This window comes from Mytilus galloprovincialis, chromosome 14 (genome assembly GCF_965363235.1).
Source record: "Mytilus galloprovincialis chromosome 14, xbMytGall1.hap1.1, whole genome shotgun sequence".
NCBI lineage: Eukaryota > Metazoa > Mollusca > Bivalvia > Mytilida > Mytilidae > Mytilus > Mytilus galloprovincialis.
In genome coordinates, this window is record NC_134851.1 from 67,611,245 (window position 1) to 67,683,333 (window position 72,089).

The window sequence follows — 72,089 nt, forward strand, 5'->3', positions numbered from 1 at the left end:
ATTTTTTCAAAAAGTAAAAAAAACTTTTTATTCATTAGAAAAGTATTTCTGAAAATCGTAACATACGGCATTATTTCTATTATGAAAGTATAAACGCCGGCAAACCCAAGAATACAGTTAATATAAAGTGCATATTATATAGACTTGCATGAACTTACATAATAACTCACAATTTAACAAAATTACTTGTATATATTATGTATACTACCACATGTTCAATATGGTATTCAAGTAACCATTAAAATAAACTATGCACTAAATAGCTGAATAAATACAATCAAATTTAAATAAAATATTTTACATACAGCTGGAGTAAGCTGTTTTACGACCGTTCATTATCATACCGTGAAAACTTTATAAACCGAACCTCTTCGGGACTTAAGATTTTATTCGGTGTTGGCAAATGTGCGGGTCTGTCAGGTTCACAACGCATACAATTTGATAAAACAATGCTTTTATAACATGTTTGGTTTATTTAGGTTTTTGGTTTATGCAGGATTTGTTTTAGCCAGGTTTCAATGTATATATATTTTTCATAATTTTGATAAAGCAGTAAGTCACACAATACAATGTAAAAATTTATCATACTATATTAGTAATTGTTGTTTGATGTACAAAAATAACTTGGATCAATAACTTGTATATGAAATGTATGTTAGCAGTAAATGTAGTACATTTACACCAGATGTCCTTTAGTATGAGAAGAATGGTGCCTACATATATAAACATAAGTTGTGGTATGATTGCCAATGAGTCAACTCTCCATCCAAGTCACAATTTATAAAAGTAAACCATTAAAGGTCAAAGTACGGTCGTCAAAAGGGAGACTCGTAGAAACGAGAAATATTTCTGAACCACATCAACAACGACAACCACTGAACATCAGGTTCATGACTAAAGACAGGTGCAAACAAATGCAGTGGTGGTTTATGCATGTATACAAAGAATAATTTTTGTATGACTTTGTCCCAATAAATGTAATTTCCGTCGGTGTTCAGTAACCACCTTCTATAATAAGATCCGGTCTAAAAGTTTCTCAAGCTTTTCGAATTGAGAAAACTTGAGAACTTTATCCTAGGCTACACTTTAATAAGCATGGCCATATCTACTAGAAGGGACGGATTGGGATCTCTAAATCAATTTCATATCCTGGATCGCCTGATTTGAGAAAACTGTAAGAATTTATCGACCAATCAAAATCACGCAATCGTCGTTTGATATCCAGACCTTCGGATACTACACGAGTTCCGAAAGATCTGAATGTTGATCAAATTATACAATTTTTCTATAGTGATATATATATATATATATATACAACTCGTCTAAACATCAACCCAACAATGTTTGTTCTTCCCTCGCCGGGATTCTAACCCATGCTACTGAGAAATCGTGACACCAAATCGCCTGCACTGTAGCCGTCCCGCTAGACCACACGACCACCTGGGCTTCACATAAATGAAGCTTTCGGTGGCCGTGTGTTACCTTTCCTCGTCAGTTTTAATCTAGCGGCGTACTACAGTACATGATATATAGGGCATGGAGATGTTATTGTTACAGATCAGCTCAATTATCTACAGTAAAGGATCCTACAAATTAATGCAAGATACAGTCACAGAAAATAATTATATTAATAAGTACGTCGGAGTCAGTGACAACTCTACAACAGATTTATCCATCGGATCACCAGCAATGATGGTGATACATGGCTGTGTACATTATGTATATACAACTCGTAAATGTAGACTTTTTAAATTGATAAAGATCTAACTAGTAAAAGAAAAGAGGACAGATTCAACAAACAAATATGCAAATTTGTAATAAAATATACTAAAGAATAACGAAGCAGGGCAGTGCACTATTTCCAGTCCTAAAACCTATAAATAAATTACGCAACTAGCCTGACCTGACCTGACCTAATGACACACTGATATTATTGTCACAATTAACTTGTGTATCTGTCTTGAGCACATCAATTGATGCACCAATTGAAATAACAAGAGGGTCTGTTTGGGAAGGTGTTCTGTTTTTTTTTCTCATTTTCTAGCCAGTTTTCGTTCCCTGTTCTTAAATTTTGTTTATTCATTATAACGATTATGTTCAATTTTTATATTACACGTTTATCAACCTTGAAATCTTTATATTTCATTTTTCATATTTATCAATCCAGGAAGACTTGGGAATAGAAATATGGTCATTACAGATCTTCTTCCGACCGTTAGGAAAACCCTTGCCAAAGTGACGGTCCGTTTGGAAGTGCATGATTTATCAAGTACGCAGCCATGTCCGGTCAGAATGAGGATATTAGATCTGATGCTTCGTGTAGAGCGAGTGTCACGCTCTCTGCACGTGAAGATCCCTTACAACTCTTTCAGTGGCCCTCAGAGGTGGCATGTTACCAGGCTAAACTTCTGTCCCTATTCAATTTACCCTCATTTCCCGTGGCAGTTTAGATTTTCCCGACTTGCAACCCAGTTAACCGGACCTACCTGTTATTTTGTTCTTATCCTGAACATTAATGAAACATTTGAGACTGGACCAAAAACCAATCAATCATTATTTGTGTACCCCATTTTCTGTAATTTGTAAACTCCATATAGACCCTTGTTTATACATTCACTCATCACATTTAATTTTACCTTTTTTATTTTTCATCTGAAATCAGCCAACATAATTTGAGACCTTCAGCTTTTGATCTTGCACTTGGCATAATTATATTTGTCATATAACATCAAAGCAAACAGTAAAAAATATGATGTGAATATATTATGGGTTTATTTAAACGGTAACATTTGATGTACAAATATTATCTAGTCAAATGGGTACCAAAAAAATATCAATTAAGTACAAAGTAAGGTTGAAATCATAACGAGGTTGAACAGTTTGGCTTTGAACTAGATTTGCAAAATAGCTGGGTATTTGATTTCATCTATTTATACAATCATATATAAGTTGTAAAGAAATAAGGATAAATGCGAAAAGAATTTCCAATAAAATATGATAAAAATGATAACCTTTTATAATAGTTGAAATATAGAGAATACAAAAGTCTGCCCTCAATTATGATAAAGTTGCATTGAAGCTAAGGAGGATATAAATGGGTCCTCGTTCCAGATAAACTAAACCCTGTTGTGTTAACTTATCGCTACCCATGGTGCGGAGATGGAATGGAGGACCAGTTTACCCAAATCTCCATGGTATTTGTGGAGAATTGTGTCAATAATATCTCTCAAATACACAAGAAAGACTAACAAATAAGTACAATAACAGGTGGAACGCAACATTGAAGAATTTTACATGTAAGATATTTTTTTTTGTAGTCTATTTGCCATCTCAGACGCACATGAAGGACTAAGAAATAAGTACACATATGAAATCAAACCATTACATATATATATTACTGAACAGAAAAATAGCAAAGGCCTGGATAGGGATCCGTCATCTTTTTATTCCTTATTTTTCTCTCTATATTCTTTGTTTATTTTGCCCAATATTATATATATTATGTATGCTTTGCACCGCATAGCCAATGTTCTGTATATTTAATTGTTGGACCTATTTTTCTCTAATTTAGCATACCCTAAATTGATTCTAGGGTATCCTAAAATGAGTTAAGTATATACAAAAATCATTTTATGATACCTTAAAATCAATTTAGCATAATTTATACAGAAATATTGGCGTACAATCAAGGTCATAAATAACGATTTTAGTATACACTTAATTGATTTTAGTATATCCTTAATTCAATTTGCTAATAGTTTTGTTCACCAATGAAAAGATCGCTTTCTGGACGAGTTGGAAAGACAGTCACTGCGGACCTTGCTGAGATGTGGCAAATGTCCTCTCACTTGATTTCAAACCTTTAAATAGACTTATTCGGAAGGAAATAGTTACGATACTGTTGACAGGTCATTAAGGATTACATACTTTGGTATTAATATTGATTCACTCATATTGTCTTTGCATCGGAAATAAATACATTTATTCTATAAACAGTTGTTAGCATGATACGGGTTACGTTCTTCTCATTTATTTTATGTTGTTATGTAACTAAACCCCTAACGGGAAGGAGTTTACTTGATTTTCATATGATGACGACATAATCTTTCAATCAGTTTAATTGAGGTCTGCAGCTGGCATGCCAGTCCCATGTTAATTTATGTATCAAATGTTGTCATTTTGCTTGGTTTTTGTTGTTGCCTATTCTGATATCTGACTCTGACTTCTTTTAAACTGAGTTTTACTGTGCGTATTGCTATGTGTTTCTTTATTTTACATTTGCTAGAGGTATAGGGGAGGGTTGAGATCTCACAAAACATGTTTAACCCCGCCGCATTTTCAGTTGCGCCTGTCTCAAGACAGTAGCATCTGGCCTCTGTTAGTCTTGTATGTTTTTTTTTTAATTTTAGTTCATTTATATGTTTTGGAGTTTAGTGTGACATCCATTTTCACTGAACTATAGAACACAATTTTATTTAGGGATTTTTCTCGCTGCGTTGGAGACCCATTGGTTGCCTTCGGCTGTTGTCTGCTCTTTGGTCGGGTTGTTGTCTCTTTGACATATTCCCATTTCCATTCTCAATCTTATCTTTTATCTCGTGGGGCGGATGCAGGAGTTTCAAAGGCATATAGGTTTATTAGTAAGTTAGAAATCAATCAGACTTCGTTTAGATGAGACATGTCTTCAGAATGAATAAAGATGAACAATATGGGGAGGGGAGAGTTAAAGATTGAAAAGTTAAACGTTTTTTGTTTGTTTTGTTTACTAAATGCACAATAAATTTATCTACATCTCTTCTTGGTTTATCTTCCTCTTGGCTAATTCATTTAACGATTTAAAAGTACATCAAACAGAACTAAAACTGTAGACGATGTGTGTTATACGTCAATAAGACAGCAATCAAACGACAAAAACTACCTAATAGATGTAGGAAGATGTGGTATGAGTGCCCATGAGACAACTCTCCATCCAAGTCATAATTATAAAAGTAAATCATTATAAGTTAAGGTACGGTCTTCAACACGGAGCTTTGGCTCACACCGAACAGCAAGCTATAAAGGGCCCCCAAAAAGTTACTAGTGTAAAACCATTCAAACGGGAAAACCAACGGTTTAATCTATATAAAAAACGAGAAACGAGAAACACTTATGAACCACATTAGCATATGTAGAGTGCAACATATAGTGTTCAAGTTAACAATAGACTGGTGTCTAAACTAAATCGTTCTGTTGGTTCAAAAGCTCACCAAGAGCTTATGTTGTAGTGTTACTATACTGCAAAATTAACATAAAACTTATTTGATGTGATTTGATCGTCTCGAATGCTTGTAAAAGAGAGGCGAAAGATACCAGAGGGACGTTTTGGAAGTGCGTTTTGGTCTGGTCATTATATTAAAATGTCATACTTTACATTGAAGATAATGATATATAAATAACTTTAACGTTTGAAGGTTGCCAAAATAACTAGAGATTGTCGTGGTTTTTTTACGTATCAACCAATTTGAACAGGATGAAACAATAAGGCACATACTCTCTAAGCGTGAACTATCCAAAGAATGCAAAGATATGTATTTATTGGGTAAATTAGATTAAAAAGGCGTAGATAAATCGCGAGAGCGAAAGCGAACAAAATTTTACATATACTTTTGACGACAAATAAGTTTGTCGAGATGTATTTCTGTTATCTGTAGTATTGGAGAGTCCTGTTTAAAATATTTGATTAAACACATCAACAGTAATAAAAATACCAAGAAAATATAAACAAATTAATATACCGAATAATACATTTTCATTTGAGGGTATATTTAAATTGAGCACCACGAACCCCATGGAAAATATATGGTGCCCTGGAAGAATGAGGAGTTCACACTTCAGTGCTTTTTTTTTTTTTGTTAATTATCATAATATTTAAGATAACACTGAAAATTAAATGAAATCGATACCAAAATAAAAAGAAATTCTTATATTTGAAATCCAACAAATAAAAGTATTTATTGTTCTGTTATTGTAGGAGAAAAAAATCGACATATGACTGACTATCTTGCTGTGTGTGTGTTAACTAGACGATATTCGAAAAATAAGCCTACTTTTTTGGTCACACTAAGCGTTTTGTAGATTTTGTCAAGCTAAAAAAAATACTGACGATCAAACAGTAATACTGTATTTCATGTTGCAGAATTCTTTCGAAACTCATCATCAATAAGATAAGTCGTTTAACATTGTAAGCAAGAGAGCGATGAAACTACTTAGCAATGGAGAGATTAGCCAATTTTATGTTTTGTTTAAACCTATTCTATGGTGACCTACGGTACGTACGGTGACCTATAGTTGTTAATGTCTGTGTCATTTTGGTCTTTTGTGGATAGTTGTCTCATTGGCAATCATACCACATCTTCTTTTTTATATGGTATCAGAAAGTACCATTATTTCATCGTTCCTCATGATAAATCAGGAATTGATTATGCCAAAAAAAAAATGTACAAGTTAAAAAAGAAATAGATATATACTCTTCATATTCCTCTATAATAGTTTGATCTGTTGGCTCGTCCTGTTGTTATTCCTGCACGTGTTAGGTAGGAACATCTATTTTCAAAAATTCGGCGCTAGAAAGGAATATCAGGCTCCATGCTGTCAAGCACTAGGAGAAGAGTAAACTAGTAAATTGCAGAAAACTTAAATCGACATCAAAGTGTATGATTCCTACGTTGTGTTGAATTTTACGTTAGAACACATTTTCATGTGTAACCAAAATTGAAATTTCTCAATTAGTTTTTTACCGATCGTTTTCAAATTTTTAAGTTGGCATTAGTATTTTCTGTTTAATAAAGAAAAAAATCTAATAATTCATAAGTTTTGCCATAAGGGTCGTTTTTGCTTGCCAGGTGTCATATAGATTAGACCGTTGGCTTTCCCGTTTGAATGGTTTTACACTATTAACTTGTTTTGGGGCCCTTTATAGCTTTCTGTTCGGTGTGAGCCAAGGCTCCGTGTTGAAGACCGTACCTTGACCTATAATGATTTACTTTTATAATTATGACTTGGATGGAGAGTTGTCTCATGGGCACTCATACCACATCTTCCTACATCTATTAGGTAGTTTTTGTCGTTTGATTGCTGTCTTATTGACGTATAACACACATCGTCTACAGTTTTAGTTCTGTTTGATGTACTTTTAAATCGTTAAATGAATTAGCCAAGAGGAAGATTAACCAAGAAGAGATGTAGATAAATTTATTGTGCATTTAGTAAACAAAACAAACAAAAAACGTTTAACTTTTCAATCTTTAACTCTCCCCTCCCCATATTGTTCATCTTTATTCATTCTGAAGACATGTCCCATCTAAACGAAGTCTGATTGATTTCAAACTTACTAATAAACCCATATGCCTTTGAAAATCCTGCATCCGCCCCACGAGATATTAGATAAGATTGAGAATGGAAATGGGGAATATGTCAAAGAGACAACAACCCGACCAAAGAGCCGACAACAGCCGAAGGCAACCAATGGGTCTTAAACGCAGCGAGAGAATCCCACTCCCGGCGGTAGTCCTCAGCTAGCCCCTAAATAAAATTGTGTTCTAGTTCAGTAAAAATGGATGTCACACTAAACTCCAAAAACATATAAATGAACTAAAATTAAAAAAAAAAACATACAAGACTAACAAAGGCCAGATGCTCCTGACTTGAGACAGGCGCAACTGAAAATGCGGCGGGGTTAAACATGTTTTGTGAGATCTCAACCCTCCCCTATACCTCTAGCAAATCAACGGTAGAATAAAGAAACACATAGCAATACGCACAGTGAAACTCAGTTCAAAAGAAGTCCGAGTCAGATATCAGAATAGGCAACAACAGAAACCAAGCAAAATGACAACATGTGATACATAAATTAACAAAGGACTGACATGCAAGCTGCAGACCTCAATTAAACTGATTGAAAGATTATGTCTTCATCATATGAAAATCAAGTAAATTCCCTCCCGTTAGGGGTTTAGTATCATACCATAATAAAATATATGAGAAGAACATATATATATAACCCGTATCATGCCAACAACTGTTTATAGAATAAATGTGTTTATTTCCGATGCAAAGACAATAGGAGTGAATCAATATTAATACCAAAGTATGCAATCCTTAATGACCTGTCAACAGTATCGTAACTATGTTCTTTCCAAATAAGTCTATTTAAAGGTTTGAAATCAAGTGAGAGGACATTTGCCACATCTTAATAGCAAGGTCGCAATGACTGTCTTTCCAACTCGTCCAGAAAGCGATCTTTTCATTGGTGAACAAAACTATTAGCAAATTGAATTATGGATAATCTAAAATCATTTTAGTATATACTGAATTGACTTAAGGATACCCTAAAATGTAATTTAGTATATACTGAAATCATTTTAGGATATACTAAAATCGATATTTATGACCCTGATTCCGTGCCATATTTTTCTTTTTATACTGCTCTATTTTGATTTTTTTCTACTTGGATTCTCTAATCTGTAAATCTCACCAAGATCTTCATGTATACAGTGTTAATAAAGTATCAATATACAAATATACGTATCAGTTTCTTTTATAGATCTACATTTTTTAGTCTTTGTTGAAAACAAAAGATATATATATTGCTCGAATGTCATACGACCCGAGAAACACAATAAGTGTTAAGATGTTTCAGATGACAATAATCTATTATAGGTCAACATCCTTTAACTGAAAAATATATAAGTACTCTAGGCTTTTGTCAACAAATTATACAAGAACAACATGTGCGCCAGGTAGTTTCAGGTTCCGGAAACGGTTTTCCGATGTGTGTTTGACATTTAACATGAGCTCTTTCTCTTCCTTTGATGCAAACTTGGTCAACTTTGTCGTCATCGCCATTTAAAAAAGAGAGGGTATGTTCTCAACCTAGGATAAAAAGGGAGGGTCCAATTACATGTCCCCATTCAAATGCATTGATCGTCCGAAAAATGGCGTGTTCCAACCGCCGGAACCGATCCCCTGATAAAAGGTTGATTCATAAATAGTACTCGTTTTAGCGAGAGCTAATTTCAATATGAATCCTTCAAGTCAAATGAACATGTATGAATAAATTAGAAGTTGAAGGCAGCTTCAGTGTAACTGTACTTACTAGTAAATAACATCACAATAGCATAGAACCATTTAACTAAATATTTTATTAGGTCCATTCCTTTGTCCTTTTCCGACGGCAAAGTGGAGCATCTATTTAGATGAGCGGGATTTATAAGTTCACTGCCACGTCCGTTCAAAGTTCGCCGGAGTAGTTTTGTACGACTCACTGTTATGGTATTTTTTTCCTTTATATCGGATAAAGTTCGGTATAAAGAAATCGGGACTGTCAATGACCAAAATAAAATAGTGGATAAGGGGGTGTTAAAATATAAAGAATTGAGAATAACAGGAATAACTTATGGAGAATAAAGAACAACAGGCATAAGTTATGAAGAAAAGAGAAAAATAGCCTAAAAATAAAGAATAAAATGAAGGACCCCGTCCACATCCTCAGAGAGGTTAGCAATGATATGCACGATTACTATTGTACAAAAACGTAGGAAATCATAAAAGTATAACGAAATATTATATTTATTTAAATGAAAATAACACCATTTCAGTCAAATCTACCGTAAGGGAAACTCACATGAATTCATAGATAACATTCAATCAAATAAAATAAAAATCCTTTATCATGGTAATTGATCATAAATATGTTACGAAAACAGATGAAAAGGATAATTTTCTTCAGATAGTTCTCGTGAACTTAAAAACTAATGTATTTTTATTGATTTTAATTTCTAAGTACACATGCCAGTTTTATTAAGATACAGATTTTTTATTTCGATTATTATTTCATTGGATCAGTAACAAAATGTCATGAAAAAGGATTTTTTTATAAGGTGAAGTATAGTTTGTTCAATTGACTGTTAGGGAGTTACCATTTGATTTTTTTTAGGGAGGGGGGGTTTGTCCCCCTAAAAGTCAGGATGACACTTAACGTTAAAATTGTCAGGATTAACTGAAAAAAAGGCAAGACGGAAGAGAGATAAAAAATAAAATGTCTGTACCGATACTTCAACTTAGAAAAAAACTGCAGGACACATTTTTCCATCCATTTTTTGAAAATTAAAGAATGGCCTTTTTAATGAGGTCAAATGCATGTTTTTTCTATACTAATGTCATTAGACCAATTGTATTCTTTTATATTATGTTGCTTGATATAAGAAGATGTGGTATGAGTACCAATGAGACAACTATCCATCCGAGTTACAATTTGTAAAAGTCAACCATCATAGGTTTGGTCTTTAACACGGATTCCGGACAGCAAGTTATTAACGGCCCCTAAAATGACTAGTATTAAACAATTCAAACGGGAAAACCAACGGTCTAATCTATAAAAAAAAAACAAAAAAACAAGAAACGAGAAACATTTATGAACCACATCAACAAAAGACAACTACTGAACATCAGGTTCCTGACTTTGAACAGGTGCAAACAAATGCAGCGGGTTTAAACGTTTTAATAGGTGCCAACCTTCACCCTTACCTGGAACAATAGTGTAACATCACAACATAGAAAGATACAATGTTGGCATTTGATTAATCATTGTTGTCTTTAATCATGTTTAGTTGACTCTTGATCTACAACTATAGAATTTAATTCACGGAAATATTCACCAACACCCAGTAACAGTTCAAATACTTTTATGTATATAGCTTTTCATGTCGAGTACTATTTTATAACGCCGTAGTGATAAGGTGTACTCTCGAAAATGTAATTCGATATTACGTCACGTTTTCAAGGACATAAATGGAATGCACAACAAATTGTATTTGAACAGTTATCTATGCAAATATAATTTTATACGTTTCTTTGTATTGGGAGTTCATAAAAAAGTGAACGTCCTGAATTTAGAACATCTATTTATAGAATACTTACACAATATGTGACTATGACAATAGTCCGGGTGTAGGCTTTTAACCTTTCAAGTATTTAAAGTGTGCTCTTGAAATATAAACGCAATTTACTTGTTTTGGTTTCAGTTGATAAGGATCAAAATGATCTAAATAGATTACTTTATATATCTGATCACGGTTTCAATTGTTTTATTCTATTGTTCCTCAAAAATAGAGCTATATCAAATTATAGTATGACTGTGTCAAATTATCAAATGACCTCCTTTTACAACTTATTTTACAGTTTGTTTTACAACGCTGTCCTAGTTAATGGGGAGGTATGGGTGAAAACAAAGATGTTTAGCACCGTCACATTCTGTATATCCCTCTCCTCAAATCAGAAGCCTGTAAATCATTGGTTGTTGCTTGCTCTCTAAATTCGTTTTTCGTTTATTCGTTTATTATTTTAGCATAATTGATTTGAATTGTTTGTCACGCCAGTTTCTGATGTATCTATAATGCTATACGATATCAGTTTTGCTCCTTGTTGAAGGCCGCATAGTGACTTGTGACATCCTCGGCCTTTCGTCTCAGGAGAATGGTTGTCCTATTGGGGATCATATCACATCTCCTTATCTTCATAAAGATGAATTTATCTTCATACCGCTTAGGTTCTTGACAATTAGGCGTTTCCGAATCTAAAGAATCATGGGTAATTTCATTGTCCGTACCCCAAAATGAAAATAACGTTACGTCATTGGTTGAATTTCCATTGTTTAGAACGTTTTAAACCAAACACAACGTTATGGTGTACGCTTTTGAGAATATTACCCAGTGTGCATTAGATTCTGAAACGGCGAATTTAAGAGGAGACACAAACAGGAAATGTCAAATTCATTTGCGTTCAAAAAAAATTATAAACTGACATTTTAAAAAGCTATTAAAGCGCAGCTTAATATCCGATGGGAATGACACATTGGATGTCTACAAGTATATACCCTAAAGTTGCTCACATCCGGGTCCTTTGGTGTCTGCTGAATAGCCGTCTCACTGACAATCATACCACATCTCTGTATTTCCATGCAGATATAAATTTATATACACTTTACATTAAAGGCATATGATCACTTTAATTTATTTATTTTTTTCCTATGACGGCCTGTTGGCAATATTATTTATATCATACAGAGAGACATGGTACGGTGTTCATTAAAGTGTTGGTAACATTCAGTTGATTGCATCCGGGTGCTTTGCTGTCTGCATGTTGGATAGTCGTCTGCCTGACAATCATACCATATCTTTTCATTTCTGTGCAGATATCAATTAGATATATTTTACATTAAAGGCACATGAACACTTTAAATTTTACTTTTTGTATGATATGAGCCTGTTGGCCATATTCTTAATAACATATAGAGAGATATGGTGTGATTACCATGAAGACCAAATGTCTATGATGTACATGTAAACCAAAAAAACCACAACAAACAAAAGATTCAGCAAACGTAAGCAAATGAATCTACAATATTTTGTGCACGTAGACAAATAATATTATATACTTGTGTTAGGTATATTTGTATAGAGACGCTGTCAAATACATAATGTATTAAAAGTGTACTATTCCCAGAGAGACATAAATCCTATATTTTATATTTGCATTTTATAATATATATATGAAACAGATATATTTGAAAACAATAAAAGTTTACTCAAATACGGAGATATTATGTGCATGAATCACGTAGACACCTCAGATGTGAAACTGAGAACTATAATTGTGTTTATGTCTTTGATAATTGTCTAGTCCGTTTTCTAGTACAGTAATTTCATATTGTCAAATAATAATAAAAAGAAAAAGAAAAACGTTAATAATGTTTCATGAACTTTAATGAGCAGGCGAATAATTATACATGTATCACTCTCATTAACATGTAAATGGACTAAACATAAACGTTTCGATTCAGTTTCCTCAACATTTAGAGGCCTACCATAGTTATCAAAGGTACCAGGATTATAATTTAACACGCCAGACGCGCGTTTCGTCTAGATAAAACTCACCAGTGACGCTCAGATCAAAATAGTTATGAAGGCAAACAAATACAAAGTTGAAGGGCATTGAGGACCAAAAATTCCAAAAAGTTGTGCCAAATACGGCTAAGGAAATTTATTCCTGCATGGGATAAGAAAATCCTTAGTTTTTTGAAAATTCAAAGTTTTGTCAATTGGAAATTTAAAAAAATGACAATATTATTGATATTCATGTCAACACCGAAGAATATCAATTATATGGTCATGTTGAAGGCCATACCTTGACCTATAATGGTAAAATATTTATTATTTGGATGGAGAGTTGTCTCATTGGTACTCATACCACATCTTCCTGTATCTATGTAGAGCGTGACTGAGTAGTTCTTCTACTGTATCACTTGACTGTCAACGTGGCAGGTGCAATTCGACATTTTGCTTTATTGACTACTGGCAAGAAAAAATGGCTACCACGATATAAACATCCACGTGATTAAAGTGGTATTTAATCCATCAACCGGCAAAGAAACCAAGCAACCAAGCAACCATCAATATTTACAAGAGTCTGAATTGGCTTTATATAATCAGCACACAAAATAGTAAGTATTAAGTGCCAAAATAAAAAAAATAAAAAATAATAATTTTTGTTTAATTGAAAAATTGTACTAAACTGAAAAAAAAAAAAACAGGAACGGAGAACTTCATTTAGTAATATAGATTTCTAGAAAAAAAACTATAACATGCATAAGGGTATAAGAAATATAAAAAAAAAAGAAGAGGTGGTATGATTGCCAATGCGACAACTCTTCACAAGAGACCAAATGACACAGAAATTAACAACCATAGGTCACCGTACGGCCTACAACAATGAACAATCCCATACCGCATAGTCAGCTGTAAAGCCCCCCCCCCCCCCCCCAAAGACACATGTAAAACTTCAAAATTCAAACGAGAAAAGCCGCCTTAAAAACAATAACATTCGATAACTTTAGAAAAATTCACACATTTACTATTTTACAGTAAGGCATCAATTCCTTGTGACAATAAAATACTTCATGATTTATTCAAAACATGCACTGTTTAACATGAAAGCTAATATACTTTTGAATTATTAAGATATTAATAATACATTGGGTTAGTTTCCAGACAGGAAAATGATATGTCTCAAAGATAAATAAAAAAAATGCCGACAAAAGCAATAAATTTCTCATGATATAGAGTTACCCCTTCGAGACACCTCGGAAACTACGGTAACGCGTAGTTCGGAACAATGAAAAAGGTAATGGAGTTCGATAGTTCCTAGTGTAGTTAGCCTCGTGAGGTGACATCTCTATCTTTCCCTAGTGAATTTAGTCCCGTTAGTTTCTTATTTCATAGAACAATAATGACAGTTTTTGTTAATTTGATCGCACCGATTAAATCGGAAACAAACACTATGATTGTTGTGGTAAATAGTTTCTATTTTAATGACCCTTTAATAAATGATGAACGTAACCTGGTTTGCACTGTATAATGTTCTAGTTAAATTCAAAATTTCGAGATTTGAAAAGTTCAAATTTCGAATTAAAGTCGAAATTTAAAAATATGAATTGACATAATTTTTTACAACGAGTTCAATGCCAATTTTCTTGTTAGTACATGTAGCTTCCGTATTGTTTAGTTGAAACTTAAATTTGATATTTTATTATTCTAGCATTTGGAACGGGGACCCAATTATTTGCCCCATTGGAACGCATTGAAAATCATAGTTAATACATAGGGCCCTGTTCAATAAATAATTTTGATAGCCATTTTGGGACTTCTGGTTCATGTAAGGCATTCATTTTAAGTGTCTTAGTACAATCTCAGTGCCTCATGACCGGCATTCCGTTGCAAAATTTTGTTATTATTGACAACAAGGTCAGTCTGTCTACTTCCGAGGAAGAATAAAGGCTAGAATTTAGGCAATTTACTCTATGTACTGACGCCAGATTACATTTAAATCAATCAAAATTTTTACAGAAAATCAAAATTGTTCACAATTATAACAAAAGTTATATATATTTTTTAAGAACTACATTCGTGGGTACCGGACTGGTTGCAGTAACTGGGATCTTGTTCCATTTTGCTAGGAAAACGAAGAAATAGGAATTGCATATATGAAATGCTCTAAGGAAATGTGAAATGAAATTTAATTCATGCATTTGCAAAATCATTATAGATAAAAAAAAAAAAAAAAAAAAAAAAGAGTTTTTGATACTCCGATTTTCATGTACATTAGGATTATCATGCGCATTGAAAAAAGATCACCGTCACAGCCGCCATTCCACTCATTTTCATAAATGTCCATGCATTATTGATAATAATATAAAATAGCGAGAATGATGAAGGTTAAGTTTCAAAAGGAATTATTTAATTTTAATTATTTGATTTACTAAAATAATCATTAAAATTATGTTTCAAATCGAAATATGACCTAAACTACGCATGATTTTAATTTGTACAGGAAATCCTTTAAAGAACCCATTTTATCATTTATTTTTATAAAAAGTATCCTATTTCCTGCACACCCAACACTGTATAACTATATTTTAGCAAATACAGCCTAACTACAAATATACTATCGTTACTAATTTCCTTCACGTGGGAACCTGGAGGACCTATATTAAGCAAATAAAGCTACACTATAAAAAGATGCTATCAGTTCACATTTCCTTCTCGCGCGACCTTATAGGAACTATATTGAAAAAAATAAAGCTGACTACAAAGATACTATCGTTACAAATTTCCTTCACGCAATAACATGGATGACCTATATTTAGCAAATAAAGCCCAACTATAACGATGCTACCTTATGTGAACTATAATAAGCAAAGAAAGTCACACGAGAACCTGGATGACCTATATTTAGTAAATTAGCTGAACTAAAAAGATGCTATCAGTTCACACTTCTTCACGCGCGACCTTATGTCAACTATAATAAGCAAAGAAAGTCACGGGAGAACCTGGATGACCAATATTTAGCAAATTAAGCTGAACTACAAAGATGTTATCAGTTCACACTCAGTCTTGACTTCCTTCTTTATAAATAATTTCATGTCTATGATAGTATGTCAATGCATTATTATAGTATAAAATGATGAGATGTGGTATGATTGCGAACGAGAAAACTAGATCTCCCATAGTAAAGTAAAGGTAAAGTTAGAAATTAGAAGCGACCGCCTTCAACAATGGAAAACTCCATACCATATATATAGTTTAGTCCCATCCCATATTTACGTACCTGGACCAAATCGTGAAGTTCGTCAGTATATAATAAGTAGATGTGGTAGGATTGCAAACAATGAGACAACTTACGACAGAATGAGGTAAATATTAACAACTACAAATATATTTATAACCGTATAGCAATTAGGGAGCTTCCATTTGCTTTTTAGGCAGGATTGGCAACTTGACAAGAAAGGCAAGATGACAATGTATGTTAAAAAAGTCAGGATAGAATAATACAAAAGGCAGGGCAGGTATTAAATTTTAGACAAAAAGAGGCATGACAATATTTTTTTCCCAGCCCACCTCACCCTTCCAAATAAAAATTAAATGTTAGCTTTTTAAAGTTGAGCGACAACCATACCTTTTAATTGATGTTTAAAGTCTTATTTTGATTTTTTACACGTATTTACAACCATATAAGAGGTAACTTTAAATTGTAATGCATCAGCAAGCAATTTTATGTTAATTTAAGTAATCTTAAACTTAAAAATAAAATAATAAAACTGCTCTGCTATCATGACGAAGCAAAACATATACTTTTCGGATGTTATTCGGAAATAATAACGAGGCTGAGGGTGTTGAGTTACCCTGGTTACGTAACGTGATCCGGAAATGATACTATACCGTCGGTGTAGAATTACCCCGGTTACATAATGTTGTTTCCTTTACCTGTTCATATAAACGTAAATTCATTCAGCTGAAATAATTAAGGGATACAGTTTACAATAAAATTTTCATTAAGGAGTATTTTAAAAGATCGCATGTCATCTAAAAATGTATAAATTTAAAAAAAATCATTCATTTGATTGATTACCTTTTTAGCTCACCTTGTGTAAAGGATCCGATAACCTGGTTTAAAGACCCAGTTTCTATTTCGGGCTATTCGGTATGGTATTTTATCATTAATGATGGCCGTACGATGACCTATGATAATTTTCAAATTGAGAAATTGTCTTGTCGTTCTTCATAGAACATCGACGCAAGCAATCAAACTCATACATAGAATTGCGTGTATTCCTATCTAAATTTTGAAGTTGAAATAAAAAAAAAATGTTTTTGGAGAAAGTTCTGCCCATCTTGATTCTGTAACACCTGATATAAATGCAGGTTTGAGCAGAGTTTGTATAGCACAGTCTATTTTTTTTATGTAGTTTTTTTTATGATTTTCGTTGTTGTCTTTTTGTCGAGTTTTCGTTTATTTGCATAGATTTTATCAGTCCATTTTCGACACATGAGTAAATTGATTCTCTTTATTGTATGGCCTCTTTTTTTAACCTATCTTTATAAAGAAGAGATACTGAGGCGAAAAATACCATAGCCGGAATAATCAAACTCGTATGTCGAAAACGAAGGGACTATTCCATGGCATTTGTAATCAATTTACTTAAATGTGACTATTAAAATCGGAGGAATAATTAAAATTGGTGAACCAGACATAATGCTTTTCCGATAATAATTCTTCTTTGTTGGACTGAATAATATATTTATCTACACAAAGTATAAGATATGGTCTGTTATTTATTGATAAGAACGATACCAATTAATAGAAGAAAAGCATCATATTTTTTATGCACGCTTTTATGATCACAATCCCGTTAATTGATAGATCATAAATAATGCAAGTGCATGCTACAGCGAGAAATTGAATGGACACTAAATCAGTAATCCATAAACAATGTGTAGCCTACTGCTGTTAATCGCGGTAATGTCCGCTACTTGAACCCTAGCGAATTCCTACAAATACAATCAACTAGAAGCTTAAGATATTTTGCGAATTCCTTATGCTAATAAAACGCGCAGCTGATAGCCTTGGTTATATAGTTAATGGCCGTCGAAGGTTCCAACTTCTCTGAATCTAATAGAGCAGACGACATTATTGTTGAACAAGGAAAATAAATTAATTTATAGAAAAGACAAATGGAAAGCCCTCATATAAAATACAATAATGAAAATGTATGAGTTCCAAGGGCAAAGAAAATGTTGATTAATAATATTCTTTATGTAAATATCTTCGGGGTAAATTGGTTGACGCATTGTAAGGTCGTCCAATGTCAATTTATCAATCAAGATTTCAGCACATTTTATTCTTTATCTAGTTTTTTTTACAGTGAAACCTGGCTAAACCGAATCCTGCAAAACCGAAAACCTAAATGAACCAAACATGTTCTTGAACACCGTCATATCAAATTGTATGCGCAGTATTTCCTTAGAAATAAAGAATCGTACTTTGGACTTATACGAAGGTACGACTCTTGTGTCGCAATTTAAAGTATAATTTGTCGCCAAAAAATTGCAAATTAAAGTGTTCATGTAAATCTCCATTCTGTACACTTTAAAATTCATCATCTTGCTCGATAATTCCTATAAAGTGGAGGAAAGTTTAACACTTAATGTCAAATACGCAAAAAGAAAAATAACACTTGTCAAAACACAGAACACCAGACTGAGCAACACAAACCCCACAATAAATGACGTAAGCTTTGTCGCTTCGGAATGGTACAAGCATTTCTTATTAAACAAGCGCAGGTGCTCCAGAATGGTAAGCATTTCCCATTAAACAAGCGCAGGTGCTCCGGAATGGTATGTCTTTCCTGCCTAGCTATAAAGGTGAATCTGAGTTATAAAAAGTTCTTACTTGTAGGAGTGCTCCGGAAATGTATACAGACAGGCTTAAAAAAAAGGCGCAAAAGATCCCAAAGAAAATTTCAAACTTGAACATCAAAAACTAACCGACAAAGTTATGGCAAGAGAATGAATAAACCAAAATACACAATGTCTACAAAATACAACATAAAAGAACTAAAGACTGAATAACACGGGTCCCATGCACCCAAAAACCAGGAGTGATCTCTAGTGATCCGGAAGGAGGACAAACAGATCCTGTTCCACATGTGGCACCCGTTGTGTTGTTGATATAAGTAACAATCTGCTGATAAGTTTAATTCGTTAGGTAACATCCGTACATTTAACTGGATATTTGCAAGTTCATAATCTTTAACCGACTGTTTTTGGCTTTTCCAATGAAGTAATTCTGGCTTTGCAATACCCAAATTAACGCTAGTGAACAAGAGGACGAAATAAATGGACGGAGAACACAACGTGCACCATAGATCCTCTTCAGGAAAACTGGAAATCCTCGTCAATAAACATCGATTTCAGCACTCTTAGCTACATATGACTGTCGGTTTATTTTAGGTTCATGACGTAAGACGGAGTATTCAGAAAGAATTCGAATTATCGACCTTCGGAAGAATAACGGGAAATCCTCATCCAAAAAGGTAAACAAGGAGATCAATGGGCAAGCCCTATTAAACTTTGATTGACTTTTACCTTATAAGCGTTTCATATTTCAAGATTCAGATTCAAGGCCTGTTATTCACTTAAATACATATCAAATGAGAAAAACATGTTAATGATCAAGTTATTGAAAAAAAAATATAAACCTTTGTTGCAATCTGTGTTTTGACATCGCGTGCTAGATTAAAACACAACGTTTGTTTTGAAATACTATCTGTCAAAGGACGATATATGAAACGTCTAGGACAATGGTCCAATATAAGAATAAGAACATGTGGTATAATTGTCAATGAAACAACTATCCAGCAGAGGTCAAATGACGTGGATGTCGGCAACAGTACAGGATACCGTACGATTCCCCCGGTCCCATAATGCATTTCGACACCTCTTCTTCCTCTTTAGTTACGGATTACCATCAAGTTTTTAATGATTACTTTCCGGCGCATGCCTATATTAGGTTGTTTTAAGTTCTTTTATATATAATATATACAATTTTTGTAATTTTTGTTTCCTTATCCTATTGTTTTACTGATTAACAGTGAAAACTGACTATCCGGAATAGTGCTACTATTTTAATATTCAGAATTGCTAGCTGAATTAGTAGTCCGTTATATATTTGTTTAGGGGCCAGCTGAAGGACACCTCCGGGTGCGAGAATTTCTCGTTGCATTGAAGACCTGTTGGTCACCTTCTGCTGTTGTCTGATCTGTGGTCGGGTTGTTGTCTCTTTGGCACATTCCCCATTTCCATTCTCAATTTTATCGTTTCTGCTGAAAGTTTAAAAACACGATTCGAAGAAAGTGTGATTTATATCGACCCCTGATATTTGTTCTGGATTAAGATACTAGAAATCTAGTACATAGTTATCAAAGGTACCAGGATTAAAAGTCGCTCTTTTTCTCTCAGTATTAATTTGCAAGTTTATCACAAAAAGGAGCATGACAATTGTGATCGATTTGTTGATTAATCGATACCAAAGATATTGCTCTGTACTACTAGCCTCTATTTCATTTTGTTGTCAGAAGCGGATTTAGGAAGGGGGGGAGGTGCTCCCCTTTTTGGGAAAAAAATTGGTTGCTTATAGGGAATCACTGAGGCGTGACTGGAGCGGGCCCCCTTAGGCAGTCAGTGGGTCCCCACTTATGAAAATTTCTAGATCGCCAGTGGTTGTAGAATTGCTGCATCATTGACGTTACCCCATTTATCCTTCTAGGTTGAAATCCATTTTTCCCCTATAAATGATTCAAATTAATAACTATTTGTGTTAAAATGATTGCTATTGATTTCTTTGTAAATTTTCGATATACAAACATTATTTATTTGTTAATGAACATATAAAAAATTGCTATTTACAAACACTGCAATATGTTCACTGATTTATCAATGAAATTTGATTTTATATACAATCTGTCCAAGGACACAAGCGGCAACAGTGGTTGAGTGTTTACTGATTTTTTTAAACGATTAATTCAATCTTTAATTAAATAATAAACACATCTAGATAACAACCTGCGGGAAGGGAATCATATGGACTACAAATGAAGCTTAAGTATTTGTAAAAAATGGAAGAAAAAGAAGAAGAGTTCAAAGAGAAAAGAGACAATTGACATTGAAAGGTATATATTATGAGCAACTCCTTCGCCTCGCCCTACCCTGCGCAACATCAAGAACCCCATAATTAGCAGCGCAATGACCAAACAAGTAAGATGATATCAACGATGATAGTCCGTCGGAAGGGGACGATAAATGGCTGACCCGTGTTAAGAGAAAGCCATATATCTTGCACGTAAAAGACACCCTTGTAGAATTCGATAAAGAGCAGTCTATTGCCGTCGCAAGGCAGCACTCGCACCCGCAAAGTAGAAAGGGATTAATATAAGTTGCAAAACTTGTTTTCCAATCCACTATAAATAAATCTGTTTTAACTAAACAAGTAAGACTAAAAAAAAGCGAAACGTCACAAATGGAGAAAAGACCTCAGTTGTTACGGTTGAGTTAGCAGTTCCCTTTCATCAATACCGTAAAATAGAAGGATATTTACCAGTGCAACATAAGGGGGAAAATCGACTGATCGCCACTCTTAAATTAAACTACTTGTTGTTAATAAATAAATCGAAACTATTTTACCGATGATTTTTTTTATTTATGATATTTTTTTTTAGTATGCTCATAAACAAATTATGGGATCATTATTTTGTTTATGTATTATATATTTCACAAATGAACCAATAAACCAAAATTGCCACCCATCTGTTAATATAGCCTGCTGGGAAAATTCATTTTGTATTTGAAACCATCTGGCCAGTTCAAGGACATTTATTTTACAAAATGACGATGGCCAGCTGTAAGGCAAAATAGATGAAAAATACGAAACTAATTTGATGCAGAAAACAACAGAAAGAAAATGAAAGTATAATATATCACAAAACAGATTAGAAAATGGGGTGTTATAGACTTTTTTTTAAGAAAAAATGACACTAAATCGCGTCTTGCAACGTCACCAAAGTCACGTGATGTCTTAAGTTAGTTACATGTAGCTACATTAATTGGTCAACGGAACTCGGTTTAATGAAGAAAACAATATTAAAAGTCCAAGAATGATTAAATGATGCTTGCTGAACTTCCAGTATAGATGCAACTCATCATGCTTACGATTTGATTCACCATGATGGAACCATCTTCAACTTGTTAAATTTTACTTAAAAAACTAAGATATATTAACCACTGATCTGAAAAAAGTGAATTAGTTTTTAATGATATATGTACGGTCAAATAAGCATACATCTTGAAAGAACATTAATCAATGCAAATCTATAACTGTTCGACACGAGCTATTCCGAATGCCCTTTCCAACTGTATTTGTTTGGCACGAGCTACTCCGAATGGATTTTCAATAATGTTCAAGCTTTAAATTAAAAACCGATAGGTGCATCATCACGCTGTAGGATTTTTTGGTATAAGGTTTAATCAACTCTGTCAAAATGACAGCGGCAATCCAAACATTTCGTCTAGAAGTTAATCTTCTAGTCATTCAATGTCATTTAGTTCGGATCTTTTCATTGATTATCCATTAAGACGGAGAGCGCGCGCTGTATGTCATACGATACAATGTAATTGACAACTATCACGTGACATATGAAGCAAAGGTTATGTTGAAAAACAGATTAAGATTTAGATGAAATTTGGGAATTAATCGACATCACCAGATCATTTTTTTTTATTATTTGTAAACATTTTAATAATTATCAAACGGTAAAATATTAAACCAAAAATGTATATGCATTAAAGTGACTACATTTAGACGACTTTGAGTCATGAAATATACAAGATTTTTGCAATGTCTTAAGGGGGATTTACATGGCACGATTAATTTTGACATAGAAAACAAACAAAGCAATGTAAACAGCTTAAGTCTCATTAAGTAATGAGAAGTACGACTTACTGTTATGCAGATACAATATTATTCTACTCATCGTGTCAATTCAATTCTTTGCATTTTATAAAACTAAGGTTTCAACTCCCTCAGGCAAAGTTGGATTAAGATGAATTTGGCTATTTATTTTTGGTATTTTGGACATAAAGCTCTATGACGGTTTCGATTCTTATACATCTTCGGATTTCAAATGTTTGGCTTTGAGCGTTCCTGATAAAGGTAAATCCAGAACAGCGCTTCGGACGCAAGACATTATTTAACGTGTTGTTTTCAATTTTTTTATCAAGTTGAAAAATAATTTAAAGCTTAATAATTACATTAGATGTAAGTTTCATTATAATACTTTATTCTGATTGGCTAACTGCACATCACGTGTTATTCCGTAAGCAGTTGCATTGCTCAATACAACTTTTCATTCATGATAACACGTGGTCCAACAATAAAGTGCACAGGTGAATTAAATAAAAAAATATATAAAATTCGTGTTTTCATGATCATAGCTAAAAAATGTAATTATAAGTATTGAATGCTTCTTTTTGTAACTTTATAGGGTTGTAAGAGCGTTGACCGTGCGCACATTTTTAGAATGAAGCGCTTCCGCGCTTCATACAAAATGTACTTCGGTCAACGCTTTTACACCCCAATAAATTTACAAAAAGAAGCATTCAATTCTTAAATACAACACCTTAAACATAACACGAATAATCCAGTTCCTCTCGGTTATCGACTTTCTAATTACAACGAGGTATGTAGTCATCGTAGCAAAAAGGTATACCATGGACAACCGAATTATTAGCATTAAACTTACTATGAAAAAGCTAGATGTAATGAAAATATTAAAAAAAAAAAACACACAATTTAAGATGCTACTTAAAAGAGTACTTTAAAAATCAAAAAGCTTGCGTTAGTTTTCTATGATTGTTTAAGGCTTGCCATCTCGGTTTATTATACTGTATGTGTTTTGCTCATTGTTGAATGCCGTATTCAGTGTTCCTTAGTTGTTAAAGTCATTTGGTCTCTTGTGGCGTGTTCAATCATACCACATCTTCTTATTCTTATATCGAATTTAAATTTTGAAATCTATGTTTTCAACTCATGAAAAGTCTGAATGAATTGTTTGAGATTTTACATAAATAATGACGATATTCATGTATGTAAAGTGTCGAATAGAACTGGTCAGACGGGTATTATTTTTCGTCGAAAGAAAGGCAGTTATTTTCATGTGCATTTCCTGTATAAACCAAACATGTTTTAAGAACCATCATATCAAATTGTATGTTTTGTGAACCTGACAAAACCGAACAAAATCTAAGTCCCGAAGAGGTTTGGTTTAAACAGGTTTAACTGTATACGACAGTCATGCATGGCATAGAAAGGTCGTGTAAACCTCTCTTTAAAGACATTTGCGATGCTCAGTTCAAGAATAACAAGGAAACCCCATCAATTACTCTCTCGCGATAACAATCTAATGTCACCATATACGGGGAAAACGACACTGAACTTCCGTTTAAATATGTGCTTTCTCGTTTTAGTGTCTATGGAAATGTGTGTCTTGGGTCATTAATTAACCATGTCCCCTGTATCATTGGTGTAATCAGTACCTTATTAGCACTTTGGGTTTTAATGATAAATAATATATCAATTACAACTAACACTGCTAAAACAGACTTTCAAATTGATTTTTGAAATATTTTCGGATTTGAGTGAAAATATGAAAAAAGTTACATTGCTTTAATTTTCTTTTATTGTAAAACACATAATTTTCTCTGTATATATATATATACATATATACAATTTTGATTGTAATTTAAGCATGCAGTTATATTCATAAAACTTGTAGGTGAAATCTCCGAGGTACTTTTTACTAGCTGTTATATGGTTGTCAATTGTGAAAGACTGTAAGACATTACAATATCTATTGAAACACATGGAATAAACTCACTTCAAAACACAAACGTGAAAATGAACACAATTTTCCGCTTACATAAAAAAAGGAAATATTGTAATAATGCATATGAGACTTCAACCCAACAGATCCCAAAAGTATTGGTACTTAAAAAGGTGTTCTGAACTGATGTAAAATCCTAGCTTTGTCTGATCAAATATTCTGCCAATTGTTATTCAGCCTTGTCTGATTAAACATTTTGCCAATTTCGAATCTGTCAACATTTGTAAGAACATTAGTTTCGTATATGAAAACAACGAACATTTAAATATTTAGTTTCGTAAATGACTACTAGATTTATAATACAACAAAAGCTACTTTGCAAACGTTTCCATTGTTTGTCTTATACAACGAAAGTTACTTTAACAAACGTTATAATAAATGTTCAATGCAAAGTGTTTCATGTACTAGGCAACGGAACGGTCAAGTACTGTAAACTGATAGAAATGTCAATTTGAAAAATCGATTTCAAGTGTCAATTATCTCTCGCGAGTATTCACAATGCTAGGAAACTTGGCTGAATAAACAGGTGCGTCTCTCTATTACTGATAGAAATAATTGCTTCTTTTAGAATAAAATTTAATGACTTGTATAAAATATTGGCAGTTATGCAAGATACAGGATCAATGATTTGCAATAGATAAGAATTTGGTCATAGGTCAGAAAACTAGAAATCAATCCAAACAATTAAATGAAAAGCTGATCACTTCCTCTAAAATGTAATTTCCTTTCTGATCTTGCAAGAGTTTTAATTACGTCGTTATTTGCTTGCTTCGGGTATACATTGTATTTTTTTTTACGTCAATAACAGTCAAAGTGATATTTTTTCGGCTTAATGTTCTAATTATTTTTCTCGTCTATTTATTTTGTTGTGTTTTATTTATTTCCATTTTGGTGCCGTGTGTCGGGAGCAATATGAGATTTAAAGTACATAAAGTTCACTCTACCAAAGATATATGGCCTTTATTTAGTATTTGTTTCTCTCTCAAGGTCAAAATCAGACAGTTGTTTAAAACCCATTTCAATTAAGGAATGACTGTAATATTTTTTCTGTCTATGAAGAAATAACATAAAAAATTTGGTGCACACTGAATAACGTGCGTAGCGGGTTATTTAACATTGTGCACCACATTTTTTATGTTATTTCGAATAGACAGAAAAAATATTACAGTCATTTCTTATAATTTAATTATAAATTCCATTTTAAACTGTAGAAAACCATGAAAAAACGTTGATGACGTCACGGTCACATGACTAAATTATGTCTATGGGCTCATAACAAAATAACGTCAGCCAATCAGAAGACGTGTTACATCCAAAATTAAATTATTTGAAAAGAGAGGCAAAATTTAAGGTAACAAAAGGGACATTCAAACTCATTAGATTAAAATAAACTGTCAAGGTCAGGGTTAGACAAAAAGAAAGACAAACATCGATACACAATAGAAATAACTATAAAGACTGAGCAACACAAACGCCACAACAAACCGGGGGTTTAAATATTAGATTCTGAAGGAAGGTTTATAAAAAGGTTTTTTAAAGGACTTCAATTATTGTCATCAGCAATGATGAAGACAGTTTGAATAAATAATGGAAATTTTACATAAAATAAATATTGTAAAATTTGAATCGAAGTACATCTTTAAACACGATGAATTTATTTATATCTGAAAGACCCTACCTGTGCTTTGATTAAGAATATATTTGTTTTGCATTTTGAGTATAGGTACTAAAAACTCGTAATATCTTTCAAACAGGCACAGAGCTTTGATATGAAGGACAGGAGATGAAAGTTCCCAACAACAAATATAACTTATTGAATTTGTTTGGTAGAAAACATACATGAATATGTACATCTCAAACAACGTTTTCTATGCAAAGTTAAGTTTTAAATTTCCCTGTCTATTATTACAGATGTCCAATACAACCAAAAATTTAACAAATTCTTAATTGGATTGGCAGTCACAATGTTGTTTCCTTTATCTGTCTGCAATACTTTATATGTTATTTTATGTTGTTTATAAAGCACATAAAATTAGATTCCATCAGAGGGAAAACTAGTTTCAAATATTATTACCTACCCTCTAAACTATATTTTTAAATTTATTTTTTTCCCGTTTTCGCAAGAACACTATCAATTTAAGACTCAAGTAGAACCAAAAGAGTAACCACAATCAAGTAAGCTGAAACATTTGGGAGGATTAAAATATTAATATTTTTTTTATAGAAACAACAGGTTACAGCGCCATGACTAAACAACATCAACATATTACACTTGACAAGAGAAACCGACTACAAACATTAAAACAATTTTCCCAACAATTTGTTTAAATGTAAAGAAAGTTAACATTCGCTCGTTATATTTTCTCCATCTTTTTACGCAGAAACACTAGTCATTTTGGGATCCCTCATAGCTTGCTGTTAGGTGTGAGTCAGCGCTCCGTGTTGAAGACCGTATTTTGACCTATGATGGGTTTTCTTTTACAAATTGTGTCTTGGATAGAGAGTTGTCTCATTGGCACTCATACCATATCTTCTTATATCTATTTAAGATATTTGAAAACAATATGAATTATCATTTGATAAAGGCCTTACTGTTCCTTGCTGACCCCTTAGGCAACCCGTGCACATGTATTTATAATCGTATATCTATAGGTGAACAACCGGTTAGACCCAGGGACATACATGTACATGTAAATTGATGGTTTGTTTACCAAGTACAGCTTTAGTTACCTGGAATGGTTATCATATTTCAAACATAAGCATTTTATCAACTGCCATGTCACATTCGGGTCGTATTTTAAAAAAGATTCTTGTCAGAGTAAAGATATCTAATAGTATGAGAGTTTAAAATAGTTTATACTTAGATAAGATACTTTACAGCATATACACTTCAGTGTATAAGAAGAATGAAGTGGATTTATGTTCAGATAGTAGAATGATTATGCATATTCATTTTGTTCACAATGATTTTGTAATAGTTTTTTTTACTAGCGTATTTTTACTATTGATGTGATTCGGTTTGGTGTTGAGTGCGTGGGTTAGTATTGGAGGATTTGACCAGACATATACCATTTAAAATGTTTAATTTTAAAGAATTAAATTGTACTTTTGCCTTCTATGTCGTTGAAGTTACTGAAACATATTTCATGCACAGTTAGGAAGAATGAGAACAAATAAAATAAGGATAAGAAGATGTTGTATGATTTACAATAAGACAATATTCCACAAAGTTTAAGGTGGTACCTAACACTTTAACTAAAATTAAGTTGGCTCGTTTAATTTTTTTAAAATTTTGACAAAGTATTTACTTTGACCTTTTGACAAAAATATAAAATTTTCAAAAAATTTGAACCAACCGTTTAATCAGAAAAAATTACACTGGTTATATAGCAGTTTGACAAACACTTATTTTGATCATTGGCAGCTTAATATTCACTCATGAACACAACGTCATCAAAACATTCTGCTGATTTTACAGAGTTATCTCCCTGTAGTGTTAGGTACCACCTCAAATGTGAAGTGGGAAAATTGAAGGCAACTGTTCAACAGTGAGAAAACACCATACCGTAGAGTTCAACTTGGCTATAAAAGACCCCTTCATAAAGTTGTGAAACAATTCAATTAAGAAACCTATAACAAGCCGAATTCGTAAAAAAATAATTTACTAACCACTGAACTAAACGTGTACTAGTATTTGAGCGCTCCCAATGCCACCCGGCCTCACAGTAGTGAGGATACAGTGGCGGATCCAGGGGGGGGGGGGGGTTCCGGGGGTGCGCACCCCCCCTTTATTTTTGCCGATCAATGCATTTGTATCGGGACATATGTTTTGCACCCCCCCCTTTGCCCTGGGTGCCCTGGGTTAGCACCCCCCTTTCGAAAATTCCTGCATCCGCCCCTGAGGATAGCAGTCTCAATACCCACTACTCCTCACCCCCGTAACCTGGGACAGTGATGATACAGCATAAGATATGAACAAACTATGAAAAATAATTTTGCTCAAAGACAATAACAAATAATAAGAAATAATATACCGACGACATGCTATATTCTGTAAAACACTCATGGCAGGTAATAGGGTGTGTAACGTAAATATTCTAAAATTAATTGTCATAGTTCTCAACCCTATGGATATATACATGTATATGTATTGTAAAAATCCCTTCATAAATCCTTGATTTACCAGATAGATTAACTAAAATACACTGCAAAAGAAGCAAAAGAATTGAAATATTTGATAAATCTATTTATTTTAAATTTATTTTTGAAAACTCATATGGAATTAAAAAACGGTCACTTTTTCGTATCAATCTTGTAAAACCCAAACTTAAAATACAGAAATAAATAAACTATGTCATGCCCTGACCTTTTACAGCTGACAGTACGGTATTGGTTTTGCTAATTGTTATTCATGTACATGTATATAGTCCGTACGGCGACTTACATATATATATATCATATATATATATATATATATATATATATATATAGATAGATCTACATGTGTTGGTCTCAGGTGAATAGCTGTCTTATTGGCAATAATACCACATCTCCTTATTTAAACATTTTAAATTACAGATTTGCTCTTATAACTCTGTTCTCCAAAGCTGCCAAATTTAAAAAATATTTTCTAAATTTAGTTAATCAATTTCCCCAAATAACCATAAAAGCTTAATTCCTTTGAGTATTTATCATAAATTTACATGTTAAATATTCAAACTTTGTGTGTTGAACGCTAAAAGATCTAAAAATATCGTCAATTTGCATTGGTAATGTTAACATGTACCCGGTGCAGATAAGCTAACAAGCGTCTCACTGACCTAAACCTCATAATTATCGTCCTTTATTCAAATATCTAAAACACCCAGAATTCCGAAAGACAGATTTGCATACATTTGTACAATGTTCCGAATGACCACGTCTTTACATTGCTATAATAGTAAATGACCCCGTTATTAACTTTTTGACAAGGCCAAGGTCGAATTTATAAAATTCTTTTTGTATCTCGCTTATCATTTTACCTGTAAGGTATTTAAATTCGACATATATTGACAAAACAAAGTTTTTAACTTAACACTTAGTAGTTTGTGAGTCACTAACAGTTTTAAATTTAGATTCAAGGTTTCTTTTGTTCGGGTGTACATTTTGAGGACAAGGTTAAAATGTTTGTTGGAAATACATGCAGTGATTCTGTTATTAGAGATTGTGTCTTTTCATAGCCCGAAGCTTGAAGGTATGTCTTTGCTGGTAAGATATACCAACACGTCGATATCTACAAAACGTAAGAACGGGTATGAGTGCAAATGAGAAAACTCTCAACCAGAAACCAAATGACGCAGAAAATGACAACTTTGCTGGCCAGCTGGAACCATTTAAATTTCTTTTCTTAGATTGACACCAGCGACGAGAAGTATGTCTGCTCTTGCGATAATTTTAAATAGACGTTCAATAAAATTCAGTTCACATAAGTCAATAAAGTTGTTACCTTTGATATTGACGAGAGTTGTATCAGGCGTTTATCATTTAGGAGGGACTTAAAAATCACAATTGTCATTTTTCTATTTTCCTATATTGGTTTCCAGTAATCTATGTTTTCTTATATTTTAAAGCCTCCCTTTAATCTCCATTTTTTACTTTATGTGCCCATTTGTTTTTATTCTTTATATTTGTAGTCTTGGTCCATCATTTTGTATTCTGGAAACCCCACACAGAGCCCCATGTAAAAGAAAATTCTACGAAGTGTTAATAACATAAATCAAAGGTATTATTAAAAGCTCTGATCTTATTATGTAACCTAATATGTCAATTAATTGTTATACAACAGATGCAGATATAGATTTTTGAAAAAAGGGTGCTCCGTACTAGGCCATGTTTAGAGTGGAACAAGTTATATTCATAAACCATATGCGATCATTTGTACATGTACGTGTAGCTCCATAAAGTGGTTGGGGAGGGTGATGGGATGAAGATTATTTTTGTACCTTGGGCCAACTTAATCCACCTTCAAACATATCGGTCTTTTAATCATTTCCTTTTTAGGACAAATATTAAATGTAAAAGTATGTTTACATTTAAAAAACGATCGTTTGTCTTTTGTGGAAGAATTTTAAGGCCAAATAATTTGTGGTTAATTCCAAATTTCTAGAACCAAAAATTTGTTTTAAGGCGGGAAGTGAAAATAAATAAGTTTAGGCGTGTGTGTGGTTTGGGGGTAGGGTGAAACAGGAGATTGTATGATGGCGATCTAACCACGGGGGGTGGGAGGGGGGTAGGTGGAGTGGGGGTGGGGTGGGGTTAAAAACCTCGACGACCCCCTGGATCCGCCACAACAATTTACTTTTTCCAAAGCTCCATTCCTATAGATGTCCACCGCCATATGAGAAGATATGTAGTGCACGAGTAGTGATTTCAAATTCCCAGCCTACAAATCAGGAATAATCATATACATATATTATAATCTTAGTACTTCGCATCGCGTAGATCAGGCCCTAATCACGACCTATTGATTATGATGTCACTGGCCTTGTCACGTGGGTGGTTCGTCAGGATGTCAATGACATCGTTATCGGGAGTCCTTGAAAACGAACCTTTCGCCCTAACACTCACATTGCAATACGAGCTCTTTAATAACAAAAGTTGTAAACATCAATGATTTATGGCGGAAAAAATATGTGCTTACGCAGAAACCGATTACGTAACTTGTTTCTTTTGAGCTTTACGGCAATTTAGTCCTTCACTTTTATGTGAATTCTTTTCTCTAAGGTAATGTTAACATTTTTGTGGTTGATGAGGTCAATTTTTATTAATATAGGAATTGGCAAACCGATTTAAGAACGGATTCGAGACAGATTAGTTAAGAGATAAGATTTATATGCAAAACGATACAAAGTGCTATGAACACCTGTTCTGGTTTACGACTCACCTTGATGCAGATATTACAAAACGTTTGCATGGTTACAGCATGAACTGGTAATGTGCAATTTACAATTTTATGCCTTAGGGAGCTACCATTTGATTTTTATGGGGGGGCTAGGATGAAAATTTTTGTCCTGCATTTTTTTTTAGTTGTAATCTCTGTCCTGCCTTTTTATTTTTCACTCTATTCGGTCCTGCCTTTTTTTTTTTAGTTTATCCTGACTTTTTTTACCTAAATTGTCATCCTGACTTTTTTTTTTTGCAAGTGTCTCATCCTGCCTTTTTTTTTACTCAAAACTCCTGTCCTGCCTATTTTTTTCAAATTTCATCCTAGCCCCCCCCCCCCCCCCCATAAAAATCAAATGGTAGCTCCCTTATTTATTTCAAATGAAAAAAAAAAAAACCCAAAAAAACCAATGAGAGATTGGAATTGTTAACTTAAGATAGATTGAAAAGTAGATAAGAGATTTATCCTGCAAAAAATTGACACAAGGACTTCTGTACTTAAAATGATAATTATAATAACTTATACTGACACGTGCTACTAATGTGTTACTATTAAAATACTAAGACTTAATTAAGTTAAACGTATCATACTGTAACATCTTTCTGTAACAATTAATGTTATTAGAGAGACTCGACAGACAAATTAGAAAGAGGACTAAGATTTCAACCTCCTTGACCTTATATGGATTATGCTATTATTTGTAGGTCATTTTGGTCATACAGCTTTTACCATAAACGTTTTTGGTGAAGGAAAATCCGGAAGAGAGCTTTGGACACATGGAATTTAAAATGATATTTTTGTTGATTTCATTGTTTGTATGGTCACCATGCATGCATATCTGTCAGATAAGAAATGCTGGTGGTAAACCAGCTTACTTGATCAAAGGGACATCACCCTTTTGATTTCTCACTTTTTCTTCAAATACATGTATTCATTTATTAAATCAAATTTAAGTTTACTATACAAAATACTTAAGCAGGACAAAGGTGTACTTATTTGCGTAACAGGGATTTGTTTCAAGGAACTACATGTACTCTCTTTATGGGAATGTATTCGATGTTTATTGACTGGTAGTTATGGAAGGAGAACTACGTAATAATAAAATTTAATTAAAAGAGGGAGAACATGTCATAGGAGTATTCGAATACCATTTATAGAAAAAAAAACAAGACATGTACACGACAAGAAAAAAATACGAGAACACAACAGCAATGTCCGAACAACAAAACACAGAACACCAACGCTTGAACAGCACAAACGCCATCAAAAAGGAAAAAGAGGGACAACGCAGGTGCCAGTTTCCCACTACTGTCACCCTTAAATGTAAATAATAATTTTACAAGGGTTACTAGATTAAGATGAACTTCATCTTGATGCTTTATGCTTATTACTATTCAAGTTATTTTTGGGAAGAGGGGTGATAATTTCTCAATGACGTATGCACCTTATATTATTTTATGTTTGTGTTTTTATTTTAGATTGTCATAATTGAATGCTTAGTCATAAATTCTGTCATAAAACGTGTGTTATATAAGGAAAAACCAAATGTCGCTCACTGTCATCTTATCGAACGCAATCGGTTTACTGTCAGAAAGTTATTTGTGTCATCTAATCGAACGCTACAATGATATTGTTCCAGGTTAACGTGTCACAGATGTTGTCATGACATTGACCCAAAACTGAATTAGCTACAAAATGTTGATCATGTGATTTATATTGAATGGATTGTATTGCATCATGGGAATACATACAACGTATGGTGTTGCATCATGACAATGTAAAGTGTTGCATCATTTTTATTTAAGAGGTTGTATTAAATAGGATGAAGAATAGCGCCAATGACCGATTGATAGATGGATGGATGGACGAAAGGGAAATATGATGATACATTTTGTGTTTTGAATAGGGAGAGGAGCTGGGTGCCTTAAATTCATCTGGGCATCATCATCGTATAACACTTAATTTTATAGATTCACCAAGTTAAAAAAAACTAGCATTCAAATACATCTTTTTACTTCCTTGAAGAAAAACTACTCTGTTGCAATAGGGGAATGTAATAAATTTTGTATCTATTGAAAATATTACAAAGAATAATAATAAAAAAAAAAAAACGATATTGGTTGTTTAAAAATCTGATTCCTTCCTTTGTTTAAAGTTTAAACAAATATTAGTGTTTTTTTCGGCACTGAAGTTTCTAAAAAAAAAAAATGAAAATTGTTGGGTTGATGTTTAGACGAGTTGTATATAAATTGTTAGCTATACTGTTCTTAGGTAAAACTACTTTGCAGGACGTTCTGTAACTTCACTGTATAACAAAAATGTTTTCGTGACAACCTGTATCGAAAATATAAGATAAGCTCCTTATGTCTGTATAGAGATAAAACTTTTTGAAATATTTAAATGACAATTCAAAAATGCAAATTGCGCTGAAATGACATTACATTTGATTTACATTATTATAACATTGTAAATATTGATCTTAAATTTGTATAATAGCTTAGACACCTGCAATTGAATTTTCCTTTTATAGAATTGTGTCGGGAGACCTTGAAACATATTAAGTGCTTAGTCAGCTCTTTTTATTATCTAGCTATAAATTAGGACTATTTAAAGATCATTTACAGATATATATTTTTATAGTGAGTTTATTTTATGGTTTGATGTAACACTATTGTTTCAGATAAGGGCGAAGGTTGGTATCTATTTAAGCGTTTGAACCCGCTGCATTTGTTTGCACTTTGTCCTATGTCATGAATCTGATGTTCATTGGTTGTCGTTTGTTTATGTGATTAATAAGTGTTTCTCGTTTCTTGTTTTTTTATATAGATTACATCGTTGGTTTTCCCGTTTGAATAGTCTTACCCTAGTCATGTTTGGGGCTCTTTATAAATTTATGTTCGGTGTGAGCCTAGGCGCCATGTTAAAGACCCGACTTTGACCTATTATGGTTTACTTTTATAAATTGTGACTTGGATGAGAGAGTTGTCTCATTGGCTGTCATACCATATCTTCTTATATATAATAATAATTATCTTTATCAACAAAAAACGTTTTTAAAATTTAGAATATGTTAGTTCATTGGACAACCAAGTGATGATGACTGTGGGTGCAACAGTGTATGTGTATGTGTATATGTTTGGGGGGGGGGGGGTATTTTTGCCATTGGCGGATCCAGGGGGGGGTTTCGGGGGTTGGAATCCCCCTTTTTGGCCGATCAATGCATTTGAATGGGGACGTATAGCTGGAACCCCCCTTTTTAAAATTGCTGGATCCGCCCCTGTTTGCAAAGACAAACAACAACAACATATATTTTTAATTGATTGAGTGTTGGTTGCTATGCGTTCAGTGGCAAATATTTCTGGAAAAAAAATTTAAAAAAAAGTAACAATAAAAACAACAAGAACATATCTTTTTAATTGATTAAGTGTTGGTTCCTAAACGTCCAGTGGCAAATATTTCTTGGAAAAAAGGACAAAAAAACAAATAATAAAAACAATAGGTCGTTCCTATTTTAGATGCCGTCTTGGATGAAGGTCATAGAAAATTTGACCGCCACTGAAAAATAAGGGTAATACTATATTGGATAAGGACAGAAACTTAACCTTGGAATAGGGCATTTATGGACACCTCAAAGAGTTGTCAAAGTATTAAATAGAATGCATTTGATTCTGTTACGGCGAGTTGAGATTCCAGAGATAGGCGTCTTTTCGCTTTCTCGCGAGCGAAGTTTACTCCTCTCGACAGCTGATATATGCTGGTTAAACGCCAATTCAGCATTTTACTTGTGTCAATTTAAAACTGTACTTTAATGACATCAGAACTATTATCCAGTTGAGGACATCAGAACTAAACGAGACATGCTGAATTAAGTTCATATACAGACTCAGCGCCATCTGCTTTTATCGAAACACGTCTTTCAAATCAATTCAAAACAGTGTTCTCTTTTTGTTGCTGACGTAAGCTGTTATTTAACCACCTTTTAAAGCAAAGGAAATGAATTGATGCTTGCTTTCTCACAAATTGATTTTATAATTATAAAAACCATATACCTGAAAGGAACCTTAGATTTAACACATCATAAAGTACGAGAGAAATCAAATAAAAACTAAAAAAAGATGAATAAAACATTAACACTTGCTTTAATGCAATAACGGCAATCTCATTTAATACAAGTCAAGCATCTGTTTTGAAATAAGGGGACCGTTTCAAAGATGTTTTGATAGCGTATGAATAAGACACACAAGTTGCTACAATATCTATTTGAGAATGAATGAACTGTTTAATGATGGCAAAGTCTCAAATTATATACATGTAGTGATACAAGTATAATTCGGAAGATTACACCGAGTTTAAATATAGCATTGGAAGTTCGTAATGAATTAAAACATGATCATACCAAGATTACTATAATAACTTATCGTTCGCATTGGACACTTATACGATCTTCTATTTTCAACTTTATTGAAGCAGATATACAATGTTACCAAAGGTGTTTGGTGGAAAGCGTGTTGCTAATTCGTGTTGTGTTTTGTAAACTGTTGCTTGTCTTGCTTTTTGTTTTTGTTGTTAATATTTTTTTGGTCATGGTGTTTTGAGAACCGTTGTTTGTTTTGTTGCTTTTTTCTATGTGTTTTGTAAACTGTATTTTGTGTTTCGTGAACTGTTGCTTGTCTTGCTTTTTGGTTTTTGAACTATTGTTTATATCTTTTTTGTCATGGTGTTTCGTGAACTGTTGCTTGTCTTGCTTTTTGGTTTTTGAACTATTGTTTATATTTTTTTGGTCATGTTGTTTTGTGAACTGTTGCTTGTCTTGCTTTTTGGTTTTTGAACTATTGTTTATATTTTTTTGGTCACGGTGTTTTGTGAACTGTTGCTTGTCTTGCTTTTTGGTTTTTGAACTATTGTTTATATTTTTTTGGTCATGGTGTTTTTTGAACTGTTGCTTGTCTTGCTTTTTGGTTTTTGAACTATTGTTTATATTTTTTTGGTCATGGTGTTTTGTGAACTGTTGCTTGTCTTGCTTTTTGGTTTTTGAACTATTGTTTATATTTTTTTGGTCATGGTGTTTTGTGAACAGTTGTTTGTCTAAATTGCTTTTAGTCATTGTTTTGTCAATCTTTCATCGTTGATTGCACCCTTCAATCAATTTTAGGTCATTTGTTAATCGATTAGACCATCGTTTTAACAACGACAAAACTTAAAGTGGCGAAAAGTATAACGAAACACGCCGATGTGTTACGATGGTATTTTTTTTAACCACAGTTTAAAATCCGGAAGAAAAGAAATAAAGCAAACATAACAGCTGAAGGACGCCTACGAGTACGGGAGTTTCTCGCTACATTGAAGACCCATTGTTGGTCTTAGGCTGTTGTCTGCTCTATGGTCGGGTTGTTGTCGCTTTGACACATTCCCCATTTCCTTTCTCAATTTTATAACATACTAGTATAAGGTATGTTAGATAAGATATAAAGGTGTTTAAGCTCCGTTTTTCCAAGGTCCAAATTTAGCATCTTCCACGTCAAATGATATGATAAGTTGAAGTTTGATCTCTGTGGATAGTTGTTTTATTAGCAGTTATACCACATATTTTCCTTATATTTATTCGATGCAATATTTTAACACGACGATCACAACATAACGGATGGCTCTACCATCAGAAAGACATACTCATTTTAATCCACAATTAAGGTCACGAATTCACTCCAAAGAATAGGTGTACGCCAACTACCACAAAGTCCAAAGAACATAGTTGCTTTTTTCCTCTATCTAGCTAATAGAGGCGCCCGAAGTAAAAGATGACATTATTTTCAACTAATTGACTTCAATAACTTTGATATAAAAACATTATTTCTTTTTATGGCTCGACCGGGAGCAATCTTTTCTTTGGCCTTTTAAATGATTGTTTCCTTAGTTCAGTAAAGTTATATGAATGTTTAATATGTACTATAGCAATTCACAAGAGATGTCTATTTTATCCAAATTGGTAATTTTAATGAGATTGATAACACAATTTGAAATTAGAAAAGAAATGAATCTGAATAATGCAGTATTTTTGTTAGAAATAAAAAATCTGTTCATTTCGTAGCAAATTCTACTTTTGAAAATGTAACATGTTTTTTAAGAATTATTGCTGTGTTATTTCATTAGAGAAAGCTGTCAACAATTAGATATGAACACAAGAAACTCATTTAAAAGTACTGTAAAGAAAAGGCCTCCGAATTAAACTGCGAGTAATAGTCTGTAAACAGGTCATGAACTTTCACTGGTATTTTCAAACGCGTTGTTCAAGTGTGCGAATGTATTGACGAGAGCAAAATTGGTTATTAGATAGACAGACAGTCATACAAACAAATAATCTTTACATATACAACTGATCCTGGATTTTAAGTCTTAAAAAATATAATCGAATCAAATCAGAAAATCGTTCTCAGTTTGCAAGGACTAATTGTATCCTTCCTGCAATTCAATTTGATACTGTCGTGTGCAAGTTTATGTATTTTAAAGTCAAGGATCATTATTTTCAAAATCCTTCTGATATTCAACCCTACCTCATCCCGCCCCCTGAAAATCAAATGGTCGTCCTTAACATTTTCAATTGGAAGTTAAAAACCAGTCTATTCGCACCCCAAAACTACAGTATGTTTAAGAAATACCAAAAATTAGGTATGGTTATAACGCATATTGAATCCACCGTGATGAATCTGTATTACTAACAATATCAAAAACAGAAAGTCAATTGGTGATTTTTCTTGAGGCGGCCCCTTGTTTCTTCAACATTGTACTAAATAAAGTCGACCTTTAAGTAGGTCAAGGTTGAATGTGGCTGCCAAGTTTATATAAATAACTACAAGCGTTCAATAATAATTTCTGTGAGCTGCTTTATTAATTCAAGCTTGAAATGCTCAATGGAATAGTGATATAAACGTTTATTAAATTAATTTCATTTTGATGATACCATTTCTTTTGTCAATGAATGAGGTTGTTGATGGGGTTTTTCATGATAGAGAATAATTGCCATTAAGTGCAGAATTAATGATACAAATGGTAGAATAGAGAAAATAGGACAAACAAATAAAGAATACTGTAGTTTTGGGGTGCGAATAGACTGGTTTTTAACTTCCAATTGAAAATGTTAAGGACGACCATTTGATTTTCAGTATTAACGAAAAGACAATTAAGACCATGACAAACAGAACAACGGCGAAAACACAAGAAAAGACCATGACAAAAAGAAAGACAAAAAGCCAAATAACAACTTACAAAAACGTATGTAGAAAAGTAAAGGTTCAGCAGCACGACCCTTGAGTAAAACAACCCCCCAAAAAACCAAAAACGGGGGAAATATTCATGATATTTTAACACGTGCTTATTTCTATGTTTTAATGCTATTTCGAGGAGAGGTACTTATGTACACAATTAAAGGAAATGCATAACAAGATAAATGTAAAAAAGTACAAACACGTTTAAAGAATAATAATTGTTCATTTCGATCTAAAAAGCATCGGATATCCGTAAAGTATTGTAAGTATGTCTCAAATTGATATAAGAAAGTTTGAAAATAGAAAAACAAATCACACATTTTAATCATTGGGCCATGAATGAGCATGTATTTTACAGACGCTTGTTATATTAACCTATCGATGCCTCCATCTTTGCCGCTCTGCCGCTCTGTTTGAAGTTATAGCTTTCCTCTCTGGATTTTCTTTTGTTTTGAAGATTTTTAATATATTTACCAGTTTTGAAGGTACGACCTTCGTCTCTAAGTGATACCAAAGTCCACTGTGTGCACTAGCATACTGCATAGAAGTTCTTTCTTGAGTACAAAAAAGTCAATGTTGGCTCGTTAAATAACATTGATATAGGCACACTTCTTTATAATATCTGACAGAGAGTTATATGTCCAATTACAAACTTAAGCCGGCATCTGATGCATACAGAAAACTCCGTGATGAATAATTTACTATTTGAAATTCTTACAATTATAAAAATGCATTGAACAGGTTGTATTTATTGTTTGTACTATAGCATTTCCATCGTTTTGTTTGGTAGATTCCAAATGGATTTCCAGTTCAGAAGATATGAATGTTGTCAATATCCACTTTGTACACTTGTTAAAAGTACGTAACGCTGTAAATGTTTTTATCTTACCTCCTATACATTTCTAGGAATGTGATTGGTTAAAAGCGCCCTCGTGGAGACCGTGTATATTTGATATTAGGTTAGTAGGGAAGCGGGGCTTATCTCATACACGGTTAGTTATGGTGTTACGTCCCTTTATATTCCATATAAGGTAGTAGGGATGCGGGGCTTATTTACACGGTAAGTAGTGGTGTGACGTCCCTTTATAAAAACGAAAAGGTACAGAGAGAAAAACATAAAGGTTTTAACAGACGAAGAAATTGATGATTTAGATTGAAATAAATTCATAAAACCCATTTGAACCTAACAAGTTGTTATTGTTTGTTGGTATCTGTTTTTGGAAGATCAATGGAAGCAATTTCTTAAGGCTAACAGTATTGGAGACTTGCTCATTTTGATTGGTCTAAATTTCACACTTTAGGATTATAGGTAAGATAAATTCGTTTCATAATGTGCTAGTAACCTAATACGGTATATATGGGGTCAGTAAATTCCATATGGGGATTTACTGACCCCATATATACCGTATTAGGTCACTAGCACACTATGTAACTAATAGTGTCGCTACGACCCTTAAAAGGTCTCCGAAACTGAAAGTACAATCGGGCGTTGTTAGATTAAGGTAAGCGAAGCATGGACCAAGGCCTGTGTTCCAATTATCCATTTGACCTACATACTGCAAACAAGTTATTTCTTGAGTACAAAAAAGTCAATGTTAGCTTGTTACATAATGATTATAGAAGCACGATTGTTAGTAATTCTGCCAGCGAATTATATATTCAATATACAAAGCCGTCTCATGCATACAGTAAGGGAGCTACCATTTGATTTTTATGGGGGGGGGGGGGGGGGGGGGGGGGGGCTAGGATGAAAAATTTTGTCCTGCATTTTTTTTTAGCTGTAATCTCTGTCCTGCCTTTTTATTTTTCACTCTGTTCGGTCCTGCCTTTTTTTTTTAGTTTATCCTGACTTTTTTTTACCTAAATTGTCGTCCTGACTTTTTTTTTTGCAAGTGTCTCATCCTGCCTTTTTTTTTTACTCAAAACTCCTGTCCTGCCTATTTTTTTTCAAATTTCATCCTAGCCCCCCCATAAAAATCAAATGGTAGCTCCCTAATACAGAAAACTCATGTTTTTACAATTTGAAATTCTTTCAATTATAAAAATGCATTGAACATGTTGTATTTATTGTTTGATGTTATAGCATTACCCTCGGGTTTTTCTTTTGTTTGGTCCAAATGGATTTACCAGTTTAGAAGATATGAATGTGGTCTATAATCAATTACACTCAAAATACATTGCGTGCGCTTGTTAAAAGTAACTCTGTGAAGGTTTGCGGTCTGCGAAATCGGAAGTACAATAGGGCGTTGTCAAATTAATGGAAACTAAGCAAGGATACAAGTACATGCCATAACAAAAGTCTGTTCAAGAGTACACCAAAGTCAATGTCTGCTTGTTGCATAATAATTATAAAAGCATGATTCTTAGTAATTCTGCCAGTGAGTTATATACATTCAATTACAAAGCCATCTGATGCATGTTGTTATAAAGCAAACTCTGTCATGTGTTTACTATTTGAAATTCTTACATTTATAAATATGCATTGTACATGCTGTATTTATTGTTGGTTCCAATACAGTGATGATAGTTATTGCATTAAAGCCGTTGTACGTGCACTTTAGAAGGTTGCAGAATTTTCCCATGAGGAAAAAATCTTAAGTGCAACAACCGTGTATTTTTTATATAGGGAAGGTAACATGATCAAAGCGAATTAAATCCTTGTCGTTTATTTAACTATTTTCGTCGTACTATGATCTGAGACTATGATCTTTTAAAAAAATATAGTTTTAAGGTTTAAAATATAAATTTAAGTGATCATCTTGTGAGGTCTATTTATTTAAAAAAAATTCAAAGACAATTAATAAATAAAAGAACTAATTAATATAGAGTTGTCAAAATAATTTTAAAATAATATATAAATTTTTGTAGGAAGATGAGGGAACTATAAAACTTGCACTTTTATTATAACAGAACTATACGGAAAATAAAGATAGATATACTCATCATAGATACATATAGTACGATTTCAAAATAGTTCTACCCCTAGGGCGCGTTTAGTCTACGAAAGACTCACAAGTGACGCTCGAATAACACAAAGTTAAGATGGAAAAACAAAGATGTTAGATGTTTTTCATCTATTTTTAACATTTCGTACTATAAAGTTGTTGATGAAATATCATTAAAAAAAAAATGCAAAAATAAAATCATAATTGATGGCTTTTGCGTTTAATTATTTTCAGCAAGATGTTCACATGTGTCATTTCCCGACAACGTCAACTGTTGAGGCTTCTAACTTGGATACCCGGGAAGGGGTAGTCACATAAACATGTAATTGATGTTTTTTTTTTCTTCAAACTCAACTCTCTCGCTATGACTCAAGCAGTTGGAAGAAAATAGTTAGACATACAAATACATAAGATAAAGTTTTATGCAGAAAAAGACTCGATTGAACATATCGGTACACATTAACAGCTACTAGTGTGGTCTATTACTAAATTCACCAACTTGCACAAACAAATGATACCTGTATATCCAATTGCACATGTAGAATACAAAATATTTTAAATGACACTATGGCCTCTGTCTTAAAGAATTAATTTGAGATGCTGCCATATTTGTTTTAAATCGGAATTCATATTTTTTCTTAATGTTCTGATTCAATACTAACTTTTTATGATATTGTAGCAATATTTTTTTTAAGAATTGATTATACTAAAAAATTAAATAAGGAACATACCGAACCCTAAGGATAATTCTCAAAAAAAAGTTATTTCATATCAAATGGCAAAAAAAAAAAAACTCAAACAAAACTGGTATATACCTGACTCGGTACGGACATTTTCCTTTGTAGAAAACTATCATGTATTAAACCTTATTGATAGCTAGATAAATCTGTCTGTATGACAGTCGCATGAAATTCAAAATACACTAATAGATAAAAAAAAAAAATGAAATATATAACAAAAGACACACCGGTCAAAAACACGCCGAGTAAACGCTAAGTGACAATTTCTTTTTAAAGCATCATTTTACCGTAGCCCTAATCGTATTTCTTAATCTCTTTCTCTTAAATACTTCATTCTAAGAAAAATGTAACAAATTAAAGAAATTCCAAAAAACCAAACAACAAATATTAAAAAACTGTTGGGACAAAAGTTTCGATAATTTTCTTTAAATATATTCATAAGTACTGCTGTAACCCTGATATTTGTTAATCTCTGACTCTCTCTCTCTTATATTTTATTCTCAGAAATATGTTACAAACGAAATTCCAAAAACCAAACAACAATTAAAAACTGTTGGGACAAAAGTTTGGAAAATTTTCTTTAAATATTGTCTAAGTACTTATGCCTGGTAAAGTTCAAATCGATTCACATCAAAGAACGTTATTATCGATATCAGATCCTAGGCTCTAATTAAACGTTGTAATTATCTGCATGAATGATTATGCGTAGAGATATATTATTAATGGAAAAACCAAATATGCAATTTGGAATTCCCAGAAGCCTCGGACTCTTCCATTAAGTCAATGTCCAGCTTCTGACGTCAAGAAACCCATCATTATTTTGAGAAGTATTGACATTCTTGTACGATTAATTACAAAACCAACACACATTTTCCCTAATTAATCATATTCAGGCACGATATCTTTATTAATAACTTCATAGCACTTAAAAAGCACTGATTGATCCCACCAGAAACGGCCATGAATGTCAAAAGAGAGAATGTTTCCAATTAAAAGTTAATTATACAGAATGTCCTATTGGAAAACGTCTTATGGAGAGGGCCTTACTAGGGGAGAGGTATCTACATGTATATATCTGTATTCACGTATTCTTATAATCTTTTGGAAATTGTTCTGCCGTTAACCTATAATATGTTCATTGTTTTGCTAATTGTTTTTTTGTTCTTTTAATCCCATTCAGACCCAAATACATCAGCTAAAAAAAAAAAGGTAACACAAGATATAATTTTTGTTTAACTATTTTAAGATAATATGAAAATAAGAAGATGTGGTATGATTGCTAATAAGTCAATTCTACAGCAAATGACACAGAAGTTAACAACTATAGGTCACTGTCCTGCTAAACATGTCATGTCCTTTGACAATACTTTGTTGAATGTTAAGAATACCACTTATATCTCACGTGTTAGCTACATTCGGATCTGCCAGACACCTACTTCCTGTTTTTCGATACTTTAAATTACTAATTAGTGTGTGCTTAGCACGGTAATGCGTATTACTTCTTATCAATGACTGTTTTTGCAGTAGATCAATTTTTTATTCAAATATATTGTATAGACATTTGGAAATCTTAGAAGACACTAATCTGACCTTTGACCTGTACCCTGCAAGCATTTTTGTATCTGATTGACGTATTCAACATTTATATTTTATTCACTTCATACAGAATGAGGAAAAAAATCTCACAATTATTGTTGGAATACCCTTTAATACCTAGTACCACCAACAAAGTTTAAAAGACGCTTTTTTCACTTTTTTCTGAAACCTTGAAAACTTAAGCAATTTAGGGGAAAAAAATAAATCCTCTTTCCCCTCGCCGGCAAAAGATGAAGGGTAAGTTTCTAATTATGTCGATCACTCCTATTCCCTTTCCACTTAACAAAAGTTCACACAACCTGTGCGGTCAAAATTCAGAAATCGAAGTTCCAAAAAATCTCCTCAAACACAGTTCATTGACTTATGTTAAAAGATTTTGAGAGAAAAACAACAACAAAAAGCAAAGTTTGTTGACTTTGAAAAATAATAATCGAACTGTACGTCAATGCAAAAACAATTATGCAAATTTATAAGAAAAAAACCCAAACAACATTGGTATTATTTGCATGTACATAACCTATTGTGTCTAATTCACATAACAAAAATCGACCATAATGTTTTTAAATGAGAAGACATCTGTAGTAATATGCATTGGACACCGAAGAAAGCCGATGACGCGGCAAAAAAAGCACGTGACATGTTATACCATGTTTTAAGCACAGCGGTGAATAGAAATACTTGACAATCATTCACGCAGATTCTTGCTACTTCCAGAGTATTTTAAATGACCAATCGGTTAACGACTTCGCTGTATGTTCTTTCTTTTCCATTTTTTTCTCTTTTTCCATCCGTAATTAGAATGTTTTGTATTAATTATTGAAAAAAAAAATGTTTAATATAGATTAATTGTGTCAGATTACGCAAATTTATGACAGAAAGTTACAGACCAACAACATATGCTGTCCAAAACCAGAAATTATAGTAAAAAAAAATCTACTCAAATACAGTTCATTAGGCTAAAATATAATGAAAGAAAACACAAAAAAAAAAAAAAAAAAAAATGCAAAGTTAGTCGACTTTGAAAAATAATAATCGAACTATTATGCGTCAATACAAGAGCAATTATGCAAATTTTTAATGAAAAAGTCCAAACATTTATTTGGTATTATTTGAATGTACAAAACCTATTGTGCATCATTCACATAACAAAAATCGACGACAATGTTCTAACAATGAGAAGACATCTGCATTGCACATCAAAGAAAACCGATGACGTGATAAAAGCATCGACACGTGACGTAAGATACCATGTTTTAACACAGCGGTGAATAGAAAAGCTTGACAATCATTCATGCAGATTCTTATTACTTTCGCAGTTCTTAAATGACCCATCGTTTAACGGCTTCGATGGATGCTCCTTTTCCCAATCTATTCATTCTTTTCATTTGTGCTTAAACAAATTTTGTATAAACTATTGGAAGAATGCTTTATATATATTAATTGTGTCAGATTAAGGAAATTTATAGCTTCGATTCAGGAGGGCCCTCATGGGGTTTTTGATTATGTGATTACTTGGCCGTTTTTTTTAATGATTATTTGATTATTAAGCCAAATATTTCATGATTATTTGATTACCTAGGACTGTATTTTTAGTTTATGATTATTTGATTACTAAAGATAAGCAAATATTTAATGATTATGTGATTATATTGGCAAAAAAATGGTGATTATGTGATTACTAGGACCCCCCCCCATGAGGGGCCTCATTCAGTATTACATCTATTGTAGTAGTAAACTAATGATTTCTACTTTCTTGTTGAACTTTTCACTTTGATCGTGGTTAGAAATAGACCATTTCAATTTGAAATCAAATCTCTCCAAACAAAGTTCATTGACTTATGCGAAAATATATTGAAAGAAAACAACACAAAAAATTCAAAGGTTGTTGACTTTGAAAAATAATAATCGAATAGTAAAAAATCAATAATGTAAATTTATTATAAAAAAAACAACAACATTTACTTGATATTGTTTGCATGTACCTTATTCACATAACAAAAATCGACGGCAATGTTCAAAAAATGAGACGACATCTGTCTTACATATACTGCATATTGAATAAAGCCGATGCAAAAAGAAAAAAAAAAGATGTCACTTTTGATTAATAAAGGCAACAGTAGTATACCGCTGTTCAAACTCATAAATCCATGGACAAAAAACAAAATCGGGGTAACAAACTAAAACTGACGGAAACGCATAAATATAAGAGGAGAACAACGACACAACACTACAATGTAACTAACACACACAGAAACGGACCAAGCATCAGACAAAATCCCACGAGAACAACAAACATAACATCAATTAAACGCAGCGGTGAATAAAAATACTCTTTCAAAAGCTTGACAATATTTCATGCAGATGACTTTTACTTTCGCAGTTTCTTAAACGACCCATCGGTTAACGACGTCGGTGTATGTTCTTTTTTCTTTCTATTGTTTTCTCTTTTCATTCGTGCTTAATCTTTTTTATATTAGCATACCTTTTTAATATAACAAACTCATCATAGACATCAGGATTGAAATTTTGTATTTGTGTGAATAAATTAATGAAAGAAGAATACTTTATACAGATCAATTGTGTTGGATTACGTAAATTTATGGCTTAGATTAAGGATTAAATCTATTGTACCAGTAAACAAATGATTTCTGTTTTCTAGTTGAACTTTTCTCCGTGATCATGGTTAGAAATAGGCCATTTCACAGGTACAAAAAAAAGTTTGTTTCCAGTTTTTGGAGAAAAAAATAATTTGTTTTTGATTCTGAGAAAAAAAAATTGTTTGTTTCACCCCCAGCTGCCACTATATGTAATGCTAAAATTGAAAGAAAAAAATTGTTTTCGACTTGTCGCGAAAAAAAATAGATTGTTTTTCGCCGCAGGCAAAAAAAAAGTTTGTACAGAAAAAAAAACCATAGCCCCCCCCAGAAAATCAAATGGTTGCTGCCTAAACATTTAATAATAAATTATTTAGTATTATTTGCATGAACAAATCCGATTACAAGTATCTTATTCACATAACACAATTCGACAATGTTTCAAAAATGAGAAGCCACTTATAGTCATAATATATAACGTGTATTGCACATTGAATAAAGCAGATGAAAATGCTTGACAATCATCAATGCAGTTCCTACAGTTACTTTCGTAACTTTTAAATGACCCATCGGTTAACGTTGTATATTCTTTCTTTCCCTCTTTTCGTTCGTGCTCAGATTTCTTTTAATATAAATTGAAAGAATGATTTATAAAGAGTAATTGTGTCAGATTACGCAAATTTATAGCTTCGATTCAGGATACATCTATTGTACTGGTAAACTAATGATTTCTACTTTCTAGTTGAACTTTTCACTGTGATCTTTGTTTGAGTATAATAATCAAAGGTTCCAAAAGTTGTGCAAAATACGAATGAGGTAATCTATTCCTGGGATAAGAAAATCCTTAGTTTTTCGACAAATTATTATACTTTTTAAAACAGGAAAGTTATAAAAATGTCCATATATTAATTGATATTCATGTCGACAACAAAGTGCTGACTACTGGGCGGGTGATACCCTTGGGAGCGAAACGTCCACCAGCAATGCCATCGACCAAGTGGTGTTACGTTATCAAAAGCACCAGGCTTATAATTTAATACGCCAGACGCAAACAACAACAACAACAACAACAACACAAAGTTTGTTGACTTATTTTAGACACCGAGTGAAAAAAAAAAATCGAACTGTGTGACACTAAAGAAAGCTTTTACAAAAACAATTATTGTAAATTTACTAAGATATTAAATAATAATATGCATTTATTTAGTAATATTTGCATGCGCATGGCCGGGTATTATACCATATTTACATAATAAAAATCGACGTCAATGTTCTTAAAATTAGAAGACATATGTAGTAATAGCTGCATATACGTGCATTGCATATTGTAAAAAAGCCGATGAAAAACATGTGATTTATGGTTTTTAAACGCAGCGGAAAATAGAAATACTCTTTTAAAGCTTGACAATCATTTACACAGATTGCTTGTACTTTTGTAGTTTCTTGAATGACCAATCGGTTAACGACTTCGTTGTATGATATTTTTCTTTCTTTTTTTCTCTCGTCTTTTCATGCGTGCTTAGAATAAGTTTGTATAAATGATTGAAACAAGAATGCTTTATATAGATTATGTATGTCAGATTACGTGAATTTATTATGGTTTAGATCCCGGATTACAATGGTATAGTCGTCTATTGTACTAGTATTGTAATTTTTACTAGTTAAACTTTTCACGTTACAAATCAGCTGTTATCATAATAAGGAAAAGGTTATTCACCTTTTTGTATGCTACTTGTCTTGTGATTTTTGGTAGGAACATCGGAGTATGTTTTTTATGTTTCATTTAGAACAAACAATTTTATTCAGTTCCATTCTGAAACACTTGTTTTTTCTCAAGAAATTAGAATAAAACAAAAATTAAATATCCCCTCCCTATAAGATAAATGATCAGTGCTATATTGCAATATAAGTACCAGGTTCACATTTTGTTTCTTCATTTGCGCCAAAAACAAAGTGTGCATTTGCGTCAGTAATTAATTTTTCGTTTGTGCCAATTTGATTTTAACAGTTAATGACTGTCCCTCTGGTATCTTTTGTCCCTCCTCTAAGAACTAATAACTTTTAAACCAATTTAAAAGAGAAGCAAACAACGGCCCTGGATCATTTTACTTGCACTATATGTTTATCATGAACAGTTTTGCTACACCACCCGAATATTAAGACTTTTATTGAAATTTAGACAACTTATGTAAAATTCAGATTTGCCGACATGTCACGGTTATTTTACTTGAAAATTTCAAAGTCAATTGGTCTTGGGGAGAGCTGTCATGAGCATGTTCCTCTTGTTTTCATACATATCAAGGGCGATATAATCCGGGTATGGGCACACAATTACTCTCCACTTTTTGCCCTACAGAGTCAAGACACCCTTGTTGCACATATGGCAAGTTATAACTATTAGTACGTAGCAAGGCAATCCTATTTGTGTTTTTAATCTACATGTATTTGTTAAGTCGTCTTACATGTATTTGCACCATACGGTCCGTACACGTGCAACAGTTATATAATGCAATCTTTTTAAAACTGCACGTTTTTATGTTACTATTTAATTGCATGTCACAGCCGTTGTTTACTGCATCTTAAGTTTTCCTAAAATAACTTTTAAGATGTTACAAACCAATTTGAATAATCACACGCGTAACGGTAAAACGTCGACTTTCAATTAAACTCTCTGTTCAATTCAAGAAAGCGCGATAAACGATGTAGCTTACAACAATCATGTAATCTGCTTATTTTTAAAGGTATAATTATTCTCAAGGTTGTATCATTATTTTAAATTCAATTGATATAGAAAACGCATGTTAGCCTTCACATTACTCGAGGGTTTTGTGGTACGTCTAAAGTATTATATCAGTCGTTTGTGCGATTCCCTGACTGGTATCAGCATAGACTTAACATTGGTATTTATAAATAAAGACAACAGTAGTATACCGCTGGTTAAAAGTCATATTGTTTTAGCAAAAACAAGTCTGGGTCACAAACCAAAACCGAGGAAAACAGCAGAACAGCAGAAATACTGAACTGCAAAAAAAAAAAAAAAAAAATAAAAAAAAATAAAATAAAACTAAACAAAAAACGCCACCATACATGGTAATCTATGGGGCTGTTATATAAGTGAGAGATTTGGTTAGCTATGAGACACAGTTTAATCAACCATTTTAAACATATGTAAATACCTGCACATAGTCAGGAATATGGCAGTTGTTTTCCATTTGTTTGATATGTTTGAGCTTTATACTTGTTTGATTTTGCCATTTTGTACGAGACTTTCTGTTTTGAATTTTTCTTGGAGTTCGGTGTTTTTGTATCTTTACTATTTTCAAATTTTAAGTTGAAAAGCATTTAATTTAATTCCAAAAACTCCGAACATTTGTGTCTTGCACTGCTACATGTAAGGCAATCTATGCCTGGGAATTTTAAAGGTGGTTGAAAAAAATCTCACAGTAATTCGAATAATACATTTTATAAACTGTACATTTACATAATCAATTATAATACATCTCTTTACAAAAATGCAGATTGCTACACTGGTAATACTAAATAAGGAATTATATGTAAACCTGACTATAGTTTATGAAAAATTTTAAACTTTCTGTTCAAGTATATCATATACAAAATAAGGACATGATACGATTCTTAATAAGATTACTATTCACATGAGACCAAAAAGGGAGGAGAAGTCATCGTCTGTCTTTTACAAAACCTATACTGTGAAAGAAAGCTATTCACGGCACCGGCATAACCAACTTCAGGAACTGAAGTCATGCATGATTATAGGAATATTAGATATTTAATATTATAGGGTTATTGCATGAATGTTGGGGAATATTGTCCCGAGTAGAATTTTATATTATACGAGCTTGCGAGTTCAATATATGTTCTACGAGGGACAATATTCCCCAATATTTATGCAATAACCCTTTTATTGTATATCAATATAATATTTGAAAGTAAAAATTTGTTTAAACTAAGATTTTGTCGTTGATGACGTCATGAATTTTGAAGATTTATTGCACTAGTGCAATATTAGAATTTATTGCACGCTAACTTTTGGTTACTTTCTGTGGGGAATATTATATTGCTATACAATAAATATATATATATAACAAATTTTATTATTACAACGTTAATACATTATAAAGCTGAACTGATAGGTACCCAATAACGACAAAAATAGTTAAAATTTTTGGGCGATCTGCAGTTGTGTCCTAATCACCTAAACCTTTAAATATTCTTTTGAATTTTTGCCTATTTTATGATTATTATTCATTGTTTTGTTAATACTATATGGTATGAGTTTTTTGCATTGTTGAAGATTCACGATGTCCTGTGTCACGTCACACTACTTTCCTCTGATCCATGATCGGTATACTGTAGTTATCTCATTGGAAGTAATGACAAATGTCCTTAGTAAGTATATAATGAAAACAGAGACGAAAGATAATAAAGGGACAATCAAATTCATACGTTGAAATAAACTGGCAACATCATGGCTAAAAAGAAAAAAGTAATATAGACATACAACAGGAAACAAAACAAGAACGAGCAACGTGAACCCAACCCGGCAACAACTGGTGGTGATCTCATATATTCCGGAAGGGTAAAAATAAAAATAACAAAAATACTGAACTCCAAGGAAAATTCAAAAAGGAAAGTCCCCAATCAAATGGCAAAATCAAAAGTCCAAACACATCAAACGAATTGATAACAACTGTCATATTCATGACTTGGTACAGGCATTTACTTATGTAGAAAATGGTGGATTGAAGCTGGTTTTCTAGCTAGCTAAACCTCTCACTTGTATGACAGTCGTATCAAATTCCATTATATTGTCACCGATGCGTGAACAAAACAAACAGACACAATAGGTAAAAATGTTAAAAATAGGGGTACAGCAGTCAACATTGTGTTATCATCTTAATCACTATAAAAACAACAAATGTAACGAAGAAGCACAAAAAAGCATGCATCAAAATTAACATCCTCGTGTCATGCTCCACATGTGGCGCCTGTCGTGTTGTTAATGAAAGTACAAATATGAGACTACATAGTACTTTTGTACAAATAAAACTTGAACCTTATAATCTAAAGTAGGTAAAATCAATTCCAAATATATACATAAAAGTAGATTTAAATGTCTAATTAAAATGATTTCATCAGTATCAGTTCGTGGACCGTATTATCATTTTAAATAATTGTATCTACGTATTTCAGAAAATAGCATCCCTTTGATCTATTAAAATGCAATGACAATCTGACACAATACCCTAGCCAGTATTCATGGACAAACGCGCTCACATATCTTTTTCATCTTCATTATAATGACTAAAACCCGTTCTAAGAAAATGAGCTGACATTTTTCCCTACCGCATGTTATCAATATTTAATAGTTCTCTTCGAATTTCTGTTTCAAAGTTCAATCTATTTGTTCTCTGGTTTTTGCGCGACAACCGAGACTAGGCGAATCTTAATGGTAGAAAGATTATTAAAATATTATAGATATATAAGATGATTTGTTGCTCTTTAATGCCTCGTTCATGCGTACCTTTAATTCGAATCGAATTCGCTAATCGCGTTCACACATTGATTCGAATTGGCTAATTCTAATTAACCAATTCGCATTAGAAATACGTTTTTGTTAATCCGAATTGAAAGTTAACGTCTTTAGGACAGTAAAGCGAATTTGACGCGCATTCCAATTCGAATTAGAATTGACGTTAGGACGTTAAACGTTTCGAATGCGAATTAAACTAATTCGAATTAGTTAATGCGAATCGAATTCGAATTACGTGTGAACTCAGCATCAGTATGAACAAAAACCTTAATCAAGTGTGTGTATTGTAGATACTTGAATATATAATAGTTGTTAAACTTTCTAGCTAAATGTATTGGTTATCAATAATAGCATGTTCCAACATTTAAATTTGATCATTTACTCTACACATCCCAATTTACACGGACTGTGTCAGCTGTGGAACAATATAGGGAAGCTAATAATATGATTGAATGATACTTTAAGGTCAAATATCTTCATTTATACATCCTGTCATTATGTAAGTGTGCTATTGTAAATTTTAGTATTCTTGACTTTTATATTTTGCTAGTGTGCTTTGTCTATATTCTTTTTTGTGTTTCTTTGTTACATTTGTGTTTGTTTTATAGTGATTGAGATTATAACAAAATGTTGACTGCTCCACCGCTGACTTTGACATTTTCACCTGGTGTGTCTGTTTGTTTTGCTCAGTATAATGGAATTTGATGCGACTGTCACACAAGTGCATGAGAGGTTTAGCTAACTATAAAACCAGGTTTAATCCACCATTTTTTACATAAGAAAATACCTGTCCTGAGTAAGGCATACAGCAGTAGGTATCCATTCATTTTTCCTCAGAGTGCAGTATGTTTGTGTTTTCACTTTTTACTAACTAATCTACATTACACAATGTTTGTAGCAGTCCTCACGGATTGGTTGACCAATACGATGTGCCTTTGTCTCCACTCACACTAGAGACACAATTCTTGCAACCTGTGATCAGGTGTGATCTGTAAATCTACCAATTATGATTATTATAATACCTTATTTTTTTCCGCGTAGCGATGTTAAATATTGATGCGTATTTCAGATTTAGATTTATGTAAACATTTTTAATCGGTGTAATCGATTTTGAATTGAATGCACTTTAAGGTTTCATTTCAGTTTCAGCTTCATTTAAACTGAGATAACGCTTTACCAGAACTGTCATCAAATCATCAAAGAATGCCTCCAAGTTTTTAAAAGTAAAACTAGGATCTCCATTGCTCCCGAGATCACCCCTAACTTTTGGTAGAGTTCGTGTCGCTTATTGTTTAGTCTACTATGATGTGTTTTGTGTTCCCGATTGATCCTTTTTTTAACCATACCGTTGTCAGTTTTCGATTGATGAGTGTTCGTTTGGTATATTTCGTCTCCCTTTTATTGCGCAAGAAACAACGGAGAATCGTCTTACACTTTATATTTTGTTAGTATTGACCTTGTCACGTGATATATAAGCCAACATCGCAGAAATCACCACACGCACAAACACATCCAAAATACAAACAACCAAAATGTATTGACTTGCATTAAGACATGAAAAAAATATATTTCAGTTGGAAAATATTGCAGAGCAATTAACGTAGTTTTCTTTAATTTAAGATATATATATATATATAAACATGAGAGGCTGTGGTATGATGGTAATGAGAAGTATGTTTTACGTTTTTTTTTAAACGATTGCAACATTAAACTTTCAAAATCAAAATTCAAAATAACTGGCGTTAATGAATCTTCAACAATTGGAATGTATCATACAAACAGGCATCCTACTCAATAATACAATAAATAAAAAAAAAAAGATTTTTATAATGATAATACAGTGAAATAACATTAACGGTACCAATTTGTCAGCACCAGATGCGCATTTCGACAAATAATGTCTCTTCGGTGATGCTCGTGGCCAAAATATGTAAGATCCAAAGCTTATATAAAAGATGTAGAGCTATAATCCAAAAGTTCCAATTAGTATAGCCAAATCCGTGCAAGGAATCAGAGCTTTGCATGAGGGAGATACATTCCTTAATTTATAATAATTTTTAACTTTTTTAACAGCAAATTTAATAACACAAAAAAATCCGTATTTTCATGCAAGTACCGAAGTACTGGCTACTGGGCTGGTGATACCCTCGGGGACTAACAGTCCACCAGCAGAGGCATCGAAGCCTGTGTAAACCGAAACTTTTCTGGACTTCAAATTTTGTTAATTTTTGGCAAATGTTCTCTTTGAACTGTTCGGTGTGAGCTAAATTGAAAGGTCCGTGTTGAAGGTTATACTTTGACCTATAATGGTTTACAATTACAAATTGTGACTTAGATGGAGAGTTGCATTATCATACCACATCTTCTTATAACTATAGGAATGCTGGCATGTAACAATTCGTACAAGTTGCAACTCGAAAAAAAAACCAAGTATGTTGTGTTTGTTAAACTCTGCAGACGGGTTGAAACCAACGACCTGTCGAACATTAGGTGAGGATGGTACCACAAGGCCACTAATTATTTTGCTGTTTCAAATGTATAAAAGTTTATATTTAGTTTGTTTGTTTTGTTAAATTTGATTATTCATACCAAGGTTTCATTGCTTTATTTAATTTGACAAATGAACAACATTAACTTTATAAAAAAAACAGCACATTGTTAACATCAAAAAGTTTCATGGTCATTAAATTGTCAATAATGTCTCTAAGTATTACTGGCGCGATAAATATACATTTTCAAATGCAATTATATGCACCATTTAAGCATACATACATTGTATTATATTGATTTCCCCTATATTTCAATGTTGAGTTCATTTGAATTGTAAAAAATAAATTAAAATAAATAATGGAAAGTTACACGAAAAGTAAGTTATTACAAATAAAAAAAATAAAAATAAAAATGAGTTTTTTTTTAGATCAATTTATTTTGTATTACTACATGTACATGCTAATTTGAACTGAACAGATTCACTGGTATTGATATATTATTACGACAGTTATATTGATGAAATTAAGGTTTAATCCAAAATGATACTCAGAAAAAAATATTATAAACAAAAGTAAAGTTTCTATTAAAATACCAGAATCAGAATATCATAAAGGCAACAGTAGTATACCGCTGTTCAAAACTCATAAATCCATGGACAAAAAACAAAATCGGGGTAACAAACTAAAACCGAGGGAAACGCATTAAATATAAGAGGAGAACAACGACACAACACTAAAATGTAACACACACAGAAACGGACCAAGCATCAGACAAAATCCCACGAGAATAACAAATATAACATCAAAACCAAATACATGAATTTGGGATAGACAAGTACCGTGACACGTCTTATCGAAATGTGAAATTACACTCATGTCATTAAAAATACCGAAATGTGGAACGAGTGGTTATTACACAGCAATTTTAAAGAGTTCAAATGACGTGAATTTATGCAGTTATGGGTCATCATACGGCCTTCAACAATAAGCGAAAAACCATTAATATAGTTTCTCCTGACGAGTTGACATCTCAGTGATGTATCAACATGGTGATCGGGATTTGCCCCGTCCCATCAAAAAGTTCGGCTTCTGTTCATATACCACCATGGATTTCCCCCTTTTAGTCCTTGATAAATTTGCACTTTTTAAAAAAATTGTGCAAAACTGATAGATGTTTCATATAAAGAAATACTGTTCAGGAGTATGATTTTATCCTGCCCAGTACTAAAGACAAAATTTCAATTTGTAGCCCCTTTTTTCCTTTGTGTACAAGCTATTTTAACCATGCAGCCTCAAGTTTTCGAAATCTTTTATAGAAAAAACGAATAGAAAAAAAGTGCTGTGAATAACCCAAGATATATGTTTATGACCCGAATAATCCAGTCGTTATATTACTCTCTTATCGATCACTACATTAACCTCTCGAGGACAATGACCGTAAGGGGGCGTTGTAATTATTAAAGTTATAGTACACCTACATGTATATCGCCGATGCGTTTTGTTGTTGTTGTTGTTTTTTAATCGTCGGGTGTTTGTGTCCGTATTTGGCATGTTCAACATCACCATATCTGTCCCAGTCTACCATTTTTTCACAACTCGGCAGATTCCGTACCTTCATCTAACAAATAGAAGGAGGGTAGCGGATTAACCTGAGTATTGCCGATTGCCAGTCTACAAAATGGCCGTCTAGCCAGTGGCAGACCAAATGTTACTCACTTCATCGCATCGATCAAATACTTGCAATACCTGTTATATATATAGATCAATATATTAAACTTATAGCATAATTTACTGGTTAAAACTATACAAATGTTAAAAATATACATATAAAAATATTGTTCATGACCTTTTTGTAAAATGTAGTGGAATCATTTACGGTGCCGCATGTGGAGCAGGATCTGCTTACCCTTCCGGAGCACCTGAGATCACCCCTAGTTTTTGGTGGGGTTCGTGTTGTTTATTTCTTTAGTTTTCTATGTTGTGTCATGTGTACTATTGTTTTTCTGTTTGTCTTTTTCATTTTTAGCCATGGCGTTGTCAGTTTGTTTTAGATTTATGAGTTTGACTGTCCCTTTGGTATCTTTCGTCCCTCTTTTACTAAAGTACAAACTCTGTATGGTTAGTAATTAAAAGTATAATTAAGAGAAAAGTCACATAAATTCCAATATGTATGGTCATGCATGTGATCAAATTAAAGTACCAGTTTTATATAATCACGCAAGAATATCTCTCTGAGGAAATAATATATTTATTCTAGTACATGTATCCACCAACACGTTTTAAGTTTTTTTTGTTTTGATCCTATAGAGAAACAATTTCATAACAACAGATACTTATAAAAAAAAAAATGTTGAATGGTCTCTGCTACACAACATGTATGCAAATTAGAAAAAAAAAATCATTGTCATTAAACATTCTTAAACAAAAAAAGTATTCTAAAAAATAAATACAGAACCCAAAGGAAAATTATAATATGGGAAGGTTATAAAAAGTTTAATCAAATCAAACGATTGGCTGTTTTAACCAAACGAAACGAATTGAATAAAATTGTCATATTCCTGATATGGTACAGATATTTTCTGAAGAAAAAAAAATGGATAAAACTTGATTTTATAGCTAGCTATAGCTACACCTTGTATGGTATTCATCAATTTATTTTTGATTTGTGATTTTAAATGTCCCTTCGATAGCTTTCGCCTCTCTTTCGCATATAGTTCCGTTACATAGACACAATAAGTTAAACAACCCAAATATACGTTATAATTTCGCAGTGGTGTCTTTCCATGGCTTTGTTTGGACTTGTTTGTTTGCTTTTAGGTCTGGAATGTTTGTCCCTAATATTTTATTAAATGTGCATTTGCATTCAGGTATCGCAATTCAAATTTATTCGTTCATAGTGTGTTTATTTACATTTACTTCTTTTAGCTTTCCGATTGATATTTTATCGTGTGGTTTTCTATGATGTGAAGTTATGTTATTGTTTCAGAAAAAGGGAGAAGGTTTGGTACCATTAAAACGTTAAATCCCGCTGCAAATGTTTGCACATGTCCTTAGTCAAGAATCTGAGGCACAGTAGTTGTCGTTTGTTTATGTAATTTTTATGTGTTTCTCGTTTTTTATATAGATTAGACCGTTGGTTTTCCCGTTTGAAAGGTTTTACACTAGTAATTTTGGGGCCCTTTATAGCTTTTTGTTCGGTGTGAGGCAATGCTCCGTGTTGAAGGCTGTATATTGACCTATAATGGTTTACTTTTAAAAATTGTTATTTGGACGGAGAGTTGTCTCATTGGCTCTCACACCACATTTTCTTATATCTAACAACTGATTTTTAATTCAAACAAGCATACATTTAGGTGGCTTCAATACAGATGTTATTGCACACGCCCATCTCGTTCTAATTTACACTTAAATTTTAACAACAAAGTTAATCTAATTTATGAACACTCTACAATCTAAAAGCATTTTTACCCCCTGCAGGCTTACGCCACAATGTAGTTAGCGTTGATGTTGATTACATAGTAATTGAGTTGACATCTGAAAATAGAAAATGCTTAGCATTCAATAACCTCTTAATGTGGTCTATTTTACAAACATTTCTCCAGCTGTGATCGGTGCCATAAAACATAATCAAATAAAATTTATATAATCATAGGAAGAATTATAATTAAGTTTTATTAACTATGGACATGCAAAGAAAAACATATATATTGTGCGCTCAACTTAAATATATTTTTTGGCCTTGGTATAGAGTCGAGGTCAACTGCATTTTTAACAGTATCATGTAACCATGATAACATAATCAAATGACATTTATATAATCATATGAAGAATTATACTTAAGTTATATCAAATGCATGGAGCCCTGCTAGGGACATGCAAAGAAAAACTTATATACTGAGCTCGCAACTTTTAAAATATATTATTGGACATGGTATAGAGTCGCTGCATTTATATCAGTACCATATAAAATTATTAAATGAAATTTATATAATCATATGAAGATTTATACCTCAGTTTTATCAACTTTATGTCTTGTATTGGCCTTGCTATAAATTCGAGATGAGCTGCTTTTAAATCAGTACCCTATAACATAATTAAAATGAAATTTATATAATCGTACAAATGGATGAAGAATTACATTTAAGTTTTATCAAATTAATGTTTTGTTTTAAACCTTACTATTTAGATCAAGGCCGTTTCAAGATTACCTGCATTTATATAAGCACCAAACTAATTAAAATGAAATTAATATAATCATATGGAGAAATTGAATAATTATACTAAAGTTTTATCAATTTGATGTTTTGTGTTAGCCTTGGTATTGATTTGAGGCCGATTCGAGGTTAGTTGCATTAATTATTTCAGTGCCATATAACATAATCAAATGAAATTTAGAAACTCGTGTGAGGAATTATACTTAAGTTTAATCAATTTGATGTTTTGTTTTAGTCTATGTATTGATTCGAGGTCGGTTCGATGTTAGCTGCATTATTTAGATCAGTACCATATAACATAATCAATGAAATTTAGAAACTCGTATGAAGAATTATACTTAAGTTTTATATCAATTTGATGTTTTGTTTTAGCCTTGGTATTGATTCGAGGCCGATTCGAGGTTAGCTGCATTAATCATTTCAGTACCATATGAAATAATCACAATGAAATCTATATAATCATATGAAGATTTATACTAATGTTTGATCAACTTTATGATTTGTATTGGCATTAGTATATATCGAGAATAGCTGCATTTATATCAGTTCAATATACCATAATTAAAATGAAATTTATATAATCATATATAATATGGAACGCCATGTCTGTGCAGTTATATGCAGTCGTGACAAAATTATATGGGCTTGTTACAGCATTATATGCAGTCTCCCGTTCAAATGGTTTTACACTAGTGATTTTCTGGGTCCCATTACAAGTTGCTGTTCGGTGTGAACCAAAGCTCCGTATTGAAGACCGTAGCTTGACCTTTAATGGTTTACTTTTATAAATTGTGACTTGGATGGAGAGTTGTCTCATTAGCACTCATACCACATCTTCCTATATCTATCATATCAGTTACATGTAAAATAATGTTGTAAACGTTGCGTATGAACTATAATGGTCAAACCACTGCAAATAATGTTGCAGGTGACTACTGGATATAATGTTGTGACCACTCCATATTTTATTTTGATCTTCAACATACATTTTGTAAGTCAGTCATGGCGTTCCATATTATACTTAACTTTTTTATCAACCTAATGTGTTGTTTTAGACTTGGTATAGATTCGTGCTTAGCTGCCTCTATACCAGCACCATATAACATAATTAAAATGAAATCTAAGATTATAAACATATGAAGACATTGCACTATGCTAAAGCTTTATCAATTTGATGTTTTCTTTTAGCCTTAGTATTGATTCCAGGCTGATTCGAGGTAATCTGCATCAATACCAGTGCCGAAAAACATAGTGTTATGTAATTTATAAAATCATATGAAGAATTATACTTATGTTTTATCAACTTTATGATTCGTATTGGCCTTGGTATAGACTCGAGATTAGCTGCATTTATATCACTGCCATATGACATAATTAAAAAGAAATTTATATAATGATATGAAGAATTATATTTAAGCTTTATTTAGTTGATGTTTTGTTCTAGCCTGATATTGATTCGAGGCCGATTCGAGGTTAGCTGCATCAATATCAGCATCAGAATTACACATGCCGTTTTAATTGCATTATGTCTCGTATCAGATAATAATGTTAAATTTGTTATTACATTGAAGAGATATAAAATGGAGTTAATTCAACAAAACTCACATGATATTCTGAGAAAATAAACTTATATATTAATGTTGCTTTTATTAGTTTTTTTCAGTACCGTAAGGGAACGACAATTTAACTTCAAGGTGTTTAAGCTTTTTTCCCTTTAATATTTAATAATCTGTTCCCCAATTGCAATTTGATGGGAAAAAAAGTATTGTGATCAATTCAAGCAGATGACTAAAAATATATTCGGAATCAAGGTTTTCTTCATACACTATTGTGTTTATTTTTTTTTTAAATTAGCTGACAGTGTTGAAAATTTAAAAAAAGCCCAAAAATATTACGACTAGACCAAAAACCCATTCCCTATCTGAAATTAAATGGCTGCTCCCTTATCATGTAAGTAACGCTATACAAATGCTACAATAATTTACACAAATTTGTCGACCGAAATGATGTGTCTGTGTCTAAGCTTACGAGAAGCTATGATGATCTTTGAATACCAGACAAGTCATCTGACATGTAAATTTACATTGGATTCTTAATATTGTTTGATATTATTTCAGAATTACAGTTATTTTCCTAATGCATGTAGATGAACACTTTGGTTAACTTGCTTGGTTTGTTTGTATATTGTACAATTATATTGGGAAAATGTCCAATGAATTTAATTAGTATATATACAGGTTTAACTATGTCATATATATAGTTTGGAGATGTAAATCTTTATTACAAAGCTTGAATAAACAATTATACAAACAAAGCAAGCAAGCCTACCAAAGTTTGACCTTTCAAGCATTAGGAAACTAGCTGTAAAAAGAATGTTCCTTCTCGTTTGGGCCTCGAAAATGTTTCTTACTCGATCTCTTTCTCAAATTAGCTTTACCTCTTACTTTAAGTTACAGTATAATATCAGAGACATATAAATACGCTTAAATTGGCTATAACTCTTACTTCATGTTAGAGTATATTATCAGAGACATATAAATACACTTAAATTGGCTATGACTCTTACTTTATGTTAGAGTATCATATCAGAGACATAAAAATACATTATAAAATTGAGAATGGAATTAGTATACATGTTTCTGATAAAAATGAGTAACTTGAACTTCAACTAGAAGTCGAACTCTAACTCAAACTGCAATTAAAACTCGAACTCAAACTTCAACTAGAACTCCAACTTTATCTCAAACTTCAACTAGAACTATTTGTCCAACGTCGATTCTGATTCTTACCAAAGGCAATGATAGCGTTTTTAGTTTTCTTTAGGTTTTTAAAATATTTTTTTATTCGCTTTTTTAGATTTTTTACAGTCTACGTTGATTTATGAGACATTACCTTTGTACCTGTTCCAGCTTTGAACCAGGAAAAACGTTTAGGGATAATTAATTATTGGAAAATAGATATTTATTTTCTTGGAAGTTTTTGAACCAGGAACAGCCGGTGGTGGTATAAAGCTAATACAAATGATCTTTATATATAAATGAGAATCAATAAAAAATGCCTTTTATGTTTGTGCAGAAGAGATGCATTAATACAGTTTGAAAAAGCTGATGAAAGGGAATAAAATGGATTGTATTCTTATAACAAATTCAGTTTAACTGCGATTTGTTTTCAAGATTAATTTTCAAAGTATGTGCAGTAACATTTTTTACCAGGAGTATTCTTAAACTTGTTTAGGTGCCGGATGTCCTCGCTGTGTTAAAGACCTTTTGGTGGTCTTCGGCTGTTTTTCGCTCTTTGGTTAGGTTGGTGCCTCTTTGATACGTACATTCCCCATTTCCATTCTCGATTATACTGATTGTACATGCTGTACTTGATTTCTTTTTACATTTTTATCTACTATGCCTCTTTGTTCTGCTCACTCATTATTGTTAAATTGATGGTAATCTAGGTGACTGTTATATAAGTGAGAGATTTAGTTAGTTATGAGACAAAGTTTAATCAACCATTTTATACATAAGTAAATGCCTGCACGTAGTCAGGAATATGGCAGTTTTTTCTATTTGTTTGATGTGTTTGGGTTTTATACTTGTATGATTTTGCCATTTGGTATGAGAATTTATACTTGTATGATTTTGCCATTTGGTATGAGACTTTCTACTTGTATGATTTTGCCATTTGGTACGAGACTTTCTACTTGTATGATTTTGCCATTTGGTACGAGACTTTCTACTTGTATGATTTTTCCATTTGGTATGAGACTTTATACTTGTATGATTTTGCCATTTGGTATGAGACTTTCTATTTTTAATATTCCTTGGAGATTGGTATTTTTGTAACTTTACTATTTTAAATTTGAAGTTGAAAAGCATTTAATTTAATTCCAAAAACTCCGAACATTTGTGTCTTGTCCTGCTAAGGCAATCTATGCCTGTGAATTTTAAAGGTGGTCGAAAAAAATCTTACAGTAATTCAAATAGTACAACATGTTATAAACTGTACATCTGCAGAATCAATTATAATACATCTCTTTACAAAAGTTACGATTACTAAGCTGATAATACCAAACAAGGATTTATACAAAAACCTAATCATAGTTAACGACACATTTCAAACTTTCTGTTCAAGTATATCATATTCAAAGTAAGGACATCATATGATTCCTAATGAGATAACTATTCACTAGAGACCAAATATTGAGGAGAAGTCATCGTCCGGTCGTTACCAAAATCCGTAACGTAGAGAAAGCTATTCACGGTACCGGCAAGACATATTTCAGGAACTGAAGTCATGCTTGGTTATACAAATATGAGATACCTAAAATATGTATAGCATGTTTTATTGTTACAGCATTAATACTTTATGAAGCTGAACTGATAGGTACTCAATAACGACAAAAATAGTTAAAATGTATTTGCAATATGCAATTATGTCCTAGTTACCAACACCTTCGATTCTTTTTTAATTTTAATACAGTGAAACCTGAATAAACCGAATCATGCATAAACCGAAAACCTGTTTAAACTAAACATGTTCGTAAGCAAATCATATCAAATTATGTGCGTTGTGAACCCGATAAAACCGAACACCAGCCAAAAACGGACAAAATCTTAAGTCACGACGAGGTTCGTTTTAAACAGGTTTCACTGTATACAGTATGAGTTTTGCATACTGCTGAAGACACATGGTGACCAGTGGCACGTTACACCAGTATTCCCTGATCGGTATAATGTAGGTCTCTCATTGGAAGTAATACCAAATGTCCTTAGTAATTATAGAAGAAAGATATTAAAGTGACATTCAAATTCATCAAATGAAAATAAACTGAAAACACCAGGGATAAAAAGAAAAAAGTAAAAGAGACAAACAAACAACCGGACATAAAACACAGCATACGAAACTAAAGACATAGTAACAACAACAAAAGAGGGACGCAAGATACCAAAGGGACAGTCAAACTCATAAATCTAAAACAAACTGACAACGCCATGGCTAAAAATGAAAAAGACAAACAAACAACAGCACACACGACACAACATAGAAAATAAAGAATAAACAACACGAACCCCACCAAAAACTAGGGGTGATCTCAGGTGCTCCGGAAGGGTAAGCAGATTCTGCTCCACATGCGGCACCCGTCGTGTTGCTTATGTGATAACAAATCCGGTTAATAGTCTAATTCGGTAGGTCACATTCAAGAACCTTACTTTAAACTGGGGAAGATTTCGGATGCTTTTGAATTCAGATCCTGCTCTACATGCTTGCACAAGTCATGCTGCACAAGTCATACTGCACAAGTCATGCTGCACAAGTCATGCTACACAAGTCATGCTGCACAAGTCATGCTGCCTCTGTAAGTACCAACCTGGTAATAAGTACAATTATGATAAAGCCACAAATGTTAGTAAAATAATCCCAGCCAAGATAACAAAAGATCGGAAACAAACAGAATATACCGACAGTGCGAGGGCGGTTGTCTCTTTGATAATAAACTCATGACTAAATTTCGTATATACGCCAGACGCGTGTTTTGTCTACAAAAGACTCATCAGTGACGCTCGAATCCAAATAAGTTAAAATGGCCAAATAAAGTACGAAGTTGAATAGCATTATGGACCAAAATTCCTAAAAGTTTTGCTAAATACAGCTAAGGTAATTTATGCACATGGTAGAAATGCCTTAGTATTTAAAAAATTCAAAATTTTGTAAACAGGTAGTTTATAAATATAACCATATCAATGATTATTCATGTCAGCACAACAAAGTGATGACTACAGGGCTAGTTATACCCTCGGGAAAATAAAACTCCAACATTGACACATTCCCCGTTTTCATGATCAATTCTATGATAAATGTATGACTGTCATTGGCACAATACGCATTTCTGGAATATTGGACTACATAGTACTTTTGTACAAACTTGAACCTTATAATCTAAAGTAGGTAAAATCAATTTCAAATATATACATAAACGTATATTAGATGTATAATAAACATGATTTTATCAGTATCAGTTCGTGGACCTGTATTATCATTTTCTAATATCTACCTATTGCAGCAAATAGCATCGCTTTGATCTACAGTGAAACCTGTTTAAACCGAACCTATTCGGGACCTAGGATATTGATCGGTTAGGGCCGATGTTCCGTTTTATCAGATTCACATCGCATATTATTTGATATGACGGTGCTTACGCACATGTTTGGTTTAGACAGGATTTCGGTTTATACAGTATTCGGTTTAATCAGGTTGCACTGTATCAAAATTCAATGACAGCCTGACACAATAACATCGCCAGTATCCATGGACGAACGCGCTCATATCTCTTCTTCATCTTATTTAAAACAAATAAAAATCGTTCTTAGAAAATTACCTGACAATTTGCATATTTTCAATACCAAATGGAATCTTTTAATTATTGTTTGTGTGAATTGTGATGTATCGGGGAAAAATGTATTCTTGTGGGTACATTTGTACTGGGTTCCGTGGTTTTAACAAACACTGCTTTAAAACATAAGTAAGGCCGTTAGTTTTTTCGTTTGAATTGTTTTACATTGCCATTTCGGGGCCTTTTATAGCTTACTATGCGGTATGGGCTTTGCTCATTGTTCAAAGCCGCACGTTGACCTATAGTTATTAATTTCTGTGTCATTTTGGTCTCTTGGGGACAGTTGGCAATCATACCACATCTTCTTTTTTTATATTTGAACAAATATTCCTGATTCGCTAATATTTAAGAATCCACGAATATTCTCTTAAGTATCAATTCCTTTATTCTAGTATTTAAGTATCACCATCTTTACTTGTGTATGAGAAATCAATATAAGTATATTCCAACATTTAAATTTCATCAGTTACGCTACACATCTCAATTTGGACGGATTGTGTCAGCTGTGGAACAAGTTATAGGAGCAAATAATATAACTGAATAATTATACTTGAAGGTCAATTATCTTCTTTTGATCAGTTACTTACTAAACTACATCACACAATGTTTGTAGTCATTATCACGAATAAGTTGACCAATAGGATGTGCCTTTGTTTCGACTCACCAGAGACATGCTTTTCGCAGTCTTTGATACTCCTAAAGAATAGTTTACTTACTTATTTTATACGATGTTTGTATTCACCTTAACGAACCAGTTGACCAATAAGATGTGCCTTTGTCTCAACTCACCAGAGAAATGTTTTTCGCAGGCTCGGATCCTTCGACAGAAAATAAACTCAATCTTGGTTTCCAGGACTAAAATTTTACACTAACGCCAGATGCGCGTTTCGTCTACAAAAGACTCATCAGTGACGCTCGAATCAAAAATGGTTTAAAAGGCCAAATAAAGTACGAAGTTGAAGAGCATTTAGGACCAAAAATTCCTAAAACTTTTGCCAAATACAGCTAAGGTAATCTATTCCTTAGGTAGAAAAGCCTTAGTATTTCAAAAACTCAAAGTTTTGTTAACAGTTAATTTATTAGCAAGAACATATCAACGATTACTCAAGTCAACACACAAGTGCTGACTACTGGGCTGGTGATACACTCGGGGAAATAAATCTCCACCAGCAGTGGCATCGACCCTGTGTTTGTAAATAAACTCATCATAGATACCAGGACTAAAGTTTTACACTTACGCGCGTTTCGTCTACAAAAGACTCATCAGTGACGCTAGAATAAAAAAATGTTTAACAGGTAAAAGAAGCGATGAAATATTTGACACTGGACGTTGAGCAACTAACAATAAATTAATAGTAGCCATATTGTACATTTAGACTCATTTTTTTAATAATTTTTTTTCCATCCACCAAATTTTACCCGAATTAAAAATATCAAACTGAAATCACAAAATTCACCTTCACACCCAGAACATAAGATACAAAAAATGCATTTTTGTTGGCAAAACGTTGCAGGGCGTTTGACGTAGTTGGAGTTTATATATTTTCTTTAATTTAAGAGATATAAATATAAACATAAGAAGCTGTGGTATGATTAGTAATGAGACATATGCTCAAGATTTTTAAAGCCGTGTGCAACATAAAACCTTAAGTTTTAATTTTCAAAATTACTGTAGGCATTGCAGTTAATTAATCTTAAATAATTGAAATATTTAGTCTAAACTTGAGACCCACCTGCTGATACAAAAGAAAATACGTTTAATAAAAGATTTTCAATGATAACGATTTTAGATAATAAAGATTTTTGAACATATTTTTTAAAGTACGAAGTTAAAGAGCATTGAGGACCAAAATTCCTAAAATGTTTGCCAAATACAGCTAAGGTAATCTATTCCTGAGGAAGAATAACCTTAGTATTTCAAAAATTCAAAGTTTTGTTAACAGGTAATTTATTAACAAGCACATATCAACGATAACTCAAGTCAACACACAAGTGCTGACTACTGGGCTGGTGATACACTCGTGGAAATAAATCTCCACCAGCAGTGGCATCGACCCTGTGTTTGTAAATAAACTCATCATAGATACCAGGACTAAAGTTTTACACTTACGCGCGTTTCGTCTACAAAAGACTCATCAGTGACGCTAGAATAAAAAAAATGTTTAACAGGCAAAAGAAGCGATGAAATATTTGACACTGGACGTTGAGCAACTAACAATAAATTAATAGTAGCCATATTGTACATTTAGACTCATTTTTTTAATAATTTTTTTTTCCATCCACCAAATTTTACCCGAATTAAAAATATCAAACAGAAATCACAAAATTCACCTTCACACCCAGAACATAAGATACAAAAAATGCATTTTTGTTGGCAAAACGTTGCAGGGCGTTTGACGTAGTTGGAGTTTATATATTTTCTTTAATTTAAGAGATATAAATATAAACATAAGAAGCTGTGGTATGGTTAGTAATGAGACATATGCTCAAGATTTTTAAAGCCGTGTGCAACATAAAACCTTAAGTTTTAATTTTCAAAATTACTGTAGGCATTGCAGTTAATTAATCTTAAATAATTGAAATATTTAGTCTAAACTTGAGACCCACCTGCTGATACAAAAGAAAATACGTTTAATAAAAGATTTTCAATGATAACGATTTTAGATAATAAAGATTTTTGAACATATTTTTTAAAGTACGAAGTTAAAGAGCATTGAGGACCAAAATTCCTAAAATGTTTGCCAAATACAGCTAAGGTAATCTATTCCTGAGGAAGAATAACCTTAGTATTTCAAAAATTCAAAGTTTTGTTAACAGGTAATTTATTAACAAGCACATATCAACGATAACTCAAGTCAACACAGAAGTGCTGACTACTGGGCTGGTGATACACTCGGGGAAATAAATCTCCACCAGCAGTAGCATCGACCCAGTGTTTGTAAATAAACTCATCATAGATACCAGGACTAAAGTTTTAAACTTACGCCAGACGCGCGTTTCGTCTACAAAAGACTCATCAGTGACGCTAGAATAAACAAATGTTTAACAGGCAAAAGAAGTGCTGACTACTGGGCTGGTGATACCCTCCTAGTCCGAATCTACAGACCATACAATTTACTAATTGCATACCTATTGCCTAAAATAGTAAAGCTATTGGTTATACTCCACCATTTATAACGCTCTGATATGATATTGTACCTGATTTCCCCCCTCTTAGCGATGAAATATTTGACACTTGACGTTAAGCAACTAACAATAAATTAATAGTAGCCATATTGTACATTTAGACACATTTTTAAATTAGTTTTTTTCCACCCACCAAATTTTTATAGTGTCCATTTCAATTGGGTAACATAACATATGTCGGGTATCAACTCCACGATTGAAGACACTCATATTCCCAAACTCGTAAAATCGATTTTGAATTGTATGACTTGTACATATATCTCATTATAGCGCAAGAATCAACAAGGGATATGCCAATCATTTTTTTTATAGCATCCTTGTCCTCAAATCGAGATACCCGAATCAAAATAATCAAACAGAAATCACAACATTCACCTACACACCCAAAACACAAACAATCAAAATGTATTGACTTGCATTAAGATACAAAAAAAAAATGCATTTTTGTTGGCAAAAAGTTGCAAAGCAATTGACGTAGTTAGAGTTTATATATTTTCTTTAATTCAAGAGATATAAATATAAACATAAGAAGCTGTGGTATGATTGGTAATTTGACATATGTTCAAGGCTATTTAAAACAGTTGCAACAATAAACGTTAATTTCAAAATTTCAAAATTACTGCAAACTATTCAGTTAATTAAGTAAGATCATCGGTTAAAGTATATGTTTCCCCGCGATAGAATTTTCTTATACTTTGCCAAAATTAAAATTAAACTATCCTCTTTTCAAAAATATAATTTTTAAAGCTATTAGTCGTTGAAAATTGCTTTTATTTGCTTAGAATGATCAAGAAAAAACACATTTTTTTTGCATAAAAAGAAATCTATGTGATAGAATTTTGAAATAAATTCTGAGAAGATAGGTTTTATAAAATGTTTTAAGAAAATAAAAAGTAAAAGTGGTGTCGTTTTCTTGCTCCAAGTAAATGTTAAAAAAATCCCAATTGTTACTCAGATGGAGAGTTGTCTTATCAGCACTCATACCAAATTTGTAGGAATGCTAGCACGTTACAAATGTGTACAAGTTACAACTCGAAAAATTTAAGTCTGTGATTTTTGTGCTCTGCAGACGAGTTAAAGCGAACACTAACTGAGGACACTACTACAAGACCACTGATTCGGTATTTTATCTCTTAAGCATGTATAAAAGTTTATAATTGTTTTGTTTTGTTAAATATTCAGACCAAGCGTGCCTTGCTTTTCATTTGACAAAGTTAAAGTCAAATGAACAACATTAATGCTAGATACTAAGTACATTGTCTATTTGTGAAAATGATAAAGTAAACATAAACATCAAAAGTTTCATGATCGTTAAATTGTCAATAATGTCTCTAAGTATAACTGGTATTAAATAAACTTTTTCAAATGCAATTATATGCACCATTTAAGCATACATATCATATTGATTTCCCCTATATTTCAATGTTGAGTTCAATTAAATTGTAAAAAAAAAAAAAATAAAAAAATAAATAATGAAAAGTCACACGAAAAGTAAGTTATAACAGATAACAACAACATTCAGATCAATTGATTTTATTCTATTTTATTGCTACATGTACAAAATCCATCCTAATTTGAACAGAACAGCTGCACTGGTATTGATTACGTCAGATACAGTTGCTAATTGTTTTCTTTTTAATCTAAAATGATAATAAGACGGAAATATTATAAACAAGAATAACATTTCTAATAAAATACCAAAAGCAGAATACCAGGATTTGGTAATATCAACATGGTTATCTGAACTTAACCCTTCTCACCAGTTGGGCTACATGTCAGAAATATATACAGGTACAATACCACCATTGATTTCCCCCTATTAGTCTTTGTTAAATTTGCAATTTAAAACAAATTATGTAAAATGTGTTTTTGTGTCATATGAAGACATACTTTGCATGTACCTCTTTATCTCTTGTAGAAGCGTGTGTGTGCCTAAGTTGTAATAAATTGTCTTGTCTTGTCTAGTAAATTTTTATCCTGCCCTGTACTAAAGACAAAATTTCAAATTGTAGCCCCTTTTTCCTCTTTGTACAAGCTTTAGTAACCATGTAGCCTCAAGTTTCCTATATATTTTACAGAAAAATCAAATAAAAAAGCGCTGTGAAACACCTAAGATATACGTTTACGACCCAGATTGTTTTTACTGCAAATGAATGTCAGATTAATTTACTACAACTGTCAAATTCAAGGGATTTTTTTTTCGACCCGATTTCATAGGCAACTGGATGTGACATTCTATGATTTAGAGTGGTGGTATATATTGATACATGTAACCAGAATAATCCAGTCGTTATATTTAGCCCTTATCGATCACTTTTTTAACCTCTGGAGGACAATGACCGTAAGGGAGCGCTGTAAGTATTCGTGTTATACTATACATACATGTATCTGAACAATGCGTTTTTCGTTGTTGTTTATTAATCGTCGGGTATTGTCGATTGCCAGTCTACAAAATGGTCTAGCCAGTGGCAGACCAAATGTTACTCACTTCATCGCATCGATCAAATACATGTACTTGCAAAACCTGTTATATTTATAGATTAATAATTACATTAGATGTATGTTTCATTATAATACGTTATTCTGAGAGGGCTAACTGCACATCACGTGTTATTCCTTAAGCAATTGCATTACACAATAAATTTATCATTCATGATGACACGAGGTTCCACAATAAAGTGCACAGGTGAATTAAATAAAAACTTGATAAAAATCATGTTTTCATGATCATAGCTAAAAAAACGTAATTATAAGTATTGAATGCTTCTTTATGTAATTTTATAGGGTTATAAAAGCGTTGACCGTGCGCACAGTTTTAGAATGAAGCGCTTTCGCGCTTCATACAAAATGTACTTCGGTCAACGCTTTTACACCCAAATAAATTTACAAAAAGAAGCATTCAATTCTTAAATATAAATATAACTTATAGCATACTTTATACATGTAGTTTAAAAATATGCAAATGTTAAAAATATATTAGATATAAAAAGATTGTTCATGACCTTTTTGTAAAATGTAGTGGAATAACTTACTAAAGTACAAACGCTGTATGATACTAAGTAATTAAAAATATAATTAGGAGTCATATAAATTCCAATATGTATGGTCATGCATGCATGTGATTAAATTTAAGTACCAGTTTAATATAGTCACGCAAGAACACTTCTAAGAGGAAATATATCTATTCTAGAACATGTATCCACCAACATGTTCTAAGCTTGCTTTGCTTTGATCATAGAGAAATAATTTCATGACAGGAGCTTCTTATAAGTATGGAATGGTAGAATGGTTTCTTTTACACAACATGTATGCTAATTAGAAAAATACTTCAGTGAATTTT